The sequence below is a fragment of the Hakea prostrata genome, chromosome 3 (assembly GCF_041222555.1).
Source record: "Hakea prostrata isolate BN-2017 chromosome 3, UWA_Hpros_2, whole genome shotgun sequence".
NCBI classification, from domain to species: Eukaryota; Viridiplantae; Streptophyta; class Magnoliopsida; order Proteales; family Proteaceae; genus Hakea; species Hakea prostrata.
In genome coordinates this window covers 60,092,020-60,164,108 of record NC_142602.1, presented here as the reverse complement: position 1 = coordinate 60,164,108, position 72,089 = coordinate 60,092,020, and the positions used below count along the sequence as shown (strand labels likewise).

At 39.2% G+C, this 72,089-nt stretch overlaps 2 protein-coding genes, 1 long non-coding RNA gene and 1 other non-coding gene across 7 annotated transcripts in view; 1 reads left to right on the top strand and 3 right to left on the bottom strand.

Moving 5' to 3' along the window:
- Positions 1-5,809, bottom strand: part of LOC149022640 (Pentatricopeptide repeat (PPR) superfamily protein) — a 15,981-nt gene extending 10,172 nt beyond the window's left edge. Inside the window, exons 1-3 of one of the 3 annotated variants that reach the window (XR_016172448.1) lie at positions 2,319-5,809; positions 1,851-2,052; positions 1-1,237 (exon numbers count right to left, since the gene is read on the bottom strand). The exon at positions 1-1,237 is cut by the window's left edge and continues 10,172 nt beyond it. Coding sequence is in view for 1 of the 3 variants with exons in the window: in XM_089150644.1 (XP_089006770.1) it covers positions 2,324-5,338 (3,015 nt within the window). In the remaining 2 variants the exon portion in view is untranslated. Of the gene's footprint in view, positions 2,053-2,318 lie in introns of all 3 variants that reach the window. The other 2 variants (XR_016172449.1, XM_089150644.1) reach the window with 2 other exon arrangements.
- Positions 5,810-29,108: 23,299 nt separating this feature from the next.
- LOC149022639 (17.8 kDa class I heat shock protein-like) lies at positions 29,109-29,580 on the bottom strand. The gene has a single exon (XM_089147320.1). The coding sequence runs from the start codon at positions 29,578-29,580 to the stop codon at positions 29,110-29,112; it is 471 nt and encodes a 156-aa protein (XP_089003446.1). The 3' UTR covers position 29,109.
- A 5,846-nt stretch (positions 29,581-35,426) lies between these two features.
- Positions 35,427-35,533, top strand: LOC149022638 (small nucleolar RNA R71). Its single transcript, XR_016172626.1, has one exon. It is a non-coding gene; the product is annotated as a small nucleolar RNA R71 (small nucleolar RNA).
- Positions 35,534-37,745: 2,212 nt separating this feature from the next.
- LOC149022637 (uncharacterized) lies at positions 37,746-57,913 on the bottom strand. 2 transcript variants are annotated; one of them, XR_016172034.1, is made up of 3 exons: positions 57,725-57,913; positions 57,433-57,509; positions 37,746-38,040 (listed from the first exon to the last, which is right to left on the bottom strand). It is a non-coding gene; the product is annotated as an uncharacterized LOC149022637 (long non-coding RNA). The 2 variants fall into 2 exon arrangements; XR_016172033.1 differs by lacking the exon at positions 37,746-38,040 and adding an exon at positions 53,554-53,946.
- Between the last annotated feature and the right edge of the window lie 14,176 nt (positions 57,914-72,089).

Sequence of the window (72,089 nt, the reverse complement as noted above, 5' to 3'; positions counted from 1 at the left end):
AAAGGGTAACAAATCAGTTAGGTATGACAGAGAAAAAAGGTGGCAGAAATACTGTGGCTTTATACTCCAGAGTGAAGGACAATTATGCAGAGCCACTAGGAACCTAGAAGCTCAGTTCAACTCTTTCAATCTATATACAGTTGCAGACCAAGAAAAAGAAGGAGACTGATCACGTAATGTTCAGAATATTACCCAGATATTATGACAGAAAATCTATCTGAAAGGAAAAAAGGTGTATCATCAGTAAACATGTCAAGAATAAACCAGTGATTCATAGGAACACAGCTACCATGCAGCATTTCAAAAACCAAGAAAAGATAACTTAAAAGCAACCATAACAGAAACCACCAGATTCATATGATTTAATATCATGGCCTACATTATTATTTCACAACTAGTCTTGGCTAGTAACTCCGAGGCAAATTAAGTACAAGATTTAAATGATGGAACCCATCGGCAGGTCTTGAGGATATATTCTGTTGTTCATACTGCAAAACTCAACAAGTTGCACGGAACTCATTGAAAACCTGAAAACTATGATTTGAAGTTATGACACTGCAGAACATCAAAGATTCCACAACGTACAGAATTGCACAGACAGAAAACAACATAAAGTATCACATAGCTTACATATACAAAGCCAACAACAGGATCCCACTCTCACAATAACCATTGCTGAAGTTCAGCATAAGGCAAAAGATTGACAAGTAATGATATTAAAGACATGTTAATAAATACGTTTTAAAGCTACATAAATTTACACATTCCAGGAGATGGAAGGTAACACAAGAAACACTATTTGATAGAATGAACATCAGAATATATGACATGTTACTCCAACCCATTAATAGATAGGACTAAAGGTATCTGAGAAACAGGATTAAGTTATTCAAGGCTCAAGTTTTAAGGTGAAATGCAGAAGAGTAATCTACAGAAACAACAGACAGAAAAAAATATATATACAAGAAAACAGAAGCAAACACAGAAACTAATATCTAACTAATGGCACAAGTATAATCCCAAAAGTCGGTATCAGTAAAATATAGTCTCTTTAGATATTTTCTCCAGCATCTCAACTAGAGATATTTTCCTTAGCTGTTCACATTGCATAAGATGTAATAATAATGTTGACCAATGTCAGCAGACATTGCAAGTTGTCCAACTAACCTTGTGGTGGCAAGGGTGGACATCAGTGAGCCAAAAAGCCAATACTGCAGAAGATCACATTCCCACCTAACTGGTCAAGAGTAACACAAGCTTGTAATGGAGATTAAGAAAATTCAAACTCCAATGCACAAATGCTGTTCCTGCTTCAAAGTCAAGAGAAAGCTCACACCAAGTTGCATGATATCCGCAGTGGAAAGTGAAAGTTATTTTTCAAGATTTGAATCAAGAAGCCTCTGCTCTTTTCATTTTCAAAGACTCATATCTAGCAAAGTGCAAAATTTTCTTGTGAATATTTTATGGAAAGAATTGGGGTAAAACTTACCAAAGTTGTTCCAGAAACTAGTTTCAAAAATTATAGAACAAACAATGAAATTCTAATTTTACAGCAACATTTGTTTTACCAACAGTTCTACGTTGAAATACAGGGAACCTTGGTTATTTTTCACCAGTACCAATTGCAAAAAAAAAATTCCTGAGATACTTTCAAGCACAGGATTTGCACAAGTGAATCAAAGTAGTGGAGACAACAACTTGGTTGCATAGATTTAAGCCAATTGATCACATAAAGAAGAGCTCTGGAATCAGTGACAAAAAATATCAAACATACACCGGTTATCAGTAATGATTCATGCAGAAAAAACTTCTAAAAAAATGAAGAATGAAGAATCTCACAAAGGCCATACCAGTGTACAAGACTTCCATGTTAAGCAGGGTCTGAGGAGGATCAAACGTACTCAGCCATAAGTACTCCTGTTACCAAAGAAGCTATTTCCAGGACAAGAACCCATGTCCAAGCATTCAGCAAGTGGGAACTTGACCAATGCGCCAATCACTCCACGAAAGGAGATTCTCATGCTTCTATGAAAGAGAGCTCCAATCATTGCCCTATAAATGCAAGAAATCAGAGGATATAAACCTTGTGGATCATGGCTCTGCTAAATAGCTACTTAATAAGGAAAGTACTGAGCTTTTTTGGCAATATATAAGCTTAACCTGAAATTGAATTTAACTGTGTACTTCTTCAGAAATAAAAACAGAAGATAAGCAATGTTCTTCCTAGTCAAGTAATGCTTTGAACCCATAACTACAGGCCATGGTTATGACAGACAATTGTTGTTGCATTTCGTAGTTAATTAGATTGTGATTCTCACCAGGGTCACCAGTAATCATTGCATGAGCAGGTTCCATTTTCAAAGTGATGAAAACGACTGGCATCCCTCACAATTATTCTGCGGCCTGTGATTTTCGAAATAAGCTTTGTTGTAATGTGACAGTCCCCACATACCCGAAGATTCTTAACTATCCTGATAGTCACTCCAGGCTTTGTATTTAGAAGAGAAAAGGCTATTGCCAGTCTTTCACTGTGACTATGGAGGAATGACTGTTTCTCCTCTTCCTCCACATTATGAAGCACACAACTTGTGTCAGGTAGGTATCCCATCTTCTCCATCTTCTCAAGTAAACCATCCCAAATCCTACTCATACTCCCCAATTGGGGGTGAGTCTGGTCACCTGTTCTAAATGCATGAACTTTGTCCTTGATCTCAACCCAACTGCATCCAGGAATTTTCATCAGCCATCTATTATTCATTTTATCTCTCATCTTCCCCACATCACTCCATCTACCATGTTGAGCATAAATGTTTGAGAGGACGACATAATGAGCTGGATTTGGAGGCTCTAGTCCAACAAGGTGATCCAACACTACCTCACCTAGTGGCAGATTAGAATGCATTCTGCATGCCCCCATCAAGGCCCCCCAAACACCAGCATCTGGTGCCATTGGCATTTTCTGGACCAAACCCCAAGCATCCTCCAACAGTCCTGCACGGCCTAACAAGTCCACCATACAAGCATAGTGTTCGACTTTTGGTTCATGGTGATATTCAGAGTTCATGGAGTTGAAAATCTTCCTCCCCTCATCTATTAAACCTCCATGTCTGCAAGCAGACAAGACACTAAGAAATGTAACTGAATCAACATCAACAGTATTCTCAATCATTTGAGAGAAAAGTTCAACAGCATTTCTCCCATATCCATGTATAGCATAACCAGCAAGCATTGCATTCCATGACACTCTGTCTTTATTGGGCATCCAACTAAAAAGATCCTGTGCACAATCAAGCTGCCCACATTTGGCATACATATCAATGAGACTATTTCCAGCAAGTACACTATACTCAAATCCAAGTTTGATAACACAGGCATGAATAGCCATGCCTTCCCTCAGGGCTGCTAGATATGCAGCTGCTGGAAGGACACTCACAACAGTTACTAAATTAGGACGATTCTCCAATTTCATCCAGTGGAAAGTGGATAATGCTTCCCTGGCACACCCATTCTGCATGTACCCAGAAATTAATGTATTCCATGAAATCTCATCCTTGATAAATTCAGTTTCATTGAACAGGAATTCAGCTGAGGAAAGGTTTCCACACTTCGCGTACATGTCTATTAGGGCATTCTTTACATGACTATCTGACTCAAACCCACTCTTAATAATTTTCCCATGGACACATGCACCTTGATCAAGGGCATTCAATAGGACACAAGCTGGTAGAACCCCTACAATAGTTCCTGAGTCTGGGTAATGCCCTGCCAAGAGCAACTGATGGAACATGTCCATGGCATGATATGCATCACCAACCTGCGCGTACCCATTTATCAAAGCATTCCATGCTACAACATCTTTATACACTATTTGATCAAAAACAACATGAGCCAGAGTAAAGAATCCACACTTGGCATACATAGCCACTAGGGCTGTTCCTGTTGAAACATCCAAATCAGCATTAACTTTTAAAATGTAACAATGTATACTTTTTCCTAACTTCACAGCTGATAGATCTCCACAGGCTGGAAGGATACTCACTATGGTAACCCTATTTGGTCTACAATTTCCTTTGTGCATTTCTCGGAAAAGGGACAATGCTTCACGGGGAAACCCATTCTGTACGAAAGAAGCAATCATTGCTGACCAAGCAACTATATCCTTTTCTGTGATGCCTTCAAATAACTCTTTTGCCTTCTCTAATTCTCCACACTTTGCATACATTGTAACTAGGGGAGTAGCAACCAAAACATCTGAATCAATATTTTCTCTAGTTGCATAATCATGGATCTCCTTTCCTTTCTCTAAATTTCTCATCTCAGTTGCAGCCAAAAGTGCACTTACTGCCGATACATGATTCAGCTTCAGATTTTTTTCTTTCAAGTAATCAAATAATTCAAAGGCCTCTATAAAACAGCCATTATGAACATATCCAGCCATTATTGTTCCCCATGAAACATCATCATGGTCTGGCAAATGGTCAAAAACCCGTCGAGCAACAGTTGTAACACCACATTTCGAGTACGTGTCAATCAACCCATTGGCAACAGCAGTAGGAAAAATCCTCCTAACCACAAAAGCATGAACAGACCTACACAATCGAACAGCTGATAATTGAGAAATTGCAGGAAACAAGTTTAATAAGCTCACAGAGTTGGGCTCTACTCCTACCAATTGCATGCCCCGGATAAAGTCCAAGGCGTCTTGAGGATTAGAGCTCTGTGCAAAGCCTGCAATCATTGCGTTCCAAGCAACAACATCCAATCGAGGCATTTGGTCAAACAACTCTTGCGCAATTCTTATCTTACCCATTTTGCAATAGAAATCAACGAGAGCAGTTCCGACGTATACGTCAGAGTCTAGCCCCTTCCTAGAGATTTCTCGGTGAATCCGAATACCTTCTTCCAAGTCTGACTCTCTAGTACAAGCTTTTAAGACAAAGGTGAAGGTGTATTTATCAGGTTCCACCCCGCTCTTTGACTTCTTGTGGTACAGTTTGAGAGCTTCCCTGTTTTGATTGTTTTTGGTATAGCCTCTGATCATGGAGTTCCATAGAACATGATTATGTTTTGATGCAGAATCGAAGACCGAGCGAGCAGAGTCCGGTTTATGGAATAAAGAATACAAATTTACAAGTTGAACATCTGCGGAATCGTCAGGTATGATTCCTAAGACTAATAATTGTGCATGAATCTGAAGTAGAGGCTTCAAATCTTTACAGCAACGGAGAAGGCGGGTGTAGTTGGAACAAGATGCTGGTTGGGTAAAGGATAACGGGAAAACTTCAGCACCTGTTACTTTGAGGGAATGATAAGCACCATGGACAGTTGCTCTGATCATTGTTAGAATTGCAGAAGAACTGCTATGCCTAGTATTAAAATCTTTATTTATTTAGAGAAGAAATCATTCCATTGTTACCAAGAATTTCACCTGTAGAAAACCTCAATAGATGCTTTAAGCATTTCACAATCAATCCACATCCAATGAGTGCTTCTTCTTTTTTTTCCTTTTTCTTTACCTGTTCAATCCAGAAGAGCACAGAGCAAGCGAAAACGATTCCAGAGCAATTGGCGAAGCACCAGACTAGCACAAACTCAAACGAAAAAGATATTCAACATCACAACCACAATCACCGATCAAGAAAGAAAGAATCGATCCAAGAACAGATGCCGTGTATGGATCCAAGAACGACAAGTAGACAAATCATAAAAGCCAGAACAGCAAACAACGGACAACAGTCACCGACCGATGACAGAGGCGAGCGGAGGAACGAACTTGGCGAACGATACCATGTTGGATTTTGGTTGGGGAACTGCTCCGAACAGGGAACGGTGGTATTTTAATTTTGAAGCAGGGATTAAATCTAGACCGTCGTCTATGCGCATGTGCAACAAGAACTCCCTTTTATTTTATTTATTTATTTTTTTTTTTGTTGATACAAAACAACATAATACATCTAGGTTGGTACATTACACATTACATTCTTCCAGTCCCATGGGGTATTCTCGTCTAGTGCTGTACAAGCGAGCAAAATTGCCGACTTTAAGATTCCATGGTCCTCATTGGTAATAATCGGAACTACCTATATTTTAGATGCAAGAACCAGTAGATCTTCAATTGCTTCTAAGGGCCATCTAAGCTTTGAATTAGGTATAGTCTCCGGCCATCTAAGCTTTGAATTAGGTATAGTCTCCATGATCTGACCCCAGTTTGTTATGATTTCGTCCTGGCTGCAATTGTTGATTTTGAGCAATTCTCATTCCTGAAGCTAACCCCCAACCAAAAAAAAAGGGAGGGGCCCCCCCCCCCCCCCCCCCCCGAAAAAAAAAAATATTTTCCCCCCGCGCCCCCCCCCCCCCCCCCCCTTTTTTTTTTGCGGCGCCCCCCCCCACCCCCCCGGAAAAAAAGGGGGGGGGGGGGGGCCGGGGGGGGGCCCCCAAAACCAAAATGGGTGCCTCGGGGGGAATTTTATAAAAAAGGGGGGGGTGTGGGTTGATTCGGATCAATATGGAATTATTACCCCATGCTCATTCTATATTTTCTCCCTGGTTGATGATAGTAGGCACAATGCAAATAATTTATGCAGCTTCAACATCTCTCGGTCAACGTAACTTAAAAAAGAGAATAGCCTATTCCTCTGTATCTCATATGGGTTTTCCAATTATAGGAATTGCTTCCATAAGTAATACAGGACTCAACGGAGCTGTTTTACAAATAATTTCTCATGGATTTATTGGTGCTGCGCTTTTTTTCTTGGCAGGAACGAGTTACGATAGAATACGTCTTGTTTATCTTGATGAAATGGGAGGAATAGCTATTCCAATGCCCAAAATCTTTACGATGTTCAGTAGCTTCTCGATGGCCTCTCTTGCATTGCCGGGAATGAGTGGTTTTGTTGCGGAATTGATAGTGTTTTTTGGAATACTTACTAGCCAAAAATATCTTTTAATGGCAAAAATACTAATTACTTTAGTAATGGCAATTGGAATGATATTAACTCCTATTTATTCATTATCTATGTCACGCCAGATGTTCTATGGATACAAGCTATTCAATGCTCTAAACTCTTATTTTTTTGATTCCGGGCCACGAGAACTCTTTGTTGCGATCTCTATCTTTCTACCTGTAATAGGTATTGGTATTTATCCAGATTTTGTTCTCTCAGTATCAGTTGACAAGGTCGAGGCTATTTTATCTAATTTTTTTATAAATTCTAGTTTTTTAGATTAAAGATAGTTTTCATCAATAAGACAGAAAATAAAAAGAAAAAATACTGGTATTTTTAAACGTTGTAGAATAAAAAAAAAGTTTTTCTTTTTTGAAGTAAAAAAACGAAGTGAATTGGAATTGTAATCGGATACCTTTAACGTTTTTGAGAACTATTTGAATCAAGTAGCAATTCAAATAGTTCTCAAAAACGGAGACAAAGTTTCGTTCTATACATTCTTCCTATGTATTGGATTCGTCAGATCCTTTCTTCAATTAGAGGTTAATGTGAATGAACCATAACTATGTAACCCTATTCCTAATAGATTGACCCCAAAATAGCAGATCCAAATTATAAGAAATCCTAGCGAAGCCACAATTGCGGAATTTGCACCTTGCAAATTTTTATTTCTTCGAGTATGTAAATAAATCGCAAATATAGTCCAAGTAATAAATGCCCAAGTTTCTTTGGGGTCCCAATTCCAATAGGCCCCCCATGCCTCATTAGCCCATACTGCTCCTGAAAGAATACCTATGGTTAAAAAGAGAAACCCTAAACTAATGACACGATAACTCCAATAATCCAATTGCTGAATCAATTGATACCTGTGAAAATTTCTAAAGGAAAGAAAAAAAGTATTTCGTAAAACATTCTTTCTTTCATTCATGCATTGGATCTCACCAAAGGAAAATGATCCAATTAATAAATAATTGTTTTTACGAAAAATCTCTATGTTTTTTCGAAATGTAATGACTAGAAGAGCTACAGATAATAATGATCCACATAAAAGAGCTGCATAGCTCAATACCATCATACTTACATGCATCATTAACCACTGAGATTTTAGAGCAGGTACCAATATTGTGGATTGCTGTAATTTAGTTAAAAGACCCGAAGTGGCAAACCCTTGTGTAAAAATAGTACCTGGCGCGGTTATTATGCTTAGATGATTTTTTTGGTTCCATATTTTAGGAACTATATGAATAATAGAGAAACTCCATGAAAGGAACATTAATGATTCATATAAATCGCTTAATGGGAAATGTCCCGAAGAAATCCAACGAGTAATTAAGAATCCTGTTATACAAAAAAAAGTAGCTATCATGCCTTTGTCTGACGAATCATATAGTTCTATGATTCCATCAACTAATAGGCTCATCAAATGAATCGTAATTACAATTGAAACAACCGAAAAAGAGATATGAGTTAATATATGTTCGAAAGTCGAAAATATCATAAAAAAATCCTAAAACTAAAAAAGGACCTTCAATTACGGACAATTACGGAATTGAAATAAGAAATTTAATTTCTTATAATTATAAGATCTTTTCCAATCTTTTATAAGATGCCGTCACTCGGACTCGAACCGAGATGCTCTAGCACTGCTTCCTAAGAGCAGCGTGTCTACCAATTTCACCATGACGGCTTGTTCGAAATCATAATAGCCCATTCATATTCAATCGTCGAGATTTAAGGAGTCAATTCTATTGATCTATTGACAAATTTTAGGAAAGATTTCAATCGATGAAAAAATATTCGTTTAAATTGTTATTTGAACGTTCAATAAATCTTAGCTTAGCAACTAGTATCTTGAGAAGCTGTCAGTTTTAACAATGCACTTTCGCACAGTTTAAGTTACTCCAAAATGGAAGAATTGGAACTATTTAGTTCTTTTAAAATTGTCTATATTTATTTCTATTTCTTAATTTATTTTATATTCTAATTTCTCTCCATTTTTATTTAAAGAAATTTTCTAACCTATTTTAAGAGTCAAAGTAAAATAGGTTAGAAAATCGAATAAAAAATCTATTAGGTCGATAGGTCGAAAACGGTGGTCTAGTGATTCTGAGAATAATGATTCAGAAAATTTTACAAATATTCTATTAAAATCTAGATCTTAATTAGTTTGAAACGATTCAATTATTTTGATTAAAAATATCTGTTTTGCTATAGAAAAAAGGTTTTCACACATCTTTAACTTTTCTTTAACTTTAGGCTTATTGATCTTACAAAAACCTCTTAAATAGAGTAGTCACTCTTAGTGAGGGATAACTATTTGGGCAAGAAACCCTTTCTAAAATAAAAGAAAAAGTTTTATTATTCTCATTTTTTATTATATTCCATTTTTTCATATTATTATTGTGTTGTGAAAAGTAAATGGAATTGATGGGGAAAATAACAATCCCCAGCTCGAATATTTTTAAAATATACTAAATGGAAAGGGAAACAAAAAGTTTTTATCTTGTGTTTATACTTTTTATCTACATCTATACTTATTTTTCTTATATAAATTTTGAATAAGAAAATTAGGATCTTTTTTAGAATCCGGTAGACTATAATTATTTTACATATCGCACCTTCTCATCAGTTAAAAAATAAAAAAGATTAGTGAATGTAAATTATTCATCTTATAACTTACAAACTTAAATTATCTAATTTATCAAATATGTTGATTCGGATTAGTCCAAGACTTGATTACTTAATTTGTCGCGCAAAAAAGCTTTTTGAATTTCCAGTAGAAAGAGATTTCCCTAACGAAAAAGCTCTCGCCGCCGCCCAATACCCCTTTTTTTTCCAAATATTTTTACGAATACGCTTTTTTGACATAGAACTACGTTTCTTTGGAACTGCCATTCAAAAATAAAGAAGATTTCTATAGTTGGATGTGAAAGACATGTATTGTTTAAAGTGGATAGCTCTTTCTATTCCTATTCATTATCTATTTCTGCCATAGATGATATCTCTTTTATAACATCGACAAATTGCGATAGAGTATCGAAAAAAAAAAAAAAAAAAATTTTTTTTTTTTTTCTTTTCTATCTCTTTTTCCCCAAAACCCCCCCACCCCCCCCCCCTCCCCGCCCCCCAAAACAACACCCCACTTTTTTTAAAAAAAAAAAAAAAAAAAAAAAAAAATAACCTATTTTTTTAAAAATTGTTTTTTTTTTAAAACCACCACCCCCCAAAAAAAAAACCCCCCCCCCCTTTTTTTTTGTTGTCTCTCCACAAAAATAAACGGGGGGGAAAAAAAAAAAAAAATTATTAAATAAAAAAATTTTTTTTTTACATGGGGCCGGATTATAAATTTTTCCATTTTCATCCATTAAATACATAGAGTTGAACATAGTAAAATAAGAAATTGAAAGATTTCGTTGAAATTGTTCGTTTGAAAATTTCCCGAAAAGCTAATCATAGGTTCTTCTCTCCATCGGAACAATAGGGCCGTTATGCTCATTACTAAACTTGTTGAAGAGATGAAATATAACCAAGGTATATCTTTTTGATCGAGAGGTTGAATCGATCATCAGAAGAAGAATTAGACCAAAAATTAGGATACATTCTGGGAAAATGAAACTTCCATGGAAGAGAAGCAAATGAAACGCTTTCATAAAAATTCTCGTAGAATCGAGAATGAAGTTTTCATTCTGTACATGCCAGATCATGAATTAGTAACTGCATCCAATCTCCAAAAAAGTCCCAATTGTTTCGAACTTTCTATTTTTGGAATGGGATATTTACGGAATCCCCATGAATAGGATCAAACCTTATTCCCTGGTATTTACATGAGATTCCTCTTTCTTATTCTTAAGCAAGCCCCCGAGAGGGTTTAGTTGATCCATGATTTATGTTTCATCTTTCGTTTCCTTTTCGTTTGTTTCGAGAAAGATATCGATCAATTCCGATTCTTTCTTTTTCTATTGATTCTTTTCCGATCGAGATGTATGGATTTGATGTTTGTAATCTAGAGAAATTAGTTTCCCTAGAACCCCTATATATTGAGGTTTGGAGATTACAACATGTTTCAGCAGGTGGATGTAATTGTAGTTCCTGACACCACTTGTTTATATAATTCAGAACTCTCATAGGGTCCACAACAAATTTTCTGAAAATTATTTCATTACGCATCCGCCACACACTAAAGCAAGTAATTCTTATAACAGATACTAACCATCTTAACATGGGTTTGCCAAGTTGTGAGTTATAGAATAAATCTAAACAGAAATCAGAAAGATTAGAGAAAGGTAGTAATTCTGTTCTTAGCCCGATGGGTCCCGATGCCCAGATCCTTCTTGACCATTCACAAGTGAAAAATAGATGCCAACTCGATTCCGTGCTATGACCACAAAACGTACAACCACCTGCAGTAGGATTCCACTTTGCGAGTATTGCATTAACTGGGATTCCTGCATGCATAAGTCGCCACAAAAAATTAATAAATCTTGGATGAATCTTAAGTTTCCATAAAAACAACCACCATCTTTTAGTCAGGCAAGATTCAGGTGAGAGATTAGAATTAAGAAGCAGTTGTTGATATGCTAAATTAGTAGACAATTTCTGTGCAGGAGATAAATTTAACTTCCAAGAATCCTGTTGGGAATTAAGCAAAAGAGAGTTTAAATAAGACGACACCACAGGATCAAGTGTAAGTGAGATTTCATAATCAAATTTACCTCTCATGTTAGCCACATCTGCCACTGTCGCCTTATAGGACGCAAAGTGCATGTTAAACTCCCCCACAACATGATCCTCTTTATTGGGTATTCAGGGATCAAACCAGAAAGAGGTTTCTTCCCCGTTCCCTACTGATCTAATTAATAATTTCCTAAGGTTCGGAAGAGTAGACCGAATACTTTTCCATATGATTGACCCATTCCTTTTCCCCACCTTAGGATCAAATAATGAAGTATGGGGGAAATATTTTGCCTTAAAGCACTTTGCCCAGATTGAGGATTGCTCCGTAAAAAGTCTCCAACCAAGTTTAAGTAGACGAGCTTTATTCATAAGCTCCATTTGCTTAAACCCTAAGCCCCCCATGGGTTTTGGAAGGCAGCACTTATCCCAAGAAATAAGCGAAAGATTCTTACCTTTTTCTGCTTTGCCTAGCCAGAATTTTTGGCAAATTGAATCCATTGACTTACACACTTTCTTTGGAAACAAGACATACTGCATATGATAGATTGGCACCGCTTGCATTACAGATTGAACCATGATTGCCCTCCCCGCAAACGAAAGAGAGTGCACTTTCCACCCCGTTAGTTTAGATTTCAGCTTAACCACGATAGGGTTGAAACTTTCTGATCTTGTCTTTCCATAGAAGAGAGAGCTGCCTAAATAGGTAGAATTCTTACCCATTTCCTTTATTCCTAAGACATTCAAGATTTGTTCCTCATCGCAGGTTGTGTGTTTTTGCTGAAGAAAGCCTCACTTTTATCCAAATTGATCACCTGTCCAGTAATTAGTCCAAAAATATCTAGAACAGATTTGATCACACAGATGAGTAATTTCTGGTGCCAAGCGAGCAATTTTAATGCCATGGAAAGCTTCTTCGGCCCTAAAAGCCCCAAGAAGCCTAGACAAAATTTCCATAATAATCAAAAACAAATATGGACTTAGGGGACAACCTTGCCTTAATCCTCTACTTCCCGGAAAAAAAAAAAAAAAAAAAAAAAAAAAAGAATAGGGTGCACCATTCAATTTGATAGAAAAAGAAGCAATGGAAATTAGGGTAGAGACTAAAGAACAAAATTTGGAGTCAAACCCTAGGCATTTTAATACATGCAACAAAACACCCCACTCTACCCTGTCATATGCTTTTGACATATCCAACTTTAAGGCAATAAAACCTTTTTTTGCCTTAGATTTTCTCATGAAATGAAAATTTTCATGGGCCAGCAGAATATTATCAGTGATCTGTCTTTCTGGCACAAAGGCTGCCTAACAAGGCGAAATAATTTTATTCAACACAGGCTTCATTCTTGCAGCCAAAAGCTTAGCCGGGATTTTATAGGAAACATTACACAAGCTTATCGGTCTAAAATCAGTCACCACCGAGGCATGATCATTCTTTGGAATAAAACATAACAAAGTGTGATTAGTGCCGGAGGGGAGGGAGGCATGAGTGAAAAAATCAGATACAAACTTCAGCACATCTAAATTTAAATTGGACCAAAACTGTTGGAAGAAACACGCTTGGAAACCATCAAAACCAGGGGCTTTAGTAGCCCCCATAGAGAAAATAGTTTTGCGGATCTCTTCAAGAAACGGTGGTGCAGAAAATGACTCGTTATTCAAGACAGTGTCCTCAGATGGGAACAACATCTCCACCAAGGGGGGAATCACTAGATTACTAGAGGTATACAGGGTTTTTCATATAACTGCAAAGCAGTTAGCAATACCTATAGGGTCTGAAAAAATTTCCTCATCAGATTTGATGAACTCAATCTTCCTACGCTTCACATGGATCTTAGCAACATTATGGTAAATTTTGGTATTCCTGTCTCCATCAGAAATAAACTGGGTCCTGGATTTCTGAAACCAAAAAGATTCTTGAGCATCATAAATCCAATGTAACCAATTCAACTTTTGATGATACAAAGACCAGTTCGGATGCATGCTCTGTTCAATAGCTGCCAGTTCCAATTCAAGCCTTTCACATAAAGAGTTAATGTTACCAAATTTGTTAGCATTCCAACCACGAAGAAAATTGGAAAGAGAAGCTAATTTAGAACTAAGGCTCTCAGATCCCAGATTCCTCCAAGCAAGATTCACATCATTTTGAAAATCAGGATGCCCAAGCCATGCCTTTTAAAAATGAAAGAGTTTCCTTCCAATGGGGACAGCAAAATTTGTATTTATGAGTAGCGGGGAGTGATCAGATCCAACAGCAGGCATAATAGTCAACCTTAGGTTAGGGAATCGGATTTGAAAATTTGGGTCAGCAAAGGCTCTGTCAAGAGTTTTAAGAGTAAGATGAGGTGCCTTTTTATGGTTCGACCAATTAAATTTAGATCCTTCCCCATTTAGTTCAAGTAACTGGAATTGGGACACAATATTTGCAAGATAAATCCGGCTAGGTGAGTGGTTAAAGCTGCCTCCGCATTTGTCATTCGGGGATAACAGCTCATTGAAGTCACCACAAAGCAAGAAGGGATCAGAGAGATTAGAAATGTATTGCATAAGGTCAATCCAGACAGGAATTCGTAGGTTATAATGAGGTGGTGCATAAACAAAAATAGCCACCCAGTTACAAGTATTTCCATGAACATTGATTCCAATGAAATGATCACTTGCAAACAAAACAGAGGTAGGACACGATTTGTTTGAGAGAACCCAAAAGCCACTTTGAAAACCTCTTAGTCCTTTGCTGGAAACAGCATGCACAGATCCGTAATTTAAAAGGGAACCATGGAAACGATTGAATACTGAATCAAGATTCTTGCATTTGGGTTCACACAAGAACAGAATGTCTGGAATAAACTTCCTACACAATTTTTCTAATCTTAACAGGGTAAACCTTCCATTCAGTCCACGTACATTCCAGCTTAACAATTTCATAATAACTAACTTCTCTCTCCAATGTCCTCCAAAAAGAGATTTAGGACACATATAAGAAATTCTCCACAAAAAAATCGAGAGAAGTAACAAAACAGATTGAAAAATAGTTACAACTAGATCAAGCCTAAGAGTAGAACGCATGCAGACTATCAGTGAGGACCTGGGGGGGAAGACACAAGCAATTACCAATATAGCTAGAACCACAGATAGTACCGGAGACTAGAAGAAGTAGTTAATTATTTTTCGGACACTCAGAAGAAGGCAAGAACAACAATCAAACACAACAAGAGCAAATTTATCGAGCAAAAATAGGAAATGAGAGGTAGGGGTCACCTGGTTGTCCATCAGAGGTTGATCTTGTGCTGGTGCAATGTAAAAAGTACCGTGGAATGGATGTAGCATGTTCAGATTTGCTCTATCAAAAATCTTCAACATAATGGCCTCTTTCATGGAGTTGAGTAGGGAGTCAAGATTAAAGGAGTTAGAAAGAAGAGAGTCGACGAAGGAATTGAAGGATTCCATAGGGTCAAAAGGCAACATGTTGTTGGATGACATTCTCATTCTCTTGCAGGTGTGAAGACTCTCCTTAGTCTCCCAAATTTCCCCAGTCTCGGACGACTCACCGACAATCACCCCCTTAGCGGATTCACCCTTGCACCCTCCCTTAGCCACATCATTGTTACCATAAACATGGTATACATTCACCGTTTAAACCCCTTCAATCAGTTCTTTTTCCATTTAGCTCCACATCTGGAAGGTTCACAAATCTTGTTTACTTTGTCCTCACACACCTCCTTACCCTTCACTTTGAATTGGGTTTCGGATTTATTATTTTCATCAAACAAAGCAGGTAGGTTGAACCCTTCCAAGCCACCATCATCTTTTTTAGATTCATTGAGGCAAGAGTTTTCTTTTGCTTCATCACACTCCATGGCCATCAGTGCGGCCTCATCCACCACCACAGAAGCCACACCCATTTTCCTATGGCCATCTTTTAAGGAAGATAAACTTACAGTCTTAAGTTGTAGGAATTTTTCCAGGGATTTGGTAGAAAAGGTTCTAGAAGAGCCAGACATTATGGGCCGAGCAGTCTTGGCTTTCATAAAAGAACCAGAAAGAGGGATATCAATGTTGGGAATTCCTTTGGAGGACAAATGGAACGGGCATGACTGATCACCATGAGACACCCGACCGCATCTGGAACAGATCATTTTTAGTTCAATGAAGCATTTAGCTTGGACAACCTCCCCTTTGATATTACGTATATCCACCTGCAACTCTATCGGCTGGTTGAGGTCAAGCATCACCTTAACACGAGCAGCATCCGGCGGGAGTCCAAGAGCTTTGAGGTGAATTTGGACGTCAACAACCTTTCCAAAGATGGAAGCCGCTTCTGAAATCAGAGGTTCTTTATAACAGTCTTCAGGAATGCAGTGGATTTGGATCCATACAGCTAAGGGAGGTGCCAAATCTCCAATCCTAGCGTTCTCAGGGAAGGGGGTGAGCGCGAGATGCAAAAGACCAGCGTCAAGCCACCACGGTGCACATGAGATTATACGGTTCCTGTGCTCCTCAGACATGAATTCAGCAGCTACCAGCTTTTGACTATAGCAGATGATGTACGTCGCTCCTCCACTTTCCCACATCTTTGACAATCGATCCACCACTTCAGTTATCGGTAGGACCTTGTAGCCGAGTATTTGTCCAAAACAAACCCTCTTGCTCCTCTTGTGAGGGAGATGCCTCGTAATAGAGCCCTCCAGTATGGTGACACCATGTCCAGAAAGACGCCAACACGGAGCCGTAATGGCATTATCAGGTTCGACATCCGTAGCATTAGAGCATCCTTTGAGTGGAGAGCTTCCCAGAATGCCCGATGAAGACGCCTGGTGCGCAGAGCCACGAGAGGCCACTGAGGAAATTTGGCGACCCATGAAGACTTCACAATATCCCTCAGAGAAAGAGAAAGCCAATAAAGGCAAGAAAGAACCAGCAGATTCTCCACTGGATTTCAAGGAGAGAATACCCCTAAGGGTGTTAGAAGGTGTGGAGAAGAAATAGATTCAAGAGAGAAAAAGCCTTTTTGTATTTCCTGAAAAGGAGGAAGTAGAAAATAGCGATTCGTTCAAAAGTAGAAGATATAAGAAAAGGAAGAGGCACGATTAATCATTGCGAAAAAGCTTTGGCCAATCGTGAGGTAGAAGCCAAATTCATGACCCTTTAAAAAGACATATCAGAAGGCAGAGGTGTAGAGAGATACACACGGTGTTAGGTAAGAAAGTGAATGAAAGAGTTAAGAGGCAAATCGAACAAAATCAACATCCCTTCCATGCCTTTAATGCCGCATCCTCACAGAGATCCTCCTCTGATTTTCAACCAAGTAACCCCAAAAAGAACTTACGAAAGTCTTATAGGAGTAAATACAACACACACCCAACCAACACCGATCATAACTATGAAACATGGTTAAGAACGGTCCAGAAATCATAAGTTCACAGGAAGAAAAAGGAGAGAGAGAAAGAGTTTCAGAATCAAGAGTTTTCGTAAAAGTAACAAGAACTCCCTTTTAAGTAGCAACAACTCAGTTTGCTGGAGATTTAACTCAGACAAAAGAGTCGGTTCACTTAGAACCAAACGAACCAGAACCATATGGTAAACCGTAAATCCCGATACTTCGTTTTCATCTTTTTTCCTTGATGGGAAGACGAAAAGGAGTCTCTGGACCATGGTACCCTATGTCGGTAATATATCTCTGTGTTGCTGCAAAATCCTGTCCGACAGTGCAAGTGAATAACTTGCAAAAAATGTGCTCGACCGGGTTGGTCGAGGAACGTCTCCAACGAACAAGTTAGTAGAAGCCATAGCTTTAGGAGAAGAAAATAGCTTGTAGAGGTCTCAATGCTAGAGAGATTAACCCAAGAGTGCATACCTAATAATGATGAAGGTGTGGGTATTTATAGATCTTAGGAGAAGTTACCTTAACTATGCAGTAATGGAGTTCGAATGGAACTCTATAATTGCTGCTAACTTCTTGGGGAGAAGAATCTTATCCTCCAAGAGAGTATTACTTGGATTGTAATTGTGGAATCCGATATGGACTCTAAGAGCAATTCAAAATACCTAATTTGATCGGAATCCTTATCCATATCTTTAAGGAGATTGGATACGATTCAAATTGTACAAATTGCTTCTTTTGTTTAATTTGTGGTCCAACCAAGGTTTGATTGGTTCAGTTCTTCTTTGGTCGACCTAGTTAGGTCTATTATAAAATGTCCATAACATAAGCCCCCTAATCACTTGGTCGCGTTAATTATGTGTTTGGGGCTAAGGGACTAAGTTTCTTCTGACCATGATTCAATCTAGTTGAGCGAATTTTGGTTTGACTCGTGCTCAATCAAATTTGAAGATAGCCTAGGCGGCTTATTTGCATTAATGCTTGTATTGGATCAACCACTTTTGTTGGCAGATCTTGCCCTCGGTCCACTTATACTTTATTTAGTAGTAAAATTCGTTGATTGCCCTTGATTATGGCTTTCACCTTTTTTGCAACTTTATCAGAGACTTCTTTGCTTTGTCTTCTCGACCCTGGTTGGTCTATTTGATGTCGACCATAAGTCACTTGGTCACGGTGGCTCCATGCTCGGACCAAGGGACTAGGTTTTCCTCTTAATCAAGCTTTGATTTGATGGGGTAGAGTTTGGTCTGGTGATTTTGCTCAGCCAATGTTGCAAGTTTATGGGGGTAAGATTTTTTGTATCATCTCCATTTAGGCCAATGTTCTGGTCGAATGCATCTGAATTTTCATAGTGCTCAAACCATTGATCTGGTCGAACTTGTTGTGGTCAAGCAAGATCATCAAACTAGTCGAGCTCTTAAGCTTTCATTTGAAGTTGTTTGGTTGACCCTATAATGGTCAAGCATTATGTTAATCCTTTTATAAATCCTTTAGTTTTCTTCATTGCCTCTTTGGCTATTGAATTATCCTTGATTGATCGTCCTTGTGAAATCCAGCCCTATCCTAACCCTGACCCGAATCCTTTGATGTTGTAGGTCTGAAGACCCGGAGTGGTGGAAGAAGAGACTTGTGGGCCCTCGTAGTTGAAGAATTGGTGTATGACTCAAAACCTATGGACATTGACAGTGATGCCCCTTACTTGGATACACTGTCAGTGTTCGGTGAGAAACTACACTTAGAAGAGGGAAAGCTTAGTTGGAGTATTTAATGCGCTTCCAGTCTTGTTTCGAAGGTATTTCTCTAATTTAGACTTGTTGATTGACTTGTAGGAGAGAACCCAACTCAATTTGAATCAGTCTGGCATTCCATTTCCCTGTTTGAAGTTGCTGTCATGACTTCGTCGATTGCTTGGTCGACCGGGTCGTCGACTGACCCAGTCGACCAGCAGATTATTAAATATGAAAATTATAATTTTCTTGATTATTTTAAGCCTACTTATTGGGACCTCATGAATAGAACCCTACCCTAATCATTTGGACTCCAGAGAACGATGAGGGAGCTTCCCAAAGCCATTTCATGGTAGTTGTGAAGAATCATTGCTTCAATCATTGCATTTCATCTCCAACTTCCTCTCTTAGGTATGTTTTCTCTCTCTCATCCTCTATTCTACTCCTTTCTCTCCTCTTTCTTGCTGTTGAGACCATGACTAAGGTGTTGCAACCTTGCAAACACCTAGTCATGTGTTTCCCCTTTCATTTCCATTAGTTTCTTTCCATTCTTGCTATGATATGCTTCCATTTCAATTATTAGCATTGCATTTCTATGATTCTTTTCATTCCAACTTGTTTCCTTGACCTAAATTGATTTGTATAAGTATGCGAGGTCTGATTTATTGTTGGTTTATGATTCTAACCTACTTCTTATCATTCCCTTAGTTGATTCCCCATTGTTCCTTGCCATTGTAATAAATTTCATTTTAATCCTTGATATTTATATATAGAACATAGGGTTTCAATTTGAGTATTCCTGATTAGACCATTAGATTATGTTAAATACTTGCTAGATAGTGTTCTTATACTGTTGTAATCAATCCCTCTAAGTTTCGGATCGATCCGAGCCCCGGAAGCTAGGTTTTGGATCAAATTTCACTATTTAGCCCGTCACTGATCATCTGGTTGACTGAGTCAGTCTACCAGTTAGTTGACCAGCTGAGAACAGCAACCTTGTATTTGCTCGATTTGCTTCGTTTGAACTCCGATTTGATTGTTTCTTTCTCTAATGTTGCACATATGTTGTCTAGGGTGCAAGCATTGATTTGGGGAGTATTCTAAGTGATCCTTGGTATTATATTCGATTCGATTAAGGTAAGGACGATTATTGTCATAATTACATGATTTATGTGAATCTTGCCGCTATGTTGGAAATGTGGTAGATTTACATTCTTTGAAATATTTTAAACATCTTGTGACTACTGTATACACTTCATAACAGTAGTACCATATTATATATCATTTTGGATTACCATGCTTACTTATTTTGATAATGACATATGTGATCAATTGTGTTACATTATATCTCTTTTTATATGATGAAATGTCAATCATGTATGATATGATGGAACTGAGCATGTGATTGATTAAGTATGATTTGGGATTGGGGAATGTGCTTCCGACATTTATGTCCTTGGACATCGGAGGGAATAGTATGGGATGTTCTCCGAAGGTGCCCATCGACACTTTCCCGAATTATTAGATGACATACATAGGACTTGTCTAGATGTGTTGGCTAGGATGTCCTTGTCGTATCAGACCCGAATCGGAAGGACATTAAGACCGAACGACCCGTGATAGTAGTGTGATTTGATGGGTGCTCAAGACCGGTGAGTTATATCTGTGAGAGGACATAAATCACATTGCGGATACCCAAAAGGTGCCATTCATTGGTAGGGTTGCAAATAGCTAGACTTGGGCTCACGGGCGATCGAGACCGGTGAGTCATATCCGTGAGGGGACGTTAGAGCTTCCCGTCTACTATTTGTGGATGACCAATAGGGTTGGTGAGTCCAGTGAGTAATATATGTGACTCTAGTGTGACGGATACCGAAAAGGATCCCGGGATGGGAGGAATGAACGTATCTGGATCTGACATGATATGACTAAGTAGATGAGTTGCATTGGGCTAGGCCTTACCCTGACATGCGCCAATACTTAGACCAAATGGTGATGTGCGAGAGCGGTGACTGAAACCCCAGCCATGGATTGTCCGAGATGGATGCAAGACCCAATTCCCACCGGTGCTGAGTGATTGAGACTTACCTAAAAAAGTATGTTGCTATGACTTAAAGCATGTGTGAAATCTAGCCCAAACCTAGCTAGGACACCCTATTTGTTTTGGGTGAAGAAAGACTTGTTTGATGTTAGACCCTGAAGTTGGACCTTGATTTCAGTGTTATTACCTTGAAAGCCTTAGGACGTCATGTCCGATCTTTCCCTTAGTGTAGATCCATGTCCCGAAATGATGGAAGTTTTCCTTGTGGGCCCTCTTTATGGAAGACATGGTGTTTGACCCAAAACCCATGGATATGGTTGATGGTGCTCCATACTTGGATGCATTGTCAGTGATTGTTTTGAATCTGCAGCCTGAAGAAGATGAGCTTAGTTTATGGACTTAATGAACTCCCGTGCTTGATCTGAAGGTATTTCCTGAAACTAGACTTCTTGATTTACTTGTAGGAGAAAACCCCACTCAATTTGACCTCGTATAGCCCTCCTAATCCCTGTCCGAAGTTGCTGAACTATGTCTGGCCAATCCTGTCTGCGCATCGAAGAAGATTGAATTAGTTGAAGCACCTAATGAACTTCCGTGCACAATCCGAAAGTATTTCTGGAAACTAGACTTCTTTATTGACTTGTAGGAGAAAACCCCACTCAATTGACCCAGTATAGCCCTCCGAATCTTTGTCCGAAATTGTTGGTTGACTTGCCTGGTCGACTGGCCAGTCAACCAGCCAGTCGACCAGTAGTTATGAAATTTTCGAAAAATCACAAAATCCTTACCATTTTGACCCTACCTTTTTTGAACTCGTGAATGAAGGTCTACCCTAATCATTGGCAATGCAGAGAACAATGAGTGACATTCCCTAGGCCATATCTTGGTGTTTGTGAAGATTATTGGCTCCAATTATTGGCTTTCCATCTCAATCATCACTTCAAGGTATGGTTTCTCTTGTTCTCCTTCTAATCTACTCAATCCCCCATTAAATTCTACTCTTGAGACCATGGCTGAAGTGCTACAACCTTGCAAGCACTTGGCCATGAGCTTCCCCTTTCATTTCCATCAATCTCACTTCATTCTTGCTATGATATACTTCATTTATGATTGCTTACATTGCAATTCCATGATTCCTTTCATTTCAATCTATTCTTTGATTCAAAACTGATGTGTAGATGTATGCTAGGTCTGATTTACTATGGATTTATGGTTCAAATTAGTTCTTATCATACCCTTAATTGATTCCCCATCATTTCTTGCAATTGCAATCAATTCCAATTCAATACTTGATGTTTAGCATATAGAACATAGGGTTTCATTTGGGTATTCCTAATTGGACCGTTGGATCTTGATGAACCTTAGTGTATAGTGTTCTCATATTGCCATAATCATTCCCTCCAAGTTTCGAATCGATCGAAGCACCGGAAGATCAGTTTCGGGCCAAATCTCCATTTCTGCCGGTTACTGTTTGCTCTGGTCGACTGCTTGGTCGACCAAGATATGACAGCAACTCTTATCACATACACCCAGCCGGTACCCCATCTGGAATACCCGGGAATGTGATCCACAGTCCAAGGATCAAGATTCGTAGGTCCATGCCTCCCACATACACAATGACATAATCATGAATAATAATAATCAAGGTAAAAACAACTAATACTAAGTATCATGAACAAGGTAAGATTAAATAAATCAGAGTGCGGAAAACAGATAATATCAAAGTATGAACATAATTATAAAGGTGATAGAAGGTGTGATAACCACCCTCTCAGAGCAACGGAAAAGAAGTGTGATAAAGTTAGTTACATGTCCAAGTATCTAAAAGATAAATCCAAACAAGTTAATTACAGGTCCAAATACTCCATAAATACACCAGGGAAATGGGGCACTAAGCTAGGGTTTCTTCTACTCTAATAATAATCTCCTTAATGGTATGGATGAAGAAAACCCAACTCTGCCACTCCCGCACAACCGTGGGGCTAACCCTGGTGCGAATAGTAATCCTCCTCGGCACCAACACTCGGATCTTCACAGATGCCACTACCCGAAGGGTAGTATGCGGAATCATAGTCCGTCTCGAAGGGGGTGCCATCATAACTTCGGTACCTGTAGGATAATCTAAAAACATTTGTACAAAAGGAATGAGTTCGAAGAACTCAGCAAGGTAGTTATTCCATAATTAGAAATCATACACATATAGAACATAACATAATGCAATGTGATATGGAACATATGATGCAAATATGATTCTAACTCTATAAATGCTACTCTCTAGGGTAGACATGCTTTAAGTCATAGCACCATACTTCTCTGGGTTGTCAGTCACTCCCCCTCAATCATACAAGATATCTTGGGTCTGCCAGGGGAATATCGGTAAAGTCATTTCAAAAACCATGGTAAGGGGATCGGTCACCACTCTCTCACATCACCATTTGGTATAAGTACTGGCGCATGTCACAGTAAAGCCTAGCCCAATGCAAGTCATCTACTCAGTCGGTCAAGTCAGATCCAGATACGTCCATTCCTCGCCCCCGGCGATCTTTTCTGCATCCTTCACACTAGAGTCGGCAAAATCCCGGATTACGGACTCATCAACCGTATTGGTTATCCACAAATAGTAAACGGGAAGCTCTCACGTCCTCTCACGGGTTGGTTACCGGTCTTGAGCGCCCGTGAGCCCTGGTCTAGCTATTTGCAACCCTACCAATAAATGGCCCCTCTCGGGTATCCGTAGCATGTTTAAATCACCTACCGAATTGGTTACCGGCCTAGAGCGCCCATCCAACCATACACTACCACGGGTTGTTCGGTCTCAATGCCCTTCCGATTCGGGTCTGACACGACAAGGATAAACCTAGCCACCCAACTAGACAGTCCTATGTATGTCATCCAATAACCCAGGAGAGTGTCGATAGACACCATCAGAGAACATCCCATACTATTCCCTCCGATGCCTAAGGACAGAAGTGTCAATAGGACACTCCCCAATCCCAAGTTATACGTAGGCAATCACATATTCAAGTTCATCATCTTTCATGCATCCAATAAATCTTATCATAAAAGTTAAATCATGATATTGAAATGAATCATCATAGACATAAGTAAACAAGAATAGTAATGTAACATGACAAGAGTATAAAGATTTCAATACTACTGTTCTAACACATATATAACAGTCTTATAAAGATTAAAAGTAATCAAGAGATTCTATTCATAAATAAGAACATAAATCATAAGTTGATGATCTATATGTTTATGGAGATAACCATCCTTACCTTGGGTTGAATTGATGATGAATTGAGAATACCAAGAAATAGTCCAAAAGAATTGTTAAGACCCTAAACAAACATCAATAATAAGTTAGAGAAGAAATTGGGAAGATCGGATGCTAATTGGATCAAAACTGGCCAAGGTTGCTGTCAGCAACAACTTTGGTCGATTGTCCTTGGTCGATGGTATCGACCAAAAGGATCGACCAAAATTCTCTTCGGGACAAAATAGTGGATTTTGGGGGTTTTCATCCGAAATTGGTTTCCGGTGTTTGGATCAATCTGAAACTTGGAGGAATGCTTAACAACAGTAGTAGGACACTATAAGTCAAGAAATTTACTCAATCCAATGGTCCAAACAAAAAGCCTCAAATTGAGCTAACAAGTTCAAGTGACAAACATCATGGCATGAGTTGGAATTGATTGCATTGGCATGGAAATGGCATGTAATAGTTAGGGGAACTAATAGAAATTCGATTGGAATCATATAGTAGTGATAAACATGAACATAGCATACCCTACAACTCAGTTTGGTACAAAACGACATGATGTTAATAGAAAAATTAAGGAATACATATGCTAGGCATGAGATGGAGGCATAGCATCAATGAATGGCTAAGAAGATCATAGGTTAATCATGTGTAAACACTTGGAGTGGTGGTTGCAAGGTTGCAGCACCATCTCCAATGTCTCATCAGCAAGATAGGAATAGAAAAGAATAGAAAATGGTAGGATAGAGAGTGGAATGGTGATTCATACCTTGGTGTGGAAGATGTAGACAAGAATCAATGATAAACAATGAGTTTTTGGTGAAGTGCCCTTCACATTAGCCAAGGAGTTGTTTTGGGAAGCTCCCCCCACGTTTTCAGGTGAGAAAATGATTGCAATAGGGCTCGAGGTTATAATAAATAGAATGGGAATATTCCATGGAATCATTAACTTGGCAGACTGGGAAACTTTGGTCGATGGTCCTTGGTCGATGGTATCAACCAAAAGGATCGACCAAAATGTTTCTCAAAGAGAAAACAGGTTTAGTTCAGCAACTTCAAGTAGGGTTTTGAAAGGCTATACAAGGTCAATTTGAGTGAGGTTTTCTTCTATAATTCAATCAAGAAGTCTAGTTTCGGGGAATACCTTCGGATTGTGCACAAGAGGTCATTAGGTACATCAACTAGATTAATCTTCTCCGATGAGCAGACTTTCCTTAAACACTGACAATGCATTTAAGCAAGGGGTATCATCGTCAATGTCCATGGGCTCGGTCTCCGAATCATGATCATCAATCAGAATGGTCCATAAGTCTCTTCTACCACCACTTCGGGTCTTCGGACCTAAATACAACAGTGGATCTGGGCTAGGGTCAGGTCAGAATAGGGCTGGATATTACAACACTGTACTAGCCTGAATTGCTCCGTTTGACCTCCAATTCGATTGTTTTCTTCTCTAATGTTGCTTATGTGTTGTCTAGGGTACAAACACTGACTTTTGGGCTATTCTTGGTGATTATTGGTATTATTTCCGACTCGATTAAGGTAATGATGGTTATCGCCATAAATACATAGGCTATGTGCTTATGCCTTGATTTTCATAACTTGGTGAACATGGTCTCTTTATTACTTTTGAACATCATAGGACTGTTATACATGCTTTAGAACAACAGTATTGTGATTTCATATATTCTTGTTATAATGATTAATTATTATTGTCACTTATACTTATGATGAATCATTTCAATATTATGACTGAACTTCTATTATGATGATGTATCAAATGTATATGAGATGTTGGACTTGAGTATGTGGTTGCTTAGGTATAACTTGGGATTGGGGAGTGTTCTATTGACGCTTCTGTCCTTGGGCATCGGAGGGATAGTATGGGATGTTCTCCGAAGGTGCCCATTGACACTTTCCTAGGTTATTGGATGACATACATAGGATTGTCTAGTTGTATGGCTAGGATTATCCTTGTCATATCAGACCCGAATCAGAAGGGCATTGAGACCGAACAATTCGTGGTAGGGTATGGTTTGATGGGCGCTCAAGACTGGTAATCACCCTGTGAGAAGACATAAACCATACTACGGATACCTGAAAGGGGCCATTTATTGGTAGGGTTGCAAATAACTAGACTTGGGCTCACGGGCGATCAAGACCGGTAACAAACCCGTGAGAGGACGTGAGAGCTTCCCGTTTACTATTTGTGGATGACCAATAGGGTTGATGAGTCCGTAATCCGGGACTACGCTGACTCTAGTGTGAAGGATACCGTAAAGGATCGCTCGGGGCGAGGAATGGACGTATCTGGATCTGACATGATATGACTGAGTAGATGACTTGCATTGGGCTAGGCTTTACCTTGACATGCGCCAATACTTAGACCAAATGGTGATGTGGAGAGCGGTGACCGAAACCCTAGCCTAGGTTGTCCGGAAGGTTTCAAGTCCCAATTCCCACTGGCTTGAGTGATTGAGACCTACCCAAAGAAGTATGGTGCTATGACTTAAAGCATGTCTACCTTAGAGACCAACATTCATAGAGTTAGAACCATACTTGCATCATGTGTTTCATATCATATTGCATCATGTTATGGCTTGTATCATATGGCTTATGTTTTATGGAATGACTGCCTTGCTGAGTTCTTTTGAACTCACTCCTTTTTGCAACATATTTTGTTAGACTTTTCTACAGGTACTACTACTGTTGACTGTGATGGTCAACTCTCTGAAGACCAAGTTGGTGACTCGTACCACACTGGTTGCGGTGAACACGTTGATAAAGACTAGCAGCATGACACTGATATTTGTCAGGAGCATATTCGGCCTGGCTTAGTTTCTTATGAATTTGTTATTTAGGAAACATTGTATAAGCTAGAAGAAATTGAAATCACTACAGAAAAAAAAGGGTTTTTGTGGCGGTTTTTTCCGCCACCAAAAGTGGCAAAAACCGCCACCATTTATTCTGTGGCTGTTTTTTAAAACGCCACAAATCCGACGTCGAATCCGCCGCACGCGTGTAAATAGTGGCGGTTTTATATAACCGCCACTATTAATATGAATATGCCGGCGAAAATTACCGCCCCTATTTGAATATGTAAGAACGTGGAATGGGATGAATAAAGCGTATTTAGTGGCGATTATGATATAAACCGCCACTAAATGACATTAGTTAGTCACGGTCATACCCAAACCAGCCACCATTAACTTATATTTAGTGACGGTAAAATATAAACCGCCACTAAATGTCATTAGTTAGTCATGGTCATACCTAAACTAGCCACCGTTAACTTATATATGGTGACGGTAAAATATAAACCGCCACTAAATGTCATTATTTAGTCACGGTCATACCTCAACCACCGCCACTAAGTATGTCCTATTTAGTGGCGGTTTTGGTAAAAACCGCCACTAATGGTAGTCGAATTAAACTTACAAATTCTGCCTATTAGTGGCAGTTTTCTATTTACCGCCACCAATGACGGTAAATTTTTTTTTTTAAAACCCCTATATTTGCTATTATATTACATTTATTCCTGAAAGACGGTACAAATACCAGAATACAAAGAAAATTCAAAGAAGCTAACAGTATTCAAACAACACAATTTAAGAACAAAAAATACAATACATATTAATCAAGTCAACAAAAACTACATGTAGAAGAAAAAAAATGACACAAAAAGGAATAATCCAATCGCATTTCGAGGCTACAACAGCATCAACAGCTAGATCTTGTCCAACCACTCTTGTCTTCACTCTCTCTGCAAGGCTAAGCAGCCACTCTTTCTCTTCAGTACCAAAACTTAACACAGGAGTGCGGGTCCACGAGTTAACCATCTACATAGTAAGGAGCAGCATTTAGAATACAATTTAACATTCATTGAGGACAACTAGATGATTTCTTCACTTGATAAGAAACAAACACATGCTGCAATTAGATTGGAAAGATATACCCAGCTAACATTTGAGGGAATGCTTATTAAATATCTTGCTACTTGGTAGTAGAAGGTTTAAACACGAAAAAACTGATGGACAAACAATAGCAAGATGAAACAGCAAAGAAATATCAACAAATTGTGTCCCATGTATATAACCACTATTCATGTTGGTTCTAAACTTGAAAATCCTAAATAAGAAATAACAACCATTCCAAATTCATAACCAAGGCATTCCATAAAGACGAGATATTCTCAACTAAAACAACAAATAGCAATAAATAAAGACAAGACAAGACATGTGGAAAACGGTGATGTCCATATCCATCTTATCCAATAGGGACCAAACCCATGACCCTAACAATCACCACATACAAATCTTGTCAATAGGAACTCATCCATAAATCCATAAACAAGGGGGATAAACTGGTCTAGATGATTGTCAACTATTTTGCTATATAAGCTACAAAGTTAATCATACCTTGAATACGCGCTCACACCTCTCTAGATCATTGGAAATCACAGCAGCAGCCAAGCCATAGCTGCAAGAAAGAGAGTTTACAAATACGTCAAGTCAATTACCCCAATCAAAAAAAGAAGAAAGAAACATGGAAATACAATATTAGATCTATTTGAACTACATGGAGGCTCTGAACTTTATAAATCTAGCTAGATGTTTGCGTTTATCAAAAGTTTAGTGGCTGCATCCACCTAGAAGAGTTGTATACTTGGAACTATGTTACTACTGAAAAGCTATCCCCAGCCTAGTTTACTTGAATGAATTTTTTTTATGACACCTAGCTAAGTGGGATCAAGAAGGCCTAATCACTTCTAAATGGTTAGATTCCAATCCAGTGTATTTTACCCCCAAATCTACTCTTACCCATCATCCAAAAAAAGAAAAAAGTAATACGTCATACATGACCTGCAAAATTAAATTAAAAGAGAAAAAAAGAAGAAAAAAAAAAACTGCACTCCTAATAGTAATAATCCATGGCCATTGATGAGTCACTTATTTACATTTACACTCAAAAGTTAAAACAAATACAAACAAAAAGGAAGCAGAACAACAAGAAAGCCCAAAAGAACCGATCAAACCCAGAATGGTCTCATCAACAGCCTTCAATAGTTATACCCGCCTTGGCTCTCAGCCAGAGATATCAATGGCCTTAACCTCAGGTTTCTTCACTGCCTCTTTAGGAACAGTCACAGTGAGCACACCATTCTCCATTGCTGCCTTTACTTGATCCATCTTAGCATTCTCAGGCAACCTGAACCGGCGGAGGAACTTGCCACTGCTACATTCTACACGATGCCACTTATCAGTCTTTTCTTCCTTTTCTTTGCTCCTCTCTCCACTGATCTGCAACACCCTTCCTTCCTCAACTTCCACCTTCACTTCTTCCTTCTTCAACCCAGGAAGGTCAGCCTTAAAGACATGGGCTGCTGGGGTCTCCTTGCAGTCAATTCGAGCATTAACGAAGGCTTCAGTTTCAGTTGTGAGCTGAGGGTGAGAAATGGAAGAAGGGAAGTCAAAGAATGGATCCCATATCTCTAGAGAGAATGGGTCGAACACATTGGTTCTTCGACCACCAAATATGCTTGGAATCAGAGACATGTTTTTCCTTTTCTAAGGAAAACTGAGAGAACGACAAGATCGAAGGATCAATGCAATACAGAGAATGAACGAATAGTCTTGCAAATGATCACAGGAAACGCTGCTGTTACGTCGATGGAAAGGATATAAATGGTATTTATAAGGAAGCAGAAGCATTTTCTGGAGTCTTTGAGATTGGTTTGAAGGATCACCCGATGCTTCTAGATTGACAGAACCATCTAGGGAATGCAATATGAAATAAGATAAATTATTAAAGTAATAAAATTAGAATAAAATTTTCCATCATGTAGGTCCCAATTCCAGTTCCTTCAATCGTATTTTGGCATTTCCTTATAAAATATTGCAGAAGAATATTTAAAAAAAAGGATATAAAGGAGGAAAAAAGAAAAAAGAACCTAACATCATTAGACATGATTCATGCAACCTTCAGATCGAACCTGAACTATGCTAGCATTAGGCTTGTGATTAGCATCAAAAGTATCTACTGTAGATATTGTAAATGCAGAATTCATCATTCGATCAAATAAATTACTAACCACTTTGGATTTTGAACTGATGAATCGCTGAAAAGGGAAAAATATCTACCTTTTTTTTTTTTTTTAAGTTCTTGGAGCTGAGCATTAAATTCATCAAACTTAATGGGAAGCTCTCACGTCCTCTCACGGATTGGGCTTTGCAAAAGAACGAAATTTTGTTATTTAGCATCAATTCGCTCTTTGAGCAATTCCAAAGTTACCATGCTCGGGGGAAGTGGTCGAACATATATCTATATATATCGAACAAGTAGCCATGGCAACTTGGCAAAGTCACCAACAGGATTCCATGACAACTTGGCAAAATCAATGTTCAAAGAGGAGGTCTGTCACATCCACCTAGCCGGTACCCTACCAGGCATACCCGGGTATGTGATCCACAGTCCCAAGGATCAAGTATCGAGCAACCATGCCTCCCACATACGCGATAACACAATCATGAACAATAATAATCAAGGTAAAAGCATATAATAAAATGAATCATGAACAAGATAAAAGCTAGATAATCAGAGCGCAGAATAAAAGATACCAAAGTATACATATAATCCAAAAAGAGAGAGAAAGTGAGCGGAAGTCACTCCCTCAGTGGTATAGCGGAATGTAAATCAATGAAAGTTTAAGTTATAGATCCATTTTCCAAAAATAACAGTATAAAGGCCTAAGCTAAGGTCTCCTCAGTCTTATACAAGATATCCTCATAGGAAACCAAACATGGCCTTCCCACAGTAAGGTCGGGCAAATCTTGGTACGGAGGGTAACCACCCTTGGTATCTTCACCGTGACCTTCATAGTAGCCAGAACCTTCAACGTAGTATAAGGAATCTGGGTCCGTCTTGAGAAAGGTGCCATCAGCTTCTTCAATACCTGCAGAGAAATCTAACAAACAATTGCACAAAGGAATGAGTTCGAGAGAACTAAAAGGATCGTGTCGCTAACCAATCAAAAATAAAATCCTATACTAATCTAGCAAGCAGAAAGTACGGGGTCGAACTATGGGGAACTAAAAGGCTAAGCCACTAAGATTGAATTCAACAAACTAAATTTAAACTAAATCTATTAATTAATGCAAAAACGTTAACTATGAATATGTGAAGATCTTTGGGATTTCGAATCCCCAATGCTTTTCCCTAACCGATATAACTCTATACTTCAAAGAAAATTAAGGATGGTCTTCCTAGATATGCCCTATCTTCGCAAGACTATCGTCCTTCGCGGAAGCTTGGCACACTTAGTTCGCTGAGTTATAGAACATCTTTGGCTAAACTCAAACACAATCAACTAGAAGATATAGAACAATCAACTTAATGAAATAAGCATGGTTCATCTACATCCCAAAGAAAAGGAACTAGCTACTCATTATTACAAAGTTCATAAGAAAAATAAAGATGAAACATAGGGAGAGAGAGAGAGATGTGGTATTCTTCTTCAGCAATGAGAGAGATCAGAGCCGCACTCGCCGTCTTCCTCTTCTCTGTGGATGGCTTCTCTTTTATGTCTCCCGCACACAATGAATCCCCTCTCTTTACCCGTCGATTTGACCTTTATTCTTTCGGAATTTGGAAAAACTCAAAACTGGAAAGTTGTAGATATTTTCAATATCGTTTCATAGCATCTTGAATCATCGAAATCCAAGCTCATACGAGAGAGATATGCCAAAAATACTGAAGGTATGTCTGTTTACCCGATTTTCAGATTTATTACCAATTTTGTTCCTTAGACCTCCACCTATTTCCAATTTGGCTAAGATCTCACTTTTCATGATTTCTTGAGCAGAGCAAGATTGAATGCCATGATTTAAAATCCACCAATATCTAATATATTTGCCAACTTTACTCCATATTATCTCTAATATCCAAAATCTCCTTATTCCTAAAAAATACACAAAAATACTCAATTAGATCTCTTTAATTAAATAAGTATGAAGAATTAAATCAAATAAATAATGGTAAATGCATGCTTATCAAATACCCCCACACTTGAGTGTTTTCTAGTCCTCGAACAAAAAAAAAAAAAAAAAAAAAACTAATACAGAAAATAAATAAAGAAAAACCTAACTCACTTTCGTAGGAATCACGGTTGCACTTAGCATGTGCAACAAGCCTTTAAACCCCTAGGTTACCCTAGTGGACGAGTTGTGTCTCGTGAGTGTTTGCAGAGAATATACACACAAAATTCTTAAGTGCTCTTCTAATTATTCTGGCAGTAGTAAGAGTAGAAAGATAGATTCCAAGACAAAGACACGCCACCAAAGATTAAAGGGAATATAGGCACCCCCACACTTAAGCTCTTACACCCTCTCTTGAGTCTAGCTCTAGGCAAACAATTCAATCGAGAAGTCTCTTCTTATCTTCAGTTTACCAGTTCACCCTCAGATAAGACTAAACTATGTACCAAATAATACCAAGAACTCAAGATCTAAGCAATATTGACCTTCTTAGACATTTCACCTTTATAAGCACATTAATTCACTTCTTTCTTTAATGGTCACAGTTCTAGTCCGTGCAATGTCTTGCCTCTTAAGCTTTCTAGATGGCCTATGTAACGAGTGTTGGGTCAGCCGCTCTCAAGCTAGATGGCTTTAAGGGACTAGGTGTAGAATCCCCCTCGAACTTACTTACTCAAGCCAACTAGGCTACAGGCCAAGACTGGACCAAAGACACCCCAACTGTTTGACGCGAAGCACAATGTTGGTGACACCGAGACCCGGTTACTAAGAAGGAGGTCTAACCTTTAAACTTAAGCATTTCTTTTTCTTTTTCCTTTTTCACATTATACTTCAATTCACTTCACATTTAAATAGTCTAAAATCGGTCTCAACTTGTCACCATAAGCACAAGGCAATACAAGATAACTAGATGGTCAAACCTTTTGGACTACCTGGAATTCCTATTTTCCGATTCAACCTCGGTCTCAAAATGTAAAACCCATTACTATTCTCTCAAGAGGGTGTTCATTACATCAGATGGGATTTCTAAAACACTTAAACTCTCATTTTGTATCTAAGCAAGGAATTAAAACATTTATCTTACCAAAGCCAGAAAAAATTGGGCACTTTTTATCTTTGTGACAATGCTCTACCAACTATCAACAAGTCTTACTCGAGTTGACACCCCCCCCCACACTTAAATTATGCAATGACCTCAGTGCATGCAAAAAAAAATAATAGAAGCAAATAGAGGAAAGAGTGTACCCGATGTTTGAAATCATGATAGAGCACGCAACAGTTAAACCTAACAACAAACAAAGAAAAGAGAAGAAAAAGAACAAGAAATAACATCTATACAAATGGGTTGCCTCCCATAAAGCCCTAAGTTTAGAGTCTTCAGCCAGACTCAATAAGAAGCAGCCAATGGAGGTGGAGGCTCAAATCTAAATGTGAATGGTGACTGCTCCAAAGAAGTGGAAGAGTCCAACAATGTGTTGACTTCCTCAATATTTAGGTTAGATTCCCTAAATGGCAAGCAATGTTGTAGGGGATCATCAATAAGCATGTTTGGAGTATAATCAACCACTACCTCATCAATAAAGTTAATCGCCAAGCACTCTTCATCCCTATTTGAGCTTAAGGATGCACTGAAGATGTGGACTCTAAGTTTCTTATTGCCAAATGATATGTCCATGACACCCGATCTACAATTGATGCAAGCAGTCGCAATGGCTAAAAAAGGCCGTCCAAGAATGACTGGTGGTAACTTATTGGTAGTTGTATTGTCTATATCTAAGATAAAAAAATCAACAGGAAAATATAGATCCTCAACCTTTACCAAAACGTTTTCAAGTAGCCCAGGGGGTCGTTTGATTGAACGGTCTGCCAATTGTAGAATCACATCAGTGGATTTCAAATCTCCTAGACCAAACCTATCATAAACTGAACCGGGTAAAATATTCACACTAGCTCTCAAATCAAGCAATGCTTTACTTATGGATAAATCTCCAATGACACATGAAATTAAAGGTGTACCTGGATCTTTAAGTTTAGGGGGCAGTTGGTTGGAAATTACCGACCTGACTGATTCAGTTAGGTGCACAGTTTTAGGTGTTTGAGTCTTCAACTTACGCTTTTGGGTGCACAAATCTTTTAGAAACTTAGCATAAGCTGGGACTTGCTTGATAGCATCTAATAGTGGGAGATTGATACGAACGTGTTGGAATAAATCAATCATCTCCTGTATCTTAGCATTCTTTCTAGAATCTGGAATTGAGGACTCAAGAGCTTCAGGGAAGGGGGCTTTGGGAGTGTAAGATTTAGGAGTAGGACCCTCTACAATCGGAATGTGCAACCCCTTACAAGGAAATTGATGGGAAATACTCACAGGTGGTGTTTCTTTACTAGGCTTGTGTGCATCATTGCCAGTCTCATGGGTCAAATCAACCTCTTCTTGACTCTCAAGATCAATGGGCAATGGCTTAGGAGTAGGCAAAGATGCATAATATTCCTTCCCACTACGTGTCACAACCGAGACTGCTTGGACTTGTTCTTTCCTAGACCCAATTTGATGATTAGGGTTACCTATTGGTTGACTAGGTAACTGACCAACCTCCCTCCTACTGATGGCATCAGCTAGTTGACCAAGTTGAGTTTCCAATTTGTTAATGGATTGAGAATGGGAATGCAACAATTGAGTGTTTTGCTCTAAGCCACTAAGTGCTTTTAGTACCTTATCCTCAAATGATGAATTATGTGAGAGTTGTGAAGATGATGGTTGCTCATTCCTATAGGCATTTTGGTGCATATTAAATGGAGGTGGCCTATAAGGTATTTGATTAGAGGGATTGGGCATTGAGTTTCGCCATGAAAAATTGGGGTGGTTTCGCCATCCTGGGTTGTAGGCATTGGAATATGGATCATTCCCCAATTTAGAGACTCTTTGGGCCAAATGTGCATGCTCCTTAACAAACTCAGGGTATTGTGTAGCCAAATAGCAGTCAATGACATGATGAGATAGGCTAGAACATAAAGCACATGCTTCAATCTGATTAGGTGGAGAGAAACTTGTAGGAAGTGGAGATGGGGTTTGTTGTCCTAATGACAAGAGATGGTCCAATTTCTTTGATAGCAAGTCAACCTTAGTGCTCATCTCAATGGTAGGATTAATCTCATAGAGACCGCTCCTCTTTGGTTGCCCAATGGATGGAATCTCAGTCCTAGCTGTTGAAGCATGGTGTTGGGAGTTTTCACTAAGGGTCTCAAAAAGTTCCCATGCCTCATTCTCATTCTTGTGCATGAAAGTCCCACCACAAGAAGAATCAACCATTTGCCTATGTCGGTCTCTAAGGCCATCATAAAAGCATTGAACCAATTGCCATTTAGGAATAGCATGGTGGGGGCACTTTCTAAGTAATTCTTTTAGTCTTTCCCAAGCCTCATTAAATTGTTCTCCTTCTTGTTGGGAGAAACTCGTTATCGTTCTCCTAATGCTATTGGTACGGCCAATGGGGAAGAACTTTTTAAGGAACTCTTGTTGCATTTCTACCCAAGTGGAAATTTTAACATTGTCCAAAAAATGAAGCCAATGCTTAGCTTTATCTTTAAGGGAGAATGGAAAAAGAAGTAATCTTAAAGCATCAACTGAGAGGTTTGGAATTTTAACTATGGAGGACACCTCTAAAAACTCATCTAAGTGCTTATAAGGCTCTTCATTGGCAAGTCTGTAAAAAGATGGTAGCAAGAGCCGCCTCTATGTTAAACAACTTAATACAAGAAACCGGAGTATATATCATAGGAATGAAATGCTCACTCAAGGGCCTCATTGGAGGCTCATAGTTTGCCATGGTTCTTTGCCTTCTAAGGTTGGCCAAAGTCTCTTCTAACTCTAAGTCAAGTGGAGTCAACTCAGGGTTTAGGGACTGACGACCATGCATACACGCAGAAGAATAAAAAAAAGAATAAGCTAAATTAGTAAAATTAAAAGAAAATAACTATAGCAAAAGGGAGAGTTTAGGACGTACCTAAAGCGCAATCCACGTGATCTTTCGAACAAAAGTTACACATGTGGGATCTGAGGGATGGGGATTTTTAAAAATTAACCTAAACAACCCAACTAATGCAAATATTACAATTGAAAAGTCCTAAATACAATTATATCTAAGAAAGAAAAGATAACAACCTAAACTAATTATCGAATCGCTACTCTTGCAGTTACCTACAAAACAAAAGAAAAAGAGATTAGTTAAATAAGCAAAGAAAAATAAAAAATTAAAAACACTAAAATTACTCTAAAAATTATGCCTAATTGACAAAAATCAATCCTCGCAACCGTGCTTTGATTCCCCGGCAACGGCGCCAAAATTTGATCGTGTTGCTAACCAATCAAAAATAAAATCCTATACTAATCTAGCAAGCAGAAAGTACGGGGTCGAACTATGGGGAACTAAAAGGCTAAGTCACTAAGATTGAATTCAACAAACTAAATTTAAACTAAATCTATTAATTAATGCAAAAACGTTAACTATGAATATGTGAAGATCTTTGGGATTTCGAATCCCCAATGCTTTTCCCTAACCGATATAACTCTATACTTCAAAGAAAATTAAGGATGGTCTTCCTAGATATGCCCTATCTTCGCAAGACTATCGTCCTTCGCGGAAGCTTGGCACGCTTAGTTCGCTGAGTTATAGAACATCTTTGGCTAAACTCAAACACAATCAACTAGAAGATATAGAACAATCAACTTAATGAAATAAGCATGGTTCATCTACATCCCAAAGAAAAGGAACTAGCTACTCATTATTACAAAGTTCATAAGAAAAATAAAGATGAAACATAGGGAGAGAGAGAGAGATGTGGTATTCTTCTTCAGCAATGAGAGAGATCAGAGCCGCATTCGCCGTCTTCCTCTTCTCTGTGGATGGCTTCTCTTTTATGTCTCCCGCACACAATGAATCCCCTCTCTTTACCCGTCGATTTGACCTTTATTCTTTCGGAATTTGGAAAAACTCAAAACTGGAAAGTTGTAGATATTTTCAATATTGTTTCATAGCATCTTGAATCATCGAAATTCAAGCTCATACGAGAGAGATATGCCCAAAATACTGAAGGTAGGTCTGTTTACCCGATTTTCAGATTTATTACCAATTTCGTTCCTTAGACCTCCACCTATTTCCAATTTGGCTAAGATCTCACTTTTCATGCCATGATTTAAAATCCACCAATATCTAATATATTTGCCAACTTTACTCCATATTATCTCTAATATCCAAAATCTCCTTATTCTTGAAAAATACACAAAAATACTCAATTAGATCTCTTTAATTAAATAAGTATGGGGAATTAAATCAAATAAATAATGGTAAATGCATGCTTATCACTTCACCGTCGTAGTCACCATAGCTAGTACCTTGTGTCACATCCACCCAGCCGGTACCCTACCTGGCATACTCGAGTGTGTGATCCACAACCCCGAAGATCCAGTATTCGAGGAAATCATCCTACCATATATACAACAACATAATCATAAACAAAACTAAATCAAATGTTAAATTACATAAACAACGAGATCAAGATAAGAAGAAGAGAATAACAATATAATCAGAATGTGGAAAGAATGATACCAATATAATAATCAATGTCGAATAATCACATGTAGAGTGTGCGGAAAATCACTCCATATAACACAGTGAAATGTAGCTTGAAACTAAAAAGGAAATATTACAACCGATTCTCAAAAGAAAGGAAAGAAAAGAAGTAATCAAACTAAACTAAGGTCTCTTCTTACTTATAAATACAACTTTTAAAAGTATAAGTCTCAGAATCCAAATGGCGGCGATTAACTAGCACATGAGTGCCACTAATCCTGACGCAATACGTCTTCACCCATGAGTTCTTCACTTTCGTAGTCATCGTAGCCACCAGCTTGGGAGTAGTATACGTCATGGGTCTGTGTTTCATAGTACTGGCCGTCATACTCGTCAGTACCTGCAGGGTAGTCTAACAAAGATATTTGCAAAAAGGAGTGAGTTCAAAAGAACTCAGCAAGGCAAATTATTCCATAACAACACAAATAACATGATAGTAGAACATAGCAGATGCAATATGATATGAAACAGACAATGAATGTATGAATCTAACTCTATGTATGCTGGTCTCTATTGGCAGACATGCTTTAAGTCATAGCACCATACTTCTTTGGGTAGGTCTCAAATCACTCTCCTTCAACCATCTTGGTATCTTGAGTTCTCCGGTGGTAATTGGGTCCTACGTCCCTCTCGAACATTCCATGGTTGGGGTTTAGGTCACCGCTCTCTCATATCACCATTGGTCTAAGTATTGGCACATGTCAAGGTCAAGCCTAGCCAAATGCAAGTCATCTACTTGGTTATATAAAGTCAGAGTCAAATACTTTCATTCCTCCCCTTTCTGGTATCCTTCTCACTAAAGTCAGTGTATCATATGGCTACAACCCAACTCGGACTACGGACTCATCAACCCTATTGGTCATCCACAAATAATAAATGGGAAGCTCTCATGTCCTCTCAAGGATTGCACACCGGTCTTGAACGCCCATAAGCCCAAGTCTACTACTTGCGACCCTACCAATGAATGGCCCCCACAATGTGATCCATGTCCTCTCACGGGTTGGTTATCGATCTTGAGTGCCCACAAACCCACATTGTACCATGGGTTACTCAGTCTCAATATCCTTCCGAATCGGGTTTGATATAACAGGGACATTCTAGCCAAACACCGCTAGACAAGCCCTAGGTATAACAAACACTAATCCGAGAAAGAGTCAAAGGGCACCATCGGAAATGTCCCATACCACTTCCACTAATGTCCAAGGACAAAAACATCAAAAGGACATTCCCCAATCCCAAATCATACCTAAACAATCACATTCGTAATTCAATCATAACATACACAACTAATATTCCAACATATAGAAAGATCAACATGTAAGCACGATCAATTGAATATGTAAATTACAAGAATAATGCCCATACATGATCAAAGTAATAAGAAGAATATATTAACAAGGTACTACTGTACTTGAAGTACTTACAGCAGTAATATCACATTAAGAAAATAGAAGAACAACAGAGAATCTATGAAATTCCCAATTTAGAAACTAAGATTCACGCAATCTATGTTAATATGGAAACAACTATCCTTACCTTAATTAGCTTGAAAGAAAATCCAGAGGAACAAGAGATCAAGTCCAAAGTTAGCAAATAAACCCTAGACAAGCATAGATACATCATTAGGAAAAAGCCCTAGAAGATTGGAGGTCAAACGGATCAAATTGGACAAAGAAACCAATGTTGTTCATGCTTGGCGGCCTGCTTGGTAGCTTGGTCCAGTCGACCAGGTGAACAGTGTTCGTAGCCAAAAACTAAATTTTGATCTGATTCAAAACACTCCGAAATTTCAAAGGAACATTAGGAACAATAATCTAAAACTAACTAGCATAGATTAGACACCAAACAATGATCAAAATCATGACTTTCTAATTTGAAAACATGACTTTCTAATTTGATCAAAAACATGGTTTTCAATGAAAACAACCATGGATGCAAAGGAGAATTAAGGATTCACTCAAGAGGATCATTAGCAATAGATCAGAGATGAATACTAACATGAAATCGGATCTAGTATGCTAGAGAAATCAAATTAAAGGAATGATCATGGCTTCATGAAGATATCATATAATCATGGCTAACAATCAAGCATGAAGATCATACCATCAATGGAATGAATAGAGATTCATTCTCAACATTGGAGATTGTAGAAGAGGTGTTTGCAAGGTTGCAATACCATCTTCATAATCATAGCAATAGGATTAGATCACAAGAGTAAATCAATGAGAAGTTAAGAGATTACTAACCTTGAAGACGAACAAGAGATGAAGAACTTAAGATCTTGCAAGAGTCCTTCAACAACACCAAGGAGAGGCTTTGAGAGAGGTTTCCCACGTTCTCTAGAGGTTTTAGAAACAAAAGAGGCTAAGAAACATGAAGTCCTATTAAATAGAGCATCAAAAACCCTAAATGTGAAATCCAGCCCAAACCCTAGCTTGGACACCCTATCTGTTTTTGATGAAGTAGTGACTTGTAGGTGTTTGACCTTGAAGTGGGACCCAGAGTTTAGTGTGAATATGTTTGGAAGGTCCTAGGAAGTCAAGTCAAACCTCTCCCTTTAGTGTGGATCCGAAGACTTGAAGTGAAGGAAGAAGACTTGTTGTGCCATCTCAGTTGAAGACATGGTATTTGACCCAAAACCCATGGAGATTGATGATGGAGTTCTTTTGTTTTTAGAAAACATTTTCTGTTTTTGGAGATGAACAGCACCTTGCTGTTTAAGAGCTTAGTTGATGGACCTAAAGCCTATTTGGACATGGTTGGAAGGTACTCCTATGTGCTAGGAAGGCCATATGTTGAGTTGGGAGAAGCCCATGTAAATTTGATGAAGTTTGGGCCTTGATATCCCTAATTTGGCCTTGCTAACATGCTTGGTCAATTGGGTGGTAGACTAGCCAATCGACCAGTCAATCGACCAGCCAATCAACCAATAGGGTTAGAATCCGAGAACATCTTCTATTTAGGGTTTTTAGTGCTCTATTTAAGTAGATTTCATGTCCCTTAGCCCCTTTTGTTTCTAAAACCTATTGTGAATGTGGGAAGCCTCTCTTAAAGCCTCTCCTTGGTGGTTTTGAAGAACTCTTGCAAGATCTAAAGTTCCTCCTCTCTTGTCCATCTTCAAGGTTAGTATTCTACCTCTATCTTCTCTAATCTCTTCTTTTTACTGTTCTAGCTTATTGTTTTGATTGAGAAGAAGGCATTACACTATTGTAATTGCCTATTCTATGATCTCCTTGTGTCTTAGAGTGAACACCATTCACTCTATGCATTCCTTGAAGTCATATGGTGAATCTCCTTGATTTTCCTTGTTTCTAAATTGGTTTTTATAGCATGATTCTTTCCTACTGTAGTTTTTCCTTTCTAATCAGTATTAGACATGCTTATTCTTAGTTTTCATTGCTGATATACTGTATTCAATGTCTTTGAATGAATCTCCATTCATTCCATTGATGTTGTGATCTTCATGCTTGAATTCTTAGCCATGATTATATGATATCTTCATGATCATTCCTTTAATCTAATTTCTCTAGCATATTAGATCTGAATTTATGTTAGAATTCATCTCTGATCTATTACTAATGATCCTCTTGAGTGAATCCTTAATCATCCTCTGCATCCATGGTAGTTTTCATTGAAAAACATGTTTTTGATCAAAATAGAAAGGCATGTTTTCAAAATAGAAAGTCATGTTTCAAAATTATAAAGTCATTGATTTTGACCATGGATCCATGCTAGATAGTCTTAGTATGTCTTTGTGAAGTTCCCCTTCGAAATTCGGAGCAATCGGACTTCAAACGAAAAAGTTATGACCGATTTAGTGTTTGTTATCAAACACTGTTCATCTGGTCGACTGGGTGGTCGAGTGGGCCAGTAGACCAACCAATCGACCAAGGTTGACAGTAACTCTATTTTGCTCCGTTTCAACTCATATCTCTTGGATTTACTTGTTATAACCTATACATGTTTTGTCAAGCTTGTTTAAGTGATTTTGGATCTATTCTCTGATCTCTTACTTGAAGATTATAAGTTTGGATTACGAGGTGAGTATTCCAACTCACAATATGCCTATTTAAATGTCTCATTGTATTATCACGTGAATGCATGACCTAGCTACTGATGTTTTATTTTCTTTACATCAAGATACTTCTGCAACTATAGTAGCGTATTCATATTGTTATTTACATATGGGAATTGATGATATAGTATTGTCAATGTGATTTGGACTATGATGTGAATATGAATGTGAATGTGATTTGTATGGAATCATGATGTGATGTGAATGCCTAGGTTGTAGTTGTGGAATGGGAATGCCCTATTGGCATTTCTGTCTTTGGACACCAGTGGAGGTGGTATGGGACACTCTCCTATGGTGCCCCTTGACTCTTTCCCTAACTACTGGTTGACATATCTAGGATTGATCTAGCAGTGTTTGGCTAGGAATACCCCTATTATATCAAACCCGATTTGGAAGGGTATTGAGACCAAACGACCCGTGGTACCAATGGGGATTTGTGGGCACTCAAGATCGGTAACCAACCCGTGAGAGGACATGAATCACATTGTGTGAGCCATTTATTGGTAGGGTTGCAAATAGTGGACTTGGGCTCATGGGCGCTCAAGACCAGTAGCCAACCCGTGAGAGGATATGAGAACTTCCCGTCTATTATTTGTGGATGACCAATAGGGTTGATGAGTCCGTAGTCCGGAACTATGCTGACTTTAGTGAGAAGGATACCGGAAAGGATCGCCCGGGGCGAGGAATGGACGTATCTAGACCTGAGTTAATATAACTAAGTAGAAGACTTGCATTTGACTAGGCTTTACCCTGACATGCGCCAGTACTCAGACCAAACAGTGATGTGAGAGAGTGTTGACCTAAACCCTAGCCAAGGTTGTTTGTAAGGTTTTAGGACCCATTACCAACCGGTGAACAGAGTGAGACCTACCCAAAGGAGTATGATGCTATGACTTAAAGCATGTCTGCCAATAAAGAGACCAACATACATGCATAGAGTTAGAAGCATATTTGCATTTATTGTTTCATATCATTGCATATATGTTTGCCTTTGATTGCATATGAAGATGCTTATTGTGTTTGGATTACTTGCTAAGTTCTTTTGAGCTTACCCTTCGGGGGACTTGTTTTTAGATGACATAGCAGGATCGAAAGAGAACTCATGCCACAGCATGGAGGACCCTTCCATACATGGTTTAACTCCGAAAATCCTTGGACAAGGTAATGAATAGCGAGTGTAAAATCCAGCCCTATCCTAACCCTGATCTAACCCGGATCCATTGTTGTTTATAGGTCTGAAGACCCGAAGCGGTGGTAGAAGAGACTTGTGGACCCTTTTGATTGATAATTTTGAGTCGGAGTCCGAGCCCATGGGCATTGACGATGATACCCCTTACTTGAGTACATTGTCGGTGTTTAGTGAGAATCTGCGCATCAAAGAAGAGTGAATTAATTGAAGTACCTAATGGACTCCCATGCACAATCCGAAGGTATTTCCCGAAACTAAACTTCTTGATTGACTTGTAGAAGAAAACCCCACTCAATTTGACCATGTATAGCCCTCCAAATCCCTATCCGAAGTTGCTGAACTATTTCTAGATTTTCTGCTGAAACCTGTTTTGGTCGATCCTCCTTGGTCGATGCCATTGACCAAGACCATCGACCAAAGTTTCCAAACTCGAAGTTAATGATTCTTTGGAATATTCCCTATCCTATTTAGGCTAGTCTTGTGTTTTGAACCCTATTCTAATCATTATCACTCCTGAGAACATGGGGAGAGCTTCCCAAAGCACCTTCTAGGCATTGGTGAAGAAGATTCCACCCAAATCATTGTCAATCATTGTTCCTTGTCTCCATCAACAACTACAAGGTATGATTCATCACTCTCACTCTCTATTCTATTCTTTTCTATTCCTCTTCTTGCTATTGAAGCCTTGGAGTTGATGTTGCAACCTTGCAACCATCACTCCAAGTGTTCACTCTTGCTTAACCTATGATCCTCTCCTTTGTCCATTGATGCTATGCTCTCATTTCAAGCCTTGCATATGCATTCCTTGATTTTTTCCTTGATTTTCTTCTTAACTTCATGCTTCCTCATCCAAAACTGAGGTATATAGTGTGCTATGTATATGTTATCACTAGCATATGATCCTAATTAAATTCCTATAAGTTTCCCTAGTTGATTCATGCCTTTCCAATGCAAATGCAATTGATCTCAATCCATGCTATGATTCTTGTCTATTGAACTTAGTAGCTCAATTTGGGGCTTTCTATTGAGACCATTAGATTGTGTTAATTTCTTGATTTGTAGTGTTCTTATATTGTTCTTAAGTATCCCTCCAAGTTCCTGATCGATCCGAGCCCAGGAAGACCAATTTCGGACCAAAATCCCCAAAATCCAATATGCAGCCCTGAGACTATCTTGGTTGATCCTCCTTGGTCGATGCCATCGACCAAGAGCATAGACCAAACTTGTTGCTGACTGCAACTTCAACCAGTTTTGACCCGTTCGACCTCCGATTTTCTCGATCTCTTCTCTAATCTCTTATTTATGTTTGTTTAGGGTCTTAACACCATTATTGGATCATTCCTTTGTGACTCTTGAATTGTCATCAACTCAACTTAAGGTAAGGATGGTTATCGCCATATATACATAGGCTATGTACTTATGTCTTGATGCTCATAACTTAGTGAACATAATCTCTTAATTGCTTTTGAATATCATAGGACTGCTATACATGCTATAGAACAGTAATATTGTGATTTCATATACTCTTGTTATAATGATTTATTATTCTTGTTACTTGTATATATGATGGATCATTTCGATGTTATGATTTAACTTCTATCATGATGATGTATCAAGTGTATGCGATATGATGCACTTGAGTATGTGATTGCTTAGGTATAACTTGGGATTGGGGAGTGTCCTATTGACGTTTCTGTCCTTGGGCATCGGAGGGAATAGTATGGGATGTTCTCCGAAGGTGCCTATTGACACTTTCTCGAGTTATTGGATGATAACATAGGATTGTCTAGTTGTGTGGCTAGGATGTCCTTGTCGTGTTAGACCCGAATTGGAAGGGCATTGAGACCGAACGACCCGTGGTAGTGTATGGTTTGATGGGCGCTCAAGACCGGTAACCAACTCGGGAGAGGACATAAACCACGCTACGGATACCCTAAAAGGGCCATTTATTTGTAGGGTTGCAAATAGCTAGACTTGGGCTCACGGGCGCTCGAAGATCGGTAGGTCATATCCGTGAGAGGACGTGAGAGCTTCCCGTCTACTCTTTGTGGATGACCAATAGGGTTGATGAATCCGGTGGGTAATATCCGCGACTCTAGTGTGAAGGATACTGGAAAGGATCCTGGGATGAAAGGAATGGAAGTATCTGGATCGGACTTGATACGACTGGGTAGATGACTTGCATTGGGCTAGGATTTACCTTGACATACGCCAATACTTAGATCAAATGGTGATGTGAGAGAGCGGTGACCGAAACCCCAACCATGGATTTGTCCGAGAGGGATGTAGGACCCAATTCCCCCTGGTATTGAGTGACTGAGACTTACCTAAAGAAGTATGGTGCTATAACTTAAAGCATGTTTACCATAGAGACTGGCATTCATAGAGTTAGAATCATACTTGCATCATGTGTTTCATATCATATTACATCATGTTATGATTTGTGCTTATATGGTTATGAATTATGGAATAATTGCCTTGCTGAGTTCTTTTGAACTCATTCCTTTTGTGCAAATGTTGTTAGATTTTCCCACAGGTGTTGAAGACTCCGATGGTGCACCCTACGATATGAACTTTGATTCCACATACTACCCTCCGGGTGGTAGCTACGGTGAAGATCAGAGTTATGGTGCCGAGGAGGATTACACTACATACCAGGGTTAGCCCCACTGTGGTGAGGGAGCGGCCGTGTTGGGCTTTCTTCGTCCACACTTATGAAAATATAATTATTAAGATAGAAGAAACCCTTGCTTAGTGCCCCATTTCCCTAGATTTTTGTTAAACACTTGGATATGTAATTAACTTTTATTAAGTTACTCTTTAGATATGGGATTGTAACTTCACTTGATTTTACTACTTTTTCACTGCTGTTGAGAGAGTGACTTCCGCTCATTTTCTCTTTCTTATGATCATACTTAAACACTTGGTATTATTTATTTCCGCACTCTGATTATTTGTTTATATCTTATTCATGATATCTGTTATTTATTTGCATTTACCTTGATTATCATTGTTCATGATTGTGTTATCGCGTATGTGGGAGGCATGGTCCCTCGATGCTTGATCCTTGGACTGTGGATCACATTCCTGGGTATGCCAGATAGGGTACCGGCTGGGTGGATGTGACAGCGAGGCATCCAACACTCCGATTTGGTCTGCGTTGATGGCTCCTATTAACGGCAGCCGCCATCGTCTTGTTTGCCGATGGGATCGTGTGTTGGATGCTGATCTGAAGCTTCAAGAGCATAACCCAAAGGTGAAGAAGATGAAGATTGAAGAATAAGAAGAGCCGACGGAAGATGTTGAATAGATTCTCTTGATTCTTCTAGACTTTTGTTTTACCTGTATTAGCTTAGAGTTTGTCTTAGTTTTGATCTACTTTCCGCATATGTTATGGGGTACATTTCCGCTATAATCTACAGTTGTCTTTTGATTTGGTATCTTGTTATTACAAACTCTGATATTCTTTTGTGATCATTCTGAGATCTTTCTTGACTCTAATTAATAAATTACTTGAATACAATGATTTGTTCTTGCTTTTGATTTTGTTATTGTGCTAAATGGATATGATCGTTCCTAAACTTGATCTTCGGGGCTGTGGATCACACGCTTGAGTATTTCAGATAGGGTACCGGCAGGGTGGATGTGACACTAAACATTAGATATTCCTAGATTCTATCAATAGCTGCCAGCCTAGCTGGTTGATTGGCTAGTCGACCAAGCTTGATAACAAGGCCAAACAAGGAATTGAAGGCCTAAACTTCCTCAAATTCAAGTGGGCTTCTCCCAACTCAACAAATGACTTACCTAGCATAAAGGAATGCCTTCAAACCATGTCCAACTAAGGTTTAGGTCCTTCAACTAAGCTCTCCTTCATCAAGGTGCAAATCATCAGGGAAAAATCAGGAAAATCCCAGACAACATCAATATCAGACAACTGCTTTACACCTTCCGGAACATATACAGAAGAGGAGAGAAGTCCAACTTCTTTGGTCCATTGCTTGACTTTCACAGTCACAGCCACAATCTTCTTGCTCAACTTCCCTTGATTACCTTAATACTCAAACGGACTATCATCCTTAGGATGAAACAGTACTTTCCTTTTAGAACAAAGGATGACTACTGTAAAATCCAGCTTTTACCTAACCTTGACCCAACCCGAACATTGTTGTGTTTGTTGGTCCGAAGACCCGAAGTGGTGGTAGAAGGGACTTATGGGCCCTGCTAGTTGATGACGTGGTGTCGGAACTCCAAGATATGGACATTGATGATGCTGCTCCTTCCTTGAGCACATTATGAGTGTTAAGTTAGAATCTGCGCACTGATGAAGAGTGAGACAGTTGAGATATCAAACGGACTCCTGTGCATAATCCGAAGGTACCCCCTAAAACTAGACCTCTTGAGTGAACTGTAGGAGAAAACCCCATGCAATTTGACCTTGTATAGCCCTCCAAGTCCACACCTAAATTTGCTGAACTTTTTTGTAAAATTCTGCAGAAACATGTTTTGGTCGATACGTCGATACTATTGGTCGATACTATCGACCAAATGTATCAACCAACAGGTTTGTTGAACCCAGGTTTAAAGATTCTCTGGAATATTATTTTCTATTTATTTAATCCTCGAGACTGGAGCCCTATTCTAGCGTTTTCAACATCTGAGAACGTGGGAGGGCCTCTCAAGAACTTCTCCTTGGTAATGGTGAAGCATCTTCTCCATTAATCATTGCCAACTACTCATTCCACTTTCTTGTTCCACTCTCAAGGTATGACTCTCTCTCCTAATCACTTTCTCACTCCTCTTTTGACCATGGCCAATGTGCTGCAACCTTGCAAACACCTTGCCGTGAGCCTTCTATACCTCATACATTGATGTTTTCACCGATATGACTATGATTTATTCACCTCATGATCATTAACTACACATTTCCATGATTTATTGCTCACCAACTTGCTTTATTTACCAAAACTGAGATGAAGCCTATGATTAACCTAATCTACACCTTGCGTATGAGTTCATGTTGCTTCTAAGTGATTCCCTACCTAATCCCTTATGTTTTCCCCCAATTTGCATTAAGATATAGCCAATGCCATGTTTAACAACTCTTGACCTTGATAAATCAATTTGGGGATTTCTAAATGGACCATTGGATTATGTTAAATTCTTGATAATTAGTGTCCCTATTGTGCTTAGACTATTCCCCAAGTTTCGTATTGATCCGAGACCCGGAAGACCAAATTTGGGCCAAAACCCAAAAAAGCCAGCTTGCTATCCGAAATCCTTTTGGTCGATGCTTGTTGGTCGATACTATCGACCAAATGTATCGACCAACAGAGTTGCTGTCAACAACTTTTGCCTAGTCCTGATTCGTTTGATCTCCGATTGTTCTGAATTCTTCTCTAACCTTTCATATATGCTTGTTTAGGGTTTTAAGACTATTTGAGCCACTTGCTTGTGATCTTGGACCATTCTCTTCTCCAATTCAAGGTAAGGATAGTTATTGATATAATTACATAGGACATGAAATTTTGACTTGGTGTTCCTAACCTAGTGAACATGGTTTCTATTTCATATTCTTATCATGTTAGACTTGCTACATATGTCTTTCAACAGTAGCCTTGTGTTTACATTATTTTATTTCAATGTCTTATCATGCTTATCAATTTCAATATATGATGAATTATGTCAATGTCATGAATCAAATGTTTATTATGACGTTATATCTTGTGAATTGATATGAGGAACTTGGGCATGTGATTGCTTAAGTATAAGTTGGGATTGAGGAATACCCTACTGGTGCTTCTGTCCTTGGACATCGAAGGGAATAGTATGGGATGTTCTCCGAAGGTGTCCATCGACGCTTTCCCGGGTTATTGAATGACATACATAGGACTTGTCTAGATGTATGGCTAGGATGTCCCTATCATATCAGACCCGATTCGGAAGGACATTGAGACCGAACGACCCGTGGTAGAAGTGTGGATTTGTGGGCGCTCAAGACCGGTAACCACTCCGTGAGAAGACATAAATTGCATTGCGGATACCCGAAAGGGGCCATTTATTGGTAGGGTTGCAAATGGCTAGACTTGGGCTCACGGGCACTCAAGACCGGTGAAATGATCCGTGAGGGGGACGTGAGGGGGACATGAGAGCTTCCCGTCGACCATTTGTGGATGACCAATAGGGTTGATGAGTCCGGTGAGTAATATCCGTGACTCTAGTGTGAAAGATACCGGAAAGGATCCCGAGAGGGGAGGAATGGACGTATCTGGAACTGACATGATATGATTAAGTAGATGACTTGCATTGGGCTAGGCTTTACCTTGACATGCGCCAATACTTGTACCAAATGGTGATGTGAGAGAGTGGTGACCGAAACCCCCAACCATGGATTTGTCAGAGAGGGATGCAGGACCCAATTCCCCCCGGTGATGAGTGACTGAGACTACCTAAAGAAGTATGGTGCTATGACTTAAAGCATGTCTACCATAGATGACCAGCATACTTAGAGTAGAACCATATTGCATTATATGTCTCATATCATCTGCATCATTTTATGATTATCTTGTGGCTTATGTGTTGTGGAATAACTTCCTTGCTGAGTTCTTTTGAACTCATTCCTTTTCTGTTGCAATATTTTGCTAGGCTACTCTGTAGGTGATTACTCTGATGGTACGTTCCTTGAGGCGGACCCGGATGCCTCATACTACTATCCAGAGGCTAGCTACAATGAAGACTTCGGTGACGATACCGAAGCAGATCCTCCGGCGTATTAGGGTTAGCCCTGGAGTAGCATGGGAACAGCCATGTTGGATCTCCATGGTCTTCGCTTTTGAAGAAGATTTATTTATTGTGGAGGAGACTTATATGTAGCTGCCCCCCTTTTTGTGACAATTAAACTTGGAAGAATTGTAATAACTTTGACTTATTTTCGTAACTTGAGACTTGTGCTTATTTAGTTTTGACCTCACTTCCGCCTGACTGAAGGAGTGGATTCCGCCCACTGCCTTCTTAATTTATCTGATATGATATTTACTTCCGTACTCTGATTATCTTTGGTATCTCATTTCTGAATTCTATTATTATCAATTGTTAGTTTAATATTGATTGTTCATAATTGTGTTATCGTCGATGTGGATGATGTGGTCCCTGAACTATGGATCTTCGGGGCAGTGGATCACATCTCGGGTATGCCAGATAGGGTACCGGTTGGGTGGATGTGACAACTACGCCATACTTAGACAACCAATCCATTCCAAGTATCACATCAAAATCTGACATATCCAACTTGATTAACTAGGCTTCCAAGATTCTACCAGCAATAGCTACTGGACAAGACTCAACCACTTCATCTAATCTAACAACAGATCTGGTAGGAGGACTAATAACAAGTCATCTTTCCAACTTTGCAAGTGTAACAGGAATATGACTCACAAATGAAGATGCAATGAATGAATGAAATGCACCAATATCAAATAATACAAAAGCAGAGGTAAATGATACTGGAATAATACCTGTCACCACATCATGATCCGTCTCAAATTCTATACCAGTAACACTGAACACTTTCCCAGAAGGGGCATTCTGGAACAGACTTCAAAGCTGACATCTGAGGATTCGGCTTCTGAGTGCAGTTACGGGAATAATAACCCGCCTTCCCACAATTAAAGCAAGTTAAGTCCCTAGTACCAACAGAAGTTGCTGAAGAAGGAAAAGTAGGTCTCTGGGTGCGAAGCTTCCAAGATAGGTCTGGTCGCATTCCACCACGCATCAGCTTCATGCTGCAGTCTCTGTTCTGCACACAAAATCTTCTGAGCTTCATTGCAACGAAGGTTGCGAAAAACTTTTTCCATCTCTCAGATCCACTTGTTAGGGAACAATGTATCCTTCGAGATACCAATGAAAGCAAGGATTTGCAGCTTCAAGAAATGCTCCATCAATCTCGCATGAGGACCAGGGGCAAAACCTTCAACATAGGCACCAGCCACAGAAGTACCATCTCCAAAAGGATTTTGAGCTGCTTGAATATTCTGCTGAGTAGTCGCGAAACCTTGCATCATAGTATTGAACTGATTCTGCTGCTGATGCATCATGTTTCCCAGAATGTTCATTACATCCTAAATAGAGACTACAAGAGGCGGATCTAGAGGAGTAGGGTTTCCACCAGGAGGAGGCATTTTTGTTCTCGAGGCTTCAGTACCCGTATTTCCACCAAGAATCTCAGTATTAACCTGATCTTCCCCACCAGTTTCACCTTCCTGACCATTAATTATAGTGCAATTCTTAGGTAAACCATTCTGTGAAAAGAACTCCAGAAATTATCAACACTGTAAGGTCAAGTCTGAAAAAGATTCTTCAAGCCAAACATGCACCAACTCAAAGCAAACACTCATAAACAGAAGCAACATTAAGCACAAAGTCCAAAAATAATCAAAAAAGGGCCAAAATCCAAAAATTTGTGCAATAGAAACTGGGCCGGTCGCTCAAGCCGATCGCTTGGGTCAATCAACCGCCACAAGCAACCACCCCATGTCTCACGACAGAAATGAGTTTTATACTCGATTTTTGGATCCCATTTCATTTCCACAATTCTCAAAACAACATTTGGGCTTTGAGGATTTCGTTCTTAGGTTAAAGAACTCATTTTGGAGACTCCGTTGGCTTTGGATCTACTTCCCACACGATCTTTACACGCTACACTGGTAATCCTCTCACAAAACCCTTCTTTCCTATGGTTTACATGAGAGAAACTACAATGTACTTCCATTTATAGGTTTTCTTTGATGCAAAGCATACCTTTTATTTTACAAAACATGTCTAAGCATAGATCTATTGTTCACTATGCATTTTCACAATTGTAGGTATCTCATAGACATGCCCTAATTTCTCATTTCTTTCTTTTTCACCAAAAAACAGATTTTCACACTAGAATGGTTGCTCGCGGAGGTAGGAGAGTACCCATTCACGGTCAAGGTGACGCACATGACCCAATACACCCAGATTATTTTAGGACTCCAGAAGCACAGGAGTTGTACTTTGGCCACTTTAGTCATCGCCAGATCGAGTTAGGACGACCGGTGGTGACTTCGGAGCACGAGCAATTCCAGATTGAGGATAGGTTTGCAACAGTAGGTTGGAGGAGTACACTTTTCCTGAATGAATCCGCCTATCCGAAACTTATCAAGTTATTCTCAACAACTTGACCTTCCATGATGAGCCAGTGGGAGAGAATGATACTAGGCTCGTCATAGAGAGTTAGGTGAAGACCACAGACATTCGCTTCATTATCGAGGAGCTGGCTCACATCCTCAACATTCCATACATCCACAACGATCAGTGATGGTTCGAGTCGGGGGCAGAGTCCGATGATGTCATCCACTAGGAGGAGAGGGCTCTCATCTACTCAGCCATTTGCATAGGAGAGTGCAGCGGGGTAGAGTCAGTGACTGAGCTGCTTTCCTCATGCCGGGTCATCTCACAAATCATTGCACGAAACCTATTGCCTAAGGCAGGACATCAGAGTGAGATTTCACTCATGCAAGCCCTTACGAATGACTTTCTCTGTGTACACTCGCTACTAGATAGACTTGGCGTACATTATACAGAATGCCATGATCTATCGAGTGACACATCCAGGGGGAGCAAACCATGGATATAGGAGGCTTCTGACTTGGATCTTCGAGCACTTCGGGGTCGACTTCTAGGGAGAGGAGGCTATTCCGTTGGGTCATAGCGGTATGATAGGTTACAGATTGGTCGCTCAAATGCACTTACTGGGCGGACCAAATTCACCAAAGATGCTAGCCGAGCTAGAAGACATGGATGTAGAGGCTGATGATGTTGTTCATGCAGACTCACCACCACCATCTCAGTTCGAGGCAGGGGGTACATCCGGGACTCAGGATACTTCAGAGGTCGCACCACTTGGGCTAGAAAGCAATTCACTCTGATGGATCACTTCGACCAGGGGCAGGCAGAGATGAGGGGTCAGATAACAGAGTGCCTTGATATACTCCGCCAAATGAGGCTAGCACCACCACCACCACCACAGCAGTAGTTAGACTTAGGCTTTTATCCTTTTTGACTCAGTACAGACTGACTTTAGGTTTTAGATATATTTATTGTAGTTTATTTTTAGCACATGTTTATTCCCTATCTTCTTGTAAAGCTAGATCACGCTCCAAATTATGAAAAGCTCTTTCTTATTAATGAAGTAAAATTATGCTTGTTGCATTTTCATTATTATTTCTTATGCACTTGATATTCGTAATGTGAGAATATATTTCCCTTCACTTATTGTAGGTTATGCAAAAGAAAAATTAACTAACTTTGTTGGTTCGTTTCTAACGAAAGACTTTCCTATTATTCACTCTAGTTCTTTTGAGTCACTTCTGGATCTATGACTCAGATTGCTCATTTAACACTCGTATTAACTATTATTGACTTCGTTAAACCAGTGCTCTAATACCACCTCTATCACACCCCAAACGCCGGTCTCAGTTACCCGCCCGACAACCCGTGGGAGTGATCCGTCATAGGACCCACGATCTTATCCATCAATAATAATAAATGCAAGTAAAGATAATCGTGAGAATAAATTTCAATAATTAAATAAAAGGATTACAGGAGTCCAAATACTCCAATAAAATAATCAATAAAAGAATCAATGATAAAAAAGAATATGAGTTCAACGGAAGCAATTCAAAATGACTAAATAAGTTTTTTCCGGTTTCTTTTTCTAAAGCTAGAAAATGTTTCTCATGTTTATCAAGAAAAGGGGTTCTCCAGTTCTTCTCCAGATGGTCAGCAAAATGTCTGGCTACTTGTCTCCTACACCCATCAATGGGTGCTATAAGCGCACTCCATGCACTCGCAAGAGCTCTTGCACAGGCTATCTCCATCTTCCATTGCTGATGCCACGTCCTCTTCATACGAGAAGGCTCCTTCATGGGATACCAATCTATTTTCCGGCGCATATCCTCCATCTATACAGGCTAATATAACATAGAAAATAAAGGAATGAGTTCTGACGAACTCAGTAAGAACAACATAATTCTCATCCATATGTCAACATCATCAGAAATGCATATATGATATGTATAAAGTGCAAAAGTATGAATGTACTAAGATCTAACTATGCGAGTCTCTAACAGTTGGCATGCTTTAGGATATACACCAACCATCCTATGGGTAGGTCTAGTCACTCTGATCTGGCAAGGACTGGATACCTCTGTAGGGATCCTGGGTAAAAGGGTAAGTCCACACCTGGCTCTCAAACCATGGCTGGGGTTAGGTCAACACTCTCTCACCACGACCATTGGCATGAGTACTGGCGCATGTTGGGGTTTCTAATCCAATGCAAGTCATAATGGTGACATACTACATGAAGTCTAGATACATCCCCTATGGCAACAACCAACCCAGTTCAGTATCATTTGCAACCTAGGAATGAGAACCCTCACTGACTGGCTACCGCTATTGGACTCCACTCCCTAACCCTATGGTCATCCACATATTGTTGGGGCGGAAAGCTCTTATGACTCCTCACGACACCCGGTCCGCTCCTTGGATGTCCATGAGCCCAACTCTAACATATGCAACCCTACCATTGTATGAACAACAGTGGACCACTAAGTTTCTGCACGGACTGTTACCGCTGTAGGATGAAACAGAGTCACATCACCATCGTCACGGGTCAACCGGCTTCAATTCCCCTACTAAAAGGGTAGTAGTATGTGGGGTACCTAGCCATGAAACTGTAGACTCTATTTAGGTATGTCATCCAGTAGTTATGATAGTGTTGGAGACATCAGCGAGCATGTGTCTCATACCACAGCCCTCTGATATCCCAAGCCAAGATATCCCAATGGAATACCCTTTCCATCAGAACCACAATATATCAACCATCATCATATCACATTCATAATTAATAAAATATATGCAAAGACAATACAAACAGCAAGTATATGACAAGATCCGCATGCTATACACAGTTACAGCAGCATATACAATTGAATACCAGTATTGAAAGACACTAGACTAGCATGTTCAAGTCATTACATAAAGATAAGATTGTATGTCCTTACCTGTCAATAAGTAGAAGTCCTCTAAAGTGCAAACCAGAAATAATTATAAGACTTTTAGTGGAAACAGAGAACACCTATAAACAAGGTTACAATAATATATAAGTCAAATGAATCAAAATGGATCAAAGCCAAAAGCCACATGCTCTCTGCAAACCAACCGGTCGCTTGGCTCAAGCGACTGCCTTGAACAACTGCCCCAAAAACAGTGTGTTGCCAATCCGAAACTCAGGCTTTTGATCATCCGATTTCAATCCGATTTTGTGGTGATCTCAATCCGAATTTTGAACCTAACACACCCGTAACCAAGGGGTAACACAAAACCTAACAATTAACGCAAATTGGTCACCCAAAACTCTCTCCTTGATTGAATCCATTCTTTTCACGAAAGCAGGGTTTCGTTTTCGGATAGGATCTCATCAAGAACATTGGAAAGAGAACTACAATTAAGCAATTGGGTAACCACTAACAACATGGGGATAGGTTAACACCAATCAATGGCTAAAGGAGATAAAGGGTGAAAGGAAACCAAGTACCTCACACCAAAAACACAAAAAAGGGAATGAATGAATCACTAGATCTCAGTCCACGCTCTGCACACCTTCTAGAGAGTCTCCATTGCCTTCTAACCACCAAAAATAGCAATCCCAAATATAATATTCGTCAAGTGGGCGAAAGTTGCTATTTATAGAGCTCTGGGGGCAAATTAGGGCAAAACCCCGCAACCAGGACTAGGCGGTCGCTTGGTCCAATCAACCGCCACTAGCAACTGCCCCCTAGTATAGTGCTATACAAGGGTTCTTTGCTTAGGGGGTTGAAATCCAAGTACAACCTAACCCTAATCAACACATGGGAGATGTCTTACCTTCATTCCGAACATCTCCAGACACCACTTGCCTTCCAGAGGTCCAACTTCTATGCAAGGCAAGTTCTTCATCAAGAGAATCCAGATCCATGGGCTCAGGGTATGGATCATGGACTTTTATCCGGACACTCCACAAATTAACCTGACTAAAATTTCAGGTTCTCGAGCCTACAATACGAATCCCCGGTTAGAAATACAGGGGTTGTTACAAGTCCAATCCTTGATAAGAGCAAATGGATAGTTTCCAACCAATAAGATGAATATAAAAGTAAAAGATAAATGCATATTAAAGAAGGCTAGGAACAAATACATGAACCGGAATTGTTGAGAATAAGAACAACCATTAAATACCAACATCATCTACAATGTAACATTAATTTTTCCCAGGGTGGACTGAGGGAGAAATATAGTAAAAAATAAGGAAGAGAAGGATTTTGTATTTGAAAGAAGCTACAGTTTAAGAGGGTACTTTCCAAATTGTGTACTACAAGAAAGAAAAATCCAACTAACATCAAAATTAGGGACAGAAGAAGAAATTAAGATAGTTGTCAAAATAATTACTCCAATAGGAATATAGAACCCACCTTCATGCAATGAAATACAATCTTAACATCTGCATGTAACACTGTTACCCAGATCTGCATCAGTTTACAACCATGTAAGGGAATTACCAGCATAGACTTGAATTAATATGAAAAAAAAAAAAAAAAGACTTTCTACTAATTTGCTTTTGCTTCCCTTAATTTAAGAGGTCTTGTAGCTCTACTCTGTTTTTGTCCAAAACAGAAGCAGCTCTGCTATGAAAGCAACTTACTTATATATAATAAACAAGTCATGTTTTCATAGGCAAGATAAGCTCCTAAAAATCTGCATTGCTTGCTTCATGTATTCCAAACTTTGCCAAGTACTCTACTGTAGGTTCTCTATATACACCATCCCATTTCTTCAACATTTTAAGTATCACATTGAGCTTCCCTTCTGAACAATCCTTAACCTCTTCATATTTCTATCCGTTGTGGTTAAATCACCAACTCAATTCTTGGAAAGTTAATAATATATATCCTCTAGATTCATCAAATTACATCTTTAAGCTCAAGCGTATGTCTAGCTAAAGAAAAATTGATATGGTATTTGAAGAGCATGAAAGCAAAAATTGGATAACCATCAGATTCTATTTTTGTACAGCACTTCACATCACATAAGTAAGAAGGAAATGTGCTACTTCCTGAAAATGAATCACATAAAAAGTTTACTACTAGTGAACTGTATCTATGGGGTAAAATAAATTTCTACTACTATAAACATGAACTACATTAGTTAATTGAGAATGCAGAATTTTATGCACACCCTCACCCCATCCTACCTCATCCCACCCCAAGAAAAGCCCCATCACTTCAAACAATTTCAGGCCATGAATAGAAATTATCTTTTCAGAAAGATACATTAGAAACACTAGTAAGCACTCGGCAGTGCATACGAAGGGGTTTCTTCAATTGTCAGCATGTTTGCTTACCCTCTGTAGAACAACTTACCCGCTTCAATGGTAGATTCTTCTCATTCCTCTGCTTGGGCTCCAATTCTTACAATCCGATTGAGGTGATCACAGAACCTAAAATTAATTTTCTCAAATCAGTATTTCTTCACCTACATGGATTCACGAAAATGGGAGAACCAATTGGAAAAGAAAAGGGGGGGAAAATCATTCACCAAAACGATGTGCGTGGGAGCAGCTCAAACAAAGAAGACTTTGAAATGACCGTGAAATCAAGAAGAGAAAGGAAAAGAGATGGAAAAAAAAGTGACCTAAACGGCAGCAACTCTTACCGATAGATGCACCAAACCTCAAGCCCTTGCTGATCAAATGAGAAAACTTGAGGAGACTGGTTTCTCTTGTTTGGAAAACGATTTTCCCAAACCTAAGCCCTTGCTGATCGAATGAGAAATCGTGGGGATTATGGTTTGTGTGGAAACCGATTTCCCGCAGGAAGAAGAAAATAATATAGGGCGGGAATATTTGGGGGCTTTTTTTCGTTTTGGAAACAATACTACGACGGAATTACGGATTTTTAAGTTTTCCTTCTTTGTTAGAATTTTTTTTTAATATTTTTTGTTAAATAAAAACGTGATATTGAGATGTGGGATTCAATAGAGACATTAGGAAAGTATTATTAGAGGCATTTTTGAAAAATATGATTGGCATTTTCGTTGTTAATGTCTCTAACTATCTTTAAATAGTGACATTTTTTAACATTATCTCTAATATAAAACATTAGATTTTTTTTGTTAATGTCTTTAAAAATATTTTATAAATGTTTCTAAAGCTCTATTTTCTTGTAGAGACCATCACCATTATGGTCTAGGACATAATCTTGACCATTTATTCTATCACTAGCAAAAGGGTGATTCAGAAGGTTTAGTTCGTCTTGAGGACCTAGGAGGTTTGGAGGCCACGGATTTTATACCCATCTCTTAAAAAGCTCTTAAGAAAACTAAAACACCCAACAAGAGGAAGAAAAAAGAAAAAGCAACAAAAAAAAAAGCAAAATCATCACAGACGCATTCCAAGTAAATGAAATAGAAGAGAAAAAGCAAAGAAGTAGGGAGAACTTACTGACTGCAGACCTGCAGAGAGATGGAGCGCTGAGAGACGATCCACAAAAGACAAAGAACCTCTACCGAAAACGCTTCAAACACATTGGGCAAAGAGAACAAAAAGAACGTGAAGAGGAAATGAAGAAAGGATTAGGCTACTCATACCTTTTTTAAAGGTTCCAATCTAAAGGAAATGGCCGTTATAGATCCAACGGCATAAAACCAAGGTTGTTCCTTGTCTAAGGCTGATTCCAATCTAACGGGACATGAAATAGATCCATTGAACGAATCAAATATACTTTAGTAAGATTTGAATCGATTGGTGGATAAATGAACTTAACCCAACGGTCGGGGAATCAGACGATTGCGACAAATCAAGACAGGTAGTATGTGACACGTGTACGGAAGAAATTAACCCTCTCTCGAAGACAAATCGCCTCACGTCATGTCATAAAAAGGTAGACACGCGGCGCTCACTAAAAGACTATGGGAAATAGTGCACAACCTTTTCGTCTGTAAAATCTATCATTCATAATTAAAACATCCAGAGGTTCTCAGGTCGTGCGTTGATTAAAGCATATGTTGTGTCAAAGATTTGTTTGGTCCAAATTAAAGTTTTAAATGTGTAACTTGAAGTTCTTTAAGGGTGCGTTTGATAACGTTCTTGAAAAACGTTTTTGGCGTTCTTCTGTTCTTTGGGAAGGGAAGAACAGGTTAGAGGCGTTTGATAAAACAGTTCATTTTTCTGTTCTTTAAGAACGGACCAGTCATAAAAGGGTTCTAAAGAACGCTTTTTGCAAAACATCAAAAAGATGTTTTTACCAAAGAACAGAAATGGAAGTGATAAAATTTGTTCAAATTAAAGCCTTAGAACATGTTTATCAAACACCAACTTATTTTTCAACCCAAAAAAAAAGGAAAAAAACACACACCAACATATTCTATTAGTGTTATAAAAATATTTTCAGAATGGATTTATCAAACGTCCATTTTCAAGCAAAGAACGGTCTTTTAGCACAGAAACATTGAAAAACGATTTTGCATAAGAACTGGTAACATTGAAAAACGTTACCAAACGCATACTTAGCTTGAAGTCTTGAACACCAAAATGTTCCGACGAAGGGACTAGGGGGTTATGATGCGGATAAAGTCCTCAGGATCAAGTTGATGAAGACAGACCAAGTTCGTTTCGGTTAGGCCAGCTGACATTGGTCAAACCAGACGACCTAAGATATTTTTAGCCTTGAAATGTCCTGAGTTGACTCCCTTGAAATTAGAGATAAGAATCAAGAAGATCAAATCATTAGAGTCCAGGTCAAACTCAACAAACGATATGACAATCAAACTGTCTCTTTAAGAGTTCAAATCGAACTCAATGACGACAATTTAGGTAATTCCAAACTATAAATACCTATGCCATCATCCTTAAGGAGGTACATTCTTCAGCGATTAGATCTATCTAGCTTGTGGTGATCAACTTTCTTGATTCTTAGGTTGAATACTCAACTGACTTGAGCTTCGGAGGTGTTTCTCAACTACCACGGTCGAGCACATTTCTGTAGGTACCATTGATCGTATGGACGAAAAAAATTTAGCAACAGAAGGAGACAAAGAAAAGCAAAAATTGTATCTCATAAATACAATACTTGATACCGATACTTTGAACCTTTTAAAATATTAACTTCTTTTTATTACCATATACATGACCAAGAGTAATCCCATCGCCCAGGGTACTTCCTCTCACGTTTCTCAAAAAAAAATTTTTTTATTTCCCAATCGTGAATTCTTTTATTTTCTTGCAGTCTGACTTCAATCTTGAAAATAACATTCTGCCGCGTAACAAAATGAAAACCCTGTCCACTCCCTAATTTCCCTTTTCCTTCTTATTATTTTGAGCAAATTGCACTGGCACCCAAAAATGGAGGCCTTAAATCACTGACACCCCATTTTATTATAGGGGTCTTTTTTAAAATAAGCAGTGATTTAATTGTTTTCAGTGATAAATTTGACAAATATATCCAATAAAAATCCATTTTTTGGGTCTCTGTTGTCACATCTACCCAGCCGTGGCATACCTGAGTGTGTGATCTACAACCCCGAAGACCAAGTATCGAGTAATCAACCTCCCACATAGGCAATAACATAATCATGAACAATAATAATCAATGTGCAAAAGATAAACCAAAGATCCAAATAAGGAAAGAATACACAATGTATATAATCAGAGTACGAAAGATAATCAGAGTGTCTAAATCAATAAGTAAAGTGAGGCGGAATCCCACTCTACAACCAGTGGAAAGTAGTACTAAAAGAAAAGGAAAAGAATGAAAACTAATCCCAATAGCAAGTACAATAAGTAACTAAATTGTTCTCGATCTTATAGACAACATCTCTATAAGTATAAATCTCAAAAATGGCACAAGGGCGCTTCCACTCTATGGTCGGACTAAGCATCGTACGCAGCATAACCACCCGCGGAATCTTCAGTGTAATTGTCATAACCGCAATCACCTTCCTGGAGGTATGCGTCTTCTCCTTGCGCTTCTTCATACGAGCAGTCATGATACTCGGAACCTGTAGAGTAGTCTAATAAAATATTGTACAAAAGAAATGAGTTTCAACGAAACTCAGTAAGGCAGTTAATCCATAACAACATAAATGGCAGAATTTCAAAGCAAAGTAAAATGCTATATGACATGAAACACATGATGCAATATGATTCTAACTCTATGTATGCTGGTCTCTATTGGCAGACATGCTTTAAGTCGTAGCACCGTACTTCTTTAGGAAGGTCTCATCACACAACGCCTTTTGGTAGTGGGTCCAGCATCCCTCGGGACATTCCATGGCTGGGGGTATAGGTCACCACTCTCTCACATCACCATTGGTCTAAGTACCGGCGCATGTCAAGGTCAAAGCCTAGCCAAATGCAAGTCTCCTACTCAGTTCCATCAAGTCAGATCCAGATACGTCCATTCCTCGCCCCTGACGATCCTTTCCGGTATCCTTCACACTAGAGTCCTCATAGTCCCTGACTACGGACTCATTAACCCTATAGGTCATCCACATATGGTAAACGGGAAGCTCTCACGTCCTCTCACAGGTTGGTTACCGGTCTTGAGCGCCCGTGAGCCCAAGTCTAACCATATGCAACCCTACCGATAAATGGTCCCCACAACGTGATTCCTGTCTTCTCACGGATGGGTTACCGGTCTTGAGCGCCCATAAATCCCCATTGCTACCACGGGTCGTTCGGTCTCGATACCCCTCCGATTAGGGTCTGACATAACGGGACATCCTAGCCAAACACTACTAGACAGTCCTAAATATGTCATCCAACAGTTTAGGAAGGTGTCCAGAGGGCATCTCAGGAAACATCCCATAATATTTCTGTAGTAGTCCAAGGACATAAATGTCAAAAGGACACCTCTCCTTTCCAAACCATAACTTAAGCATACACAAGCATCAATCCATAACATCACATAGATGGTAACTTCATATATGGAAAGAAATCAATAAAAACATTCAACTTATATAGAACTGGTAAGTAAATCATACATGAGTCAATTTAATATAAACAAGTAATGCTACTAATATCAAGATAGTACAACAGTAGTATAACATTGTAAGAATCTAATTAAATAAATAAACTAACAATATTCAAATATAGAAACTAAGATATACAATTTATGTAGTTAAGGAAGTAACCATCCTTACCTTATATAACTCGTAAAGGAATCTTAAGAATTCAAGTAAGATCTTGACAAACTTGAGAAGAAGGTCCTAAACAAGTGTATACAACATATTAGGAAAGATACCTAGAAGGAAAGATATCAAAACATCCAAAACAGACCAAATCTGGAGTTGCTGTACTCATTGGTTGATTGGATTGGTCTATTGTCTCAGTCGACCAACCGAGATAGTGGCCTTCAAAATTAGAGTTTTGAGAAATAAGAACCGAATTTGGTGGTTCAAAAGGGTACTAAACAAGGGGTAAACTACAATGGTAGCATCTTAGTATATAGAGGACTTCAAAACACTAATCGAATCAAGTCTTCAAGTTACAAATTAGGAAACAAAAGTTACCATAATTAGATCAATCATAGTTCTTGAAGAATTCAAAGTACAAATCATGGACAAGAACAATAGGATGATAGATCATTGATTGTGATAAAGAAATCATGAAAGGTATGCATAGATCTTCAAGAAAATAGATCTAAGACTGAAGAACATGGATCTAAATAAGGAAACAAAACTTACCATAGATGTATCAGTCATGATTCTTGAAGAAAGCATGGTATGATAAAGGAGAAATAACTAGAGATTGATAGATTATGGATCATGTAAAGAAAACACAGCGATTGACTACTAATATGATCAATAAAATAGATCTGAGAAGATCAGAATTTAAATCAAAGATGAACGAAGACAAGAGCATGATTTAGATCATGAATCCTATAAAAGCTTGCAGTGATCATGATTAAGATCATTGCTTTAGCCATTAATCCTTAGGAAGATCATGAGAGATTAGTACAGAGATGTTTGCAACAGAGAATGCAGCATCTTCTCTACTGTCTCAACCCAAAAAGGAAAGAAAACAAAGATGAAGAAGAAGAAGAGAGTGTAGACATACCTTTTTGTGTAAGAACACGAGCTTTGACGAAGATCCGTCAAGATAAACACCAAGGACGCAAGGGAGATGACTTGCAGAGGTCTCTGGTACGTTCCAAAGAGTTTGGAGGCAGAAAATACGAAGTAGACTCAAGATTGGACTTAAATAGAGCAAGCAAGACCTAATTAGCAAAGACAGAACCCATTGGTCGATTGGATTAGTTGACCAATCAGGACAACAAGTCCAAAACAGGGAATTGAAGGCTCAGATCAAATCCAAACATAAAGGGGTTTTGCACACACACCAAGTGACTTACCTAATAGGTAGAAATGCCTTCGAACCATGATAGAGAGCACTCCAAGTCCATCAACTAATCCGATCTTCATCAAGATTCAGTTTCCATAAATGGAACATTGTCATCAACACTCATGGATTCAAAGTCAGTCGCCAAGTCTTCCACTGGGATGGCCCATAGCTGACTTCTTGCTTTACTTCGGGTTGTCGGACCTACAAACAACAGGGTTTCCGGGTCAAGGTTAGGGCTGGGTTTCACATCTGTGTTTTTTAAACATAAAGTGGGGTGCCAGTGCTTTAAGGCCTCCATTTTGGGGTGCCAGTGCAATTGACTCTATTATTTAACCTTAGAAAATCAATTCAACGTGTGGTCCGTGTCGAAAGCTTTTCCTTATTTTTGTATTCTCTTGAATCTTTCCCGCGTTTCAAGTTGTAGCATTCTTTTATAAAATATAAAATAATAAATAAATAAATAAAATTGAAACATTCGCTTTTTCCCAGCTGTCACAATCATTAGAAGATAGAATCATCAAACGCATCCTATAAAATGCAATTTCTCCTTGTGCCCAAAAAAATTATTCAGCTTTTCGAGGAGTTGGGCCGGTTGTGTGAAATCCCCCGGATTTCTACCCCTTTAACCCATGGTTTTAAGACCGAGAACCCGGGCCTCGAGTCAATGACAATTGTGGACCATTCAAGTCAAGCCCGAAGGATTGGAAATGAAACAATGTTGGTGGGTGACCCTTGTAATGACTCAAAAAACTCTCCTAGAGTTTAAGTGACGAGAGAAGATTAATCACGATAGTGTGAAAAGGTGATTTTGGAACGTCTATAAGTCAATGATGGAGAATTCGATTGATGCGAATAAGGTATCAAATTGAAGATCGTCGAAAGAGCTTTCCAACGAGCCAAAAATCACTGAGTTCGGAGTCCATTTGGGAGTCCAACCATGGACGGAAAGTTGGGCCATTTGGGTGAACCAACCCCCATCCCATTTTCTATTTAGGAGCAAAATTGGAATTTCAGGTTTTTAAGCCCTATTTATGTTTTATCTCATCCGTAAACACATTTTTGGAGGCTAGAACGAGGCTGAGGCTTGGAGAAAAGGAAAAAGGAAGGAGAAGAGTATTTCCCATCCAATCGAAGGTGTTCTGTTACTCGGATCATTGCAAAAATATTATGAAATGTTAGTTTTCCTTAATCCTTCTCTTATACATGGTTCTGGGAGTAATTTCTTTTCTCTTCATTTGGGAGATCTTGAAAAGGAAGATTATTAGGTATCTTGGATGATCTCATTTTCTTGTATTAATGTTCCCTTGTGTTTGAGAGTAATGGTTTGTCCCCTTGCAAAATATTTTAGAATTTGACTCCTCGAGTCACCCACGGGTGATTTAGGAGAGCTAAATTTGGGCCTTTTTGAGCTGGGTCAAATTTGATCAAATTGATGATACCCATAGGATCCTTTTGCTGCCTATTAACTTCCCCCAAAATTTTGTTTCGTTATAGACTTCGAATTGGTGGTGAATTAGAGACCATTCACTAGTGAGGTTGATAACTAACATTTTTAAACTAGTGGTTAGAATTTGTGAGAAAGAATTACTGGTCTTTGGAGGAAAGAATCAAGTGGAAGGTGAGGAATATACTTAACCTTATCTTGCATGTTTAATTATGTTAAGTAATTTTTATTATTAATATCTTGACTTGCTTTAGTATTATATTGTGATTATGCCTTCTATTTTTCAATATCTTTTAATAGTGATATGAGAATGTATGAGATGGATGAAATTGAATAGATTGAGTTTTTCTTGTTGAATCCCAAATTATTGATATGAAAATATATGGATGATGTTGAATTAAATTACTCATTTTATTTTATGTTGCAAACTAGGGTTGTGGGTTCACCCATTTCCCTAGTGACATTATGTGATTGCTTAGATTGTGATTGGGAATGGGAAATGCCCTTTTGGCATTTCTGCTTAGGATACCAAAGGAGACGGTATAGGACGCATTCCTATGGTGCCCTTGGCGCTTCCCTGATTACTGATTTATATACTTAAGGCATGCCTAGAAATGTTGGGTTAGGTGACCTCATGAGTGCTACTACCTTTTCGGCAGGGGTATTTGTCACATCCCGCCCAAATACACCCAGCCTATAACCTATCTGGGGTTACCCGGGGAGTGATCCACAGCCCAAATATCAAGTTTAGGAACGATCATATCCATTTAACACAATAACATAATCAAAAGCAAGAACAAATCATTGTATTCTAATAAGTTAATAATAAAAGTCAAGAAAGGATCACAGAAGGATCACTAAGGAATATCAGAGTGCGGAATAACAAGATACCAAATCAAAAGACGACTGTAGAGTATAGTGGAAATATACCCCACAACATATGCGGAAGGTAGATCGAAATCTAAAGCAAGCTCTAAGCTAATACAGGTAAAATAAAAGTCTAGAAGAAACAAGAAAATCTAATCCACATCTTCAGTCAGCTCTTCTTCTTCTTCTGTCTTCATCTTCTTCACTTTAGGGTCATGCTCTTGAAGCTTTAGATCAGCATCTAGCGCACGATCCCATCAGCGAATAAGACGATGCCGGCTGCCATCAATGGGAGTCGTCAGTGCAGCCCAAATCCGAGTGTTGGCTGCCTCGCTGTTCATTACCTTGTCCAAGGACATCCGAAGCTGTACCATGTACGGAAAGGTTCTACATGCTGGTGTACGGGTTCTCTTTCGTACCTGCAATGTCATTTAAAAACAAGTCCCTCGAAGGGTAAGCTCAAAAGAACTTAGCAAGTAAACCAAACACAATAAGCATCTTCACATGCATTCACAAGCAAACATATATGCAATGATATGAAACAATAAATGCAATAAGCTTTTAACTCTATATGTGTATGCTGGTCTCTGTTGGCAGACATGCTTTAAGTCATAGCACCATACTTCTTTGGGAAGGTCTCAATCACACATCATCGGTTGGTAATGGGTCGGTACACCTTATGGACAACCTTGGCTGGGGTTTAAGTCACCGCTCTCTCACATAATTGTTTGGTCTAAGTATTGGCACATGTCAGGGTAAAGCCTAGCCCAATGCAAGTCTTCTACTTAGTCATATCAACTCAGATCCAGATATGTCCATTCCTCGCCCTTGGCGATCCTTTCCGGTATCCTTCACACTAGAGTCAGCGTATCCTATGGCTACAACAAACTCGGACTACGGACTCATCAACTGTGAAACCCAGCCCTAACCTGACCCTGACCTTGACCCGGTAACCCGGTTGTTTTTAGGTCTGAAGACCCGGAGTAAAGGAAGAAGCCAACTATGGGCCATCTTAGTAGAAGACATGGTGTTTGACTGTTAACCCATGGATGTTGTTGATGGAGTTCCATACTTGGATGTCTGTGTAGATTTGGAAAGGAAGCTGCAGCAGTCTGAAGATGAGATTAGTTGAAGGACTTGGAGTATTATCTGACTTGGTTTGGAGGTATTTCCTTACACTTGACATGTCACTTGATGTGTATGCAAAAGCCCATAAGGTTTAAAGCCCATTTGATCCTCCAAATCCCTGTTTATTTCTTACTGTTTGCCTTGGTCGACTCCTTGGTCGAGTGGGCAACTCGACCAAGCACTCGACCAAAGGAGTGTGAAATCCGAGAATTTGTAATTTTAGGGTTTTTCACTTTTATTTAAACCCTACTTCGTATTTCTTTGTTACGGCTGCCTCCTAAACACTTTGTGAACGTAAGAACACCTCTCCGAAACTCTCTCTGGTGATTTCGAAAACTCCTCTGGGATCCTGAAGCCTCTCATCACTGTTCTTACAATTCAAGGTTAGTAATAGCTTCAACATTGCGAATTTCTTTTCTTCGATCTTGTTCTTGATTGAGATCAAGAAGTAGATGCTGCATCCTTGCAACCATCCCTTCGTGATCTCCTTCGTTTCTTTGAGATCTATGATCATCATCATGATCTCAACCCTAGCCGTATATTTTTCTGGAAACCTTAACCCATGCTTGATCTCTGGAAAACTTTGGTGACCTCCCATGCGAGGGAAACCTCATGGGTAATATTTCTAGTAACCTAAACTATAATTTCTATGATTTTCTTGTTATAATTGGCAAATCATTAATTCCCTTTCATTCTGTGATCATAACCTTTCCTAGGGAGCCATAAAGATTGAAACCCTAATTTCTTGGGTTAAATCAAGAACCCATATTTTTACCATGACTTGATGATTTTATCTTCCCATATGATTCTAATACATCCTAGGAAGTTCCCCTTCGAATTTCGGATCAGTCCGACTTCGAACGAGGAAGTTATGGCCAAAGCAGTCTGTAAAATTCCGTACTGACTTGCTTGATTGACTGTTTGGTCAACTGGGCCAGTCTACCAAGCACTCGACCAAAGGAGTCAGTAGCTTCGTTTTTCGCCCGATTTGATTCGTTTGCTCTCTGATCTTTTAGGCATCTTTCCTAATGTTGTATGTATGGTTATTAGGAGTTTATTTGCTAAGTTTGGAGTTGCTCACTTTGATCTTTGGATCATCTTCTTCGATAATCAAGGTAAGGACAGTTATTTCCTTAACTACATAGATTGCTTGTTCTCTGGTTTCTACCTTATGAAACTATGAGATTACTTACTGTTATTGTAATTTAATTCTGATCTCTTACTGTGAGAACAGTAGCACTTGTTTATATTATCTTTTTCATTATTCATATTATATGAATTACTTATTATTACCTAATCTGATTTTGCTTTTACATTCTCTTGTATATGATGAACTGTTGGTTGTATATGTCATGACTGATTTGAGAATGTGTTTGCTTAAGTTTGGTTTGGGATTGGGGAGTGTCCTATTGACACTTCTATCCTTGGACATCGGAGGGAATAGTATGGGATGTTCTCTGAAGATGCCCATCGACGCTTTACCGAATCATTGGTTGTCATACCTAGGGATGTCTAGCAGTGTTTGGCTAGGATATACCCTTGTTATATCAGACCCGAATCGGAAGGGTATTGAGACCAAACGACCCATGGTAGTAATGTGATTCACGGGCTCTCAAGACCGGTAACCAACCCGTGAGAGGACGGAAATCATATTGTGGGGGCCATTTATTGAAGGGTTGCATATGGCTAGACTTGGGCTCATGGGCGTTCAAGACCGGTAACCAACCCATGAGAGGACATGAGAGCTTCCCGTTTACCATATGTGGATAACCGATAGGGTTGATGAGTCCGTATTCCGAGTTGGTCGGTGCCATAGGATACGCTGACTCTAGTGCGAAGGATACCGGAAAGGATCATCAGGGATGAGGAATGGACGTATCTGGAACTGAGATGATATAACTGACTAGATGACTTGCATTGGGCTAGGCTTTTCCCTGACATGCGCCGGTACTTATGCCAAATGGTTGTGAGAGAGTGTGTTGACTAAATCCCCTACCATGGTTTGATGAGGACTTTACCCAATTACCCAACAGACCCAAGATGCTAGGATGACTGAGGGGGAGTGACTGACCTACCCAAAGAAGTACGGTGCTATGACTTAAAGCATGTCTACCATAGAGACCAGCATACATAGAGTTTACATGCATTCATACTTTATTTGTTTCATATTGCATTGCATCATGTTATGTTTTGTCACATGTTATCTATGATGTTATGGATTAACTTGCCTTACTGAGTTTCTTCGAAACTCATTCCGTTTTGTATATTTTCCTGTTAGATTATCCTGCAGGTACAAATTATTATGACGAGCAGTACAGTGAAGCGCAAGCCGATGAAGCGTATTACATGCAAGGTACTGGCGACGATCAAGATTACTCTGATGATCCCCCAGCGGATCAAGCTGCGTACTACTTTTGAAAACAGCATAGAGTTAGAAAGGATTCATTGGGTTGATGATGTCCACACTTATGAAGACGTTATCTATAGACTAGAAGACTCTTGTTCCTAGTTTATTTTTAGTACATTTGTTTCAGTTGTTATTTCCTTTTTGACTTTCATATTGCGTTCCGCTATGTTTGTGAAGTGAGTTTCCGCCTCACTTTACTTCTTTTGATATCTTTGGATATCTGGTATCATTTTCCGCACTCTGGTTACATTATTTATTCATTTCTTGCGTTAAACCTTTTGTTTATAATATTTAAACCTTGATTATTTCCTTTTTATGATTATGTTATTGTATATGTGGGAGGATGATTTCCTTGATACTTGATCTTCGGGGATGTGGATCACACTCTCGGGTATGCCAGTTAGGGTATCGGCTGGGAGGATGTGACAGAGTGGTATCAGAGCCCAAAGTTCAAGGAAATCCTAACCACAGAAAACAGTAACAAAACATTCCCGAGTCATAGGTTTAGAAGTGACTCATCTACTCTTAGAAGTGAATAATAGAACACTTGGATTAGAAACTTGTTTAATGAAGCATAACTGAATACTTCTGAATAATGCACAATAATTATATTTGAACAAATATCATATAAGCAACAAAAGAAAAGTGCATAACACACAATAATAAAGTGAAACAAAAAGAACTTCATTAACTTTAAAAAAAAGTTTACATCTGAAAAGCATAAAGGGAAATCCTAAGTACAATCTATCTAGGTGATCTCCTCTGATCTCTGTATGCTCTGAAGTCCTCGGCCATTTGAGTAATTTGTGACTCTATCCTATCTTGCCGTGACTCCATCCTCTCATATAGCTGCTCCTGTCTGACCTTCATCCTCTCTAGCATGGAAGTCATCAATCTCATCTGAGCACCTAAATCAGTAGTCTCTGGAACTGAATGTGAAGGGCCTCCTGTCTCAAAGTGTGGTGACCTGGGAATCTCATGATGCTCAGGAACAGCCTCATGCATCTTTGTATCCTCTGGCCTGATCATCGAATCTCGACCAGCATCACCCTCATTTGCTGGAGCCTCCACCTCATCCTCATCCTCATCTGTATCCTCCTCACCTTCTGGACCCGGAGACCTCACAGTCTGAGTGAGCCTCATCTGCCTGATTGTCCTAGTCCGAATGGCATATCCCAATGATCTAGTAAGCTCCTCTGTATTCTCCAAACTAACCCCGAAGTGTCGGAAGATCAATGTCATTAATCTCCCAAAGCAAAGGTTCCTCATACCAGGACGTGCCACCAGATCTATCATGACCTGCTGGATGATGTAGGACAGGTCTGAAATCCTGTGTAGATGCGATAGATGACTACGACCTCCATCACAGAAACCCGGTTGTGATGTCCGGCCTTCGGCATGATGTTTCTGCCGAAGATGCGACCGATGATCCTAGCTGAATCTGCCATCTGTCCACTGTCTCGCGGAAGGTAGCACTCTGTGTCATCCCAGAGAGTGACGCATATCTCATGAAGCTCGTATGGCATAAAAAATTGGTCTATCTCTGCCCCGATAGGTATCCATAAGCACTGTCGTGGATAGTGTGGTACATGGAGAATGTGTGCCAGATCCCTAGTGGAGAAGCGGATCTGTGTCTCTCTGACCCTACTCTCGATAATGAGTCTGAAAGGACGACCCTGTCCTCTAGCCTCCTCGACGGATGTAAGGTTGCTAAAGAACAGCCTCACTAGCTTAGGATAGACAGGTAAGTCTGCTGTGAAGAGATGAGTCCATGCCTGTGTGTCGAATCGCTGTCGGATCCAGAAGACCCGAAGCTCTCGCAAGTGAAGAAGTCTCCCGTACTCCATGCGGCAGTACTCGAAGTATGCCTCGTATAGGAACTCTGCCTGTGGTGTGTCGAAGAGATCGAGTCGGTTGACCTCTGCTCTAGTCTGAGCTGGAACTCTACCTCTGCCTCGCCTAGCTCCAACTATCCTGCCTCTGCCTCGTCCACCTCTCTGCATGGTGTGATGTCTGTTGGAAAAGATAAGAGACATTGCATGTTAGTATTATTTCAAAAATTCTGCTAGAAGGGCATTTTCGTAATTTTCATCAAAATTGGAAATTTGGGGAAAATGTATATTGAGCATACTAGCATGTGCGCAATACTTGGAATTGCATGTCTATGAAGTTTACTGGAAGAAAATCGATCGAAATCTTGGTCTAAAGTTGAAAATTCAGCAAGAAGGAATTTGGGGATTTTGCATTCTAGGTCAAATTGGATTTTTGAAAATTTTGGAATTGATAAGATCAAAGTACATGTTCACATTCACAGTGTCATTTTGATTTCGTAGCATTTGATTTCGTGCGAAAACTCCAAGCGGTTTGAGAGAAATCAAAGTTTTTCTAAAGTTAACGATTTCGGACCGAAAGCGATATGAGAAGTGCTAGATTGTTGTAGAACTTGTTGTTTAAGCATGGTATTGTGCTAAAAACCTAGGGAACATGTTTCTAAGTGTTCCTAAGCATGATTCCTAGCATTAGATACAAGCAACACATGGTTTTTGGATGATTTTCAAGTTTTAAAAGATGAAAATGAGATGGGAATGAAGATTTACCTTGTGTGAAGTTGTTGAGTGTTGTAGTGTTGTTGTTGAAGCACCAAACTACTTGGAAAACACTTAGGAATGCCTTAGTACCTCTCCTCTAGAGTCCCCTCTCAAGTGTGCAAGGTTTGAAGTGTGTTTGGAATGGGTTTTTGGCACTTAAAACCTATTTTTTGCGTGCTGTGAGCTTTGGTCGACTGGGCACTCGACCAAGCACTCGACCAAAGGACCCAGTAGCCCCAAGTGCT

What these genes read in the sequence shown, in the direction of transcription:
- LOC149022639 (XM_089147320.1), bottom strand. Translation starts at nt 29,580, where the DNA reads ATGTCTCTGATTCCAAGCATATTTGGTGGTCGAAGAACCAATGTGTTC.